This window comes from Copadichromis virginalis, linkage group LG18 (assembly GCF_057382275.1).
Source record: "Copadichromis virginalis isolate Kocher_CV1m ecotype Utaka linkage group LG18, C_Virginalis_male_GT1.1, whole genome shotgun sequence".
Lineage (NCBI taxonomy): Eukaryota > Metazoa > Chordata > Actinopteri > Cichliformes > Cichlidae > Copadichromis > Copadichromis virginalis.
In genome coordinates, this window is record NC_140635.1 from 1103081 (window position 1) to 1158157 (window position 55077).

Sequence of the window (55077 nt, forward strand, 5' to 3'; positions counted from 1 at the left end):
GTTTCTATTAAAAAAATTTGTCTTTGAGACTCTCAAAGTGCCGAACACTACAAGCCACACTCGCCCTTCACACACTGATGTGTTTAAGGATCATTGACTTTTCACTTTGTAGACTTCCTGCTGCCAAGGAAAGCAGAGCAGCAGAAAGACGTGCTGAGTGTGAAGCTGTCAGCAGGGGGAATAACACAGGGCTGTGAATGAGTCCTGTCACTGTGATCAGGCTCCTCCTTCTAATCCACCAACTTAGTGTTGATGAAGACTAAACAGAGAGATCACAGCTTCTTTATACTTGCTGTAGCTCACAGTTACTCTACACTGCAGATATGACGCCTCTGTTCATCTCAGTGCTGCTGGCTGCTATGTGCCTCGGTATGAACACAACTCTGTTTCTTTGATATCAACATTGACGTGATTCTTTAACAGCACACTGATACTGTTTGTTGGTGTTTTACAGAATGCAGAGCACAAAAAGACAACGTGCTGCAAGCAAAAGGAGAAGAGACTGCTGCTGCAGGAGGCACAGTGACACTTCACTGTCTCTATAACACCAGCAGTTTAACAGGTACTTCTCTCTTCTGGTACAAACAGGATGGAAACAACAGCCCCAAATTCATCCTGAGTCGTGTTAGTGGGGATCAAGGAAACACAGCAGACGAGTTCAAGGAGAGATTTTCATCCACACTGGATTCCAGCATCAGATCAGTTCCTCTGAAGATCCAGAAGCTTCAGCTGTCTGACTCTGCTGTGTACTACTGTGCTCTGCAGCCCACAGTGACAGGAAACAGCAAAACTCTGTACAAAAACCTTTGGAGCAAAGACAACAGAATACTCCACAACATCCACTAGAGGGAGCCACACACTGTTAAACCTCTGCCCAGTTGGGTTTGTTGTAGTGACAATTTGAGTGAATAATGTTTATTGTGTAAAATAACAGAAATTATTCAAGATAATCAGTCATGTGACACAAGCTACTCACTGAAATACAATAACAGCTAGCTAACGTCATACTTCTATTATTTTGTGATGAATCTACTTCCTGCTTCTTCAAAATGTTTGTTCATACAGCAGCAGAGGTAAGGATGAAACAGAAAGACAGAACTGTGTCACATGACCACAGATGTTTCTGCAAAAGCTGCTGCCCACATTCTGCAAGAATACAATGAATCTAACCCCACTAACTGCATGGAGGAAGCCAGAGAAAACCCAACCCAATAAATAAGGATGTGAGTTATTGTCTCTTCACTGAGGATAGACTGACAAGAAACTTTTTTCTCAAACACAGTAAGTACAGGAGATTTTAACAGGTGAAATGTTTAATTTAACGCTTGCAGAGGAACAGAAATCATCAATGAAAATGCTAACTACCTCTATATATGAGCGTCCCACCACGTCTTGAGTCTAAAACTCTACAAAAAAGCTAAAAGTAACAGAAAACGAGTGTCAATGAATTAAATGACCAAAAGAAAATGAGACAAATGAATGATATAAACAGCAACATTAAAAAATTATATCTAAATGAGCTTTCAAGTTATTCTTATTAAAAGAATTGGAAAAGCAGCATGATGGTGCAGTGGTTAGCACATTTTTTAAAAATCTCAAATTTATCACAGTGTAGTCTGACAGCTGGAGGTTCGACTGATCTCACAGGATTCCACTCAACAAACTAGAACACAGGGTAAAGCTGTACTCTGCGGAAACACAAATCTAAAATAAATATTGTATTTCCATTTATTTTATCACTCACTGGCCTTTCCATGCTGCTGGATGCACGTTTGAAATTTTTACAAGACACCTTTAAACATCAAAGGTTACTGTCCAGAACCAGAGCACAAACAAACAACCTGAAATGAAAAAAAATCAAAAAGAAATTAATTTCATTGATGAAGCAGGTCTTCTCGGTGTGTGTTCTGTTTTGTGATGTAGTAGCTGCAATGACAGCAATGCAAAAGAGATATAAGAGCAGAAACCAAATGTTTGCACTTCATTCGGTTAGGAAACAGTTTAAAGACTTCTACATAGAAAATGTATTCCTCAGTACTGTTGGGCAAGTTACTTTGAAAAAGTAATTAGCTATAGTTACTTCTTGAAAAAAGTAAGTTATTAACTAAGTTACAATATTATAAAAGTAACTAAATACAAAGAAAAGTAACTATGGTGTTACTTTAGAAAAAAAAGTTTAACCCTCTGAGGTCCAGGGTTGATTTGACCTCTACATTTCACCTTTCAAGAACTATTTATCATGCCTTGTTTGGTATCATTCTTTTCAGCACAAACTCACATCTGAATTTACAGTTATGTTTTCAATAATACAATTGATTAAAAAAATATGTAAATAACCAAAACAAACAACCCCCACCCCCATGAAATCTTTTTTTTTTTTTTACTGTAACAACAATAAACATTTAACAAATCATTTTCATAACATGAAATGCAAATAGACATTGTACATTTTAAAAACCTATGCAGGAGTTTTGCAAATAAAAAAGTTATATGCAACTATTTACCAAAAAAATGCAGCAAAGACTTTGTTAATAACCATTTTAAACTATTTACAGAACACTCTGCATCAAATAAGATGCCACACAAATTATTTGTGCCACCACGTTATCTTAAATTGGTCATGTAATTGGTTTACCATGACTACTTTATCCTTCCTCAGCCAACCAGTGGGACTTGTGGGACTGTTTCGCCCCACTAGCTCCCAGCAAGATGAACACAGCTTCAACCAACTGTGTGTTGAGAAACTGTAACGTGCCTGCACCGCATTTTCTTCATAGTAACAGTAACAGCAACAGCATTATAACGATAGAAATAGTAATTAGTTAGATTACTAATTACTGAAAAAAGCAATGGTGTTATCCCCATCACTGTTGCTTGGGTAAAGAATTGATAATGCTCTTAAAACATTTTGTAAATGGAATAATTTGTAAAAATGTGCCACTTCCACCTGCTTTTAAAATGAAACTCTAACCATGACCTCCTCACTACCATGCTGTGCTTACCATTAGTTCCCATGCTGACTTATGTTTAACTTTGCACTCAACACAGCTTACTAAACTGTTAATTTTGTTAAAAGAGTACACCTCTATATGTGTATTTTCATGTGACGCAACAAGTGAGCACGATATCTAAATGAATTCCCACAGGTTTTACAATGATATGGTTTCTCACCTGTGTGTATTCTTATGTGCTCTTTTAAATGACTGTTACGCTTGAACATTTTCCCACATGTTTTACAATGATATGGTTTCTCACCTGTGTGACGTTTTGTGTGTATCAAAAACAAGTTTCTAAGTGGAAATGTTTTCCCACATGTTTTACAATAATAAGGTTTCTCACTTGTGTGAACTTTTTTGTGCCTCAATAAGCCATTACTACGTGCAAACATTTTCCCACATATTTCACAGTGATACCGCTTCTCACCTGTGTGCGTGATCATGTGGACAGTTAAACCATTTGTCTGTCTAAAACTTTTCCCACACACTTTGCAAGAATATGGTTTCTCACCTGTGTGGATTCTCATGTGCTGCACTACAGAACCACTACGTGCAAACATTTTCCCACATGTTTTACAGGAAAACGGCTTCTCCCCTGTATGGATTCTATAATGTCTTTCCATTTCATAATTATATTTGTAGGCTTTTCCACAAACATCACATTTTAAAGACTTTTTACTTTTGTCAGACTTGCACTGACTGTCTGGCGTAGGTTGGTGTTCTACATTATTGTGACCTTTTTTTTTATTTCTTCGTGATTGTGAATCTTTCTTCCTTCCTCCCTGATATTGTCTCACTGCTACAGCAGAGCTGACACAGTTGAGTTGGTCTCTTGTTGGTTCTGGTTCACTGTGGTCTCTTTTTTCAGCAGCAGTCACCATAAAGGTATGATTCTCCTCCTTTAGTACCAGCTGCTCTCCTTCCTGACTGCTACAGAGTTGCTCCTGTTCCTCTTTAATCTGTGGAGCTTCTGGTTCCTCTTGGTCCAGATTGGAGCTCCTCTCCTGGTTCCAGAGCTGCTGATCAGCGATAACTTCCTCCTCCCTACAGAAATGCTGCTGATCAGCGATAACTTCCTCCTCCCTACAGAAATGCTGCTGATCAGCGATAACTTCCTCCTCCTTACAGAAATGCTGCTGTGGGACATCTGGAGGGGAAAAAGGAGACAATTAAAAGAAAGGTGATGTGAAAATAGAAAAAAAATCATACTGAGCAAATATACTGCACAAAAAATAAAGGAAGACTTTGAACATGTATCAGATCAAAATGGAAAATTAAATTAAGCTTGATATCTATAGTGCCATGGACTGGGTATGTGTTCGGAATAGAACTGCACGATTAATCGTTGGAAAATCGCGATCTCGATTCATACTTATGTGCGATCTCATTTCCAAATGACAACGATTTAAAAAAATAAAAAATAAAAAGACGACGATTGTACCGCATTTTGATCCGGGACATAATCTGCATGAAAACAAGCGCTCACTCTTCCTGCTCAACAAATGACAAGGGTGGAGCCTTATACCACGTGATACAGAAGCTGTGCTGTGTGATGCTAAAATTAGCAGGAAAACACAATGGAGAGCACGTCAGGGATGACGAGAAAGTGACAGGAGAAAATCCGTCCCGGTCAACCACCCAAACATCAATAACAGGAACCTTATACAGCGCTTCCCTATACCCGTCGAACTCCTGCAGGCACAAAGAAATCACGGAGGCTATCACTTATCACCTGACCAAAGATATGGCTCCCATCAACACTGTGCAAAACGAGGGATTTAGGAAAATGATCAACACCCTAGACAAACGCTACACAGTGCCGTCCCGCAACTATTTTTCTATTGTTGCACTACCTGCTCTGTACACGCAGCGTCGAGCAACGGTAGAGACGGAATTACAAGCAGTACAACATTTTACGGCAACAACAAAACGTGAGACATTTGTTGTTTTTATGTTTATTTATTGTTTTTATGTTCAGTCTCAACTGTTACGAAGTTGATGTGCAGTTAATAAGTACAATAAATATTTATACTGGAAAAGAAAATCGTGAGAGAATCGTGATCTCAATTCTAAGCCAAAAAAAAATCGTGATTCTCATTTTATGCAAAATCGTGCAGCCCTAGTTGGGAATGAAAGGATGCCGTGTGGCTGAATTCAAGGACTCCCTAAAAATTTTACTGTAACCACTCAAAATGGTACTCAGTAGTTCAATTGGCCCTATTTGCTTGTAGGGCAGGGGTGTCCAACTCCAGTCCTTGAGAGCTACTGTCCTGCAGCTTTTAGATGCAGCCTTGTTCCAACACAACTGAATCTAATGAATGACTTGTTACCAGGCCTTTGCCAAACTTGATGGCATGCTGAAGAGGTATTCCAACCATTTGATTAAGCTGTGCTGGGGTAGGGATGCATCTAAAAGCTGCAGGATAGTAGCCCTCGAGGACTGGAGTTGGACACCCCTGTTGTAGGGCATGAAATGACAGATGCGTCCAGGGGAATCCCCCCCTAGATCTCGATCTGCCCATCACTGAGCTCCTGGACAGAGTTGTAACCTCGTAGTACCAGATGGAATGAAACATAACATCCCAGATATGAATGGAAATTAAGAAGAATTTAGTGATTCCAACTGATTATTGATAACGCTTAATGTTCCAATTTTGTATCAATTCTGTCTTCGATCCTTATTGCCTCTGCTTTGAGAGTCACCGCTATCATTAAGCAGCACATCAAAGACATTACTTCATACAAATTAATTTGTGCATGTAAGAGGTATTTCTCCTTTGTTGTGATCAGTGCTGGGGTGGTAAATGACAAAAACCCCAAAACAAAACAAAACGTTGCTACACATATTACATGGAGCACTTAAAATTAATTTGAATTAGTACAGTACTGCAGTATTTACTACTAGAAGAAAGTAACTCATTGTACTAGTCATTACAAAACTTTAATGTTAATGGGGTCAGCTCTCAGCTGCAGCGTCACTCTGGGCTCTTGGCTAGCTTAGCATTAGCATGCTGACTGCACAGGTGCTTGCAGAGTCATAGTTGTGTTAGCAGCCGTTTTGTCCTGGATCCAGTTTCTACTTTACCATCATGTTCTCATCCTTTTGTGCAATAAAAATAAATGTAATGTCCATAATCATGTTGCAGAGTGCGCCGCTATTTCACTCCTCTCACACGCAAACTAAAATCACCTGATTGTAGTGCAAGAACAGTGGGATCAATAACCAGACAGACTAACAATTGAATTACTTGAATTGGATTACCAGGAACCAGTTCTTGAGGACAGCCAGTGCCCAGCAGTCCAGGTCCTTGGATTCCCGTCCCTAACCCACTCTGCTACTTAACTGACCAGATCAATATGCCAGTAGTTTGACTGACCTGATGCTATACTCTGGTTAAAAAGCATTCCTTTACTTTTTCAAGCAGTGCATACTGTTAAAACAAGGCTTAAAAGTAGGAATGTCAGTCAGAAAAACACAGAAAGTTTACACCTCTTGTCAGTGCTGATGATGACTGACATCAGCTGTTGAAAATACAAGAGAAATGCAGAAATGTTGGCTGGATCCTCACAGTTAACAGATAAATCAACTCTCATTAAAAATCAGCTACAAGGAAAAAGGCCACAAATGAATACAGAGAGAATACAGACCCTACTCCACAAGTTAGCCCATGAACAGAGAAAGTCCTGTAAATTCACAGTAACTGCCGTCTCCTTACACACTTATACAGACTGTATATAACTCCAGCCATGTTGATGGATTGCCTATATTGGCTGGAAATATTCATTTCCGGAGGAAAGGACACAGGCAGACGATGCTTACAGGATGTGATGTGACAACACTAATGAAATATTGATGTGTCATATTTGTCCAAGGTGTATTTCATTGTTATGGAAAAAGAGAATATCAAAATCATGATGACCAATTGGAGTGGTGATGTCTATGACTATGTGTATATAATTTGGAATTTTGTACAAATGTAGGCCAATAAGGAATATATGATATCATTTCATTCTTCAAAGGTTTCTTTGCATGACGCACAAACAGACACAATTGAAAGGTACAAATGTGCATGACACGAATTCAAACGTGGTGCAGATGTGTGTCACAGGCTGATCTGGCTGTAGGCTGTGGCACTACAGCGCCACGCTGGTTGACTCGAGTCCATGTTAGTGCACAAAGTAAACTGCTCGCTGTAGTTGTGGAGCAAAAACGCTGAAACCGGAGAAATAAAACGATAACGGCGACAAGAGTCTGTCCCGTGAACAACATCGGCGTGGCGTTAATTGTTTGCTGTTTTCGCGATCGCGTCGCACATGAGGACATAACCAAGTGGTACATAAGTACATTTTCTTACTTAAGTCTCCAAAAAGTCCTCACAATCAGAAACGTTGTTAGCAGAGCTGCTCTGGGCAGCGTTATGGCATAATAATTTTAAGGGAGAATAAAAAGTCGACACACATATCTCATTCCTGACGGAGGACTCTACCACTACACTTCTCCAGTCCATTCACAGAGTCGTTGCATGGTAAGACATGGATAGAGAGTGGGCGGAGCCTTTTACCGTCATTTTATTACGACGCAAAGTACAAACACCTGTGGACACACAATCCAACACCCCCACTTGTACACAGGTTGGGGAAAAACAATCCTCCGAAAAAACATCTTATATTCCAAACACAAATACAGAGAATTTGTCTAACTTAGACTTTGAAACTGGTTTCGTCATCTGTTCATTTTCACACTCTTTCACATCCGTGATATAATCACTCAAATAATCAGGTCTCTTTCTGATTCTGGATGGATAACGTGTAGCTCCAGCATCTACTTTATCATCAGTTTTAACCTCGGACTCAGTTTGACTGCTTTCACTACCATCTGGAATATCCTCATCCTTCGTCTGTTTGGGTTCACCATCTTTTCTGGATTCATAAACCTCATCTTCATACATCTGATCACTCTGTGTTTGTTGATCCATTGTCGCGGGATTTAGTATTTTTATCAATCTGTGCTTTTCAACTTTCCCGGTTTTTGGGAAATAGATCAAATATGCTGGACTATTTTTGTCATATCCCAAGAAAACACCTTTGTCGCATCTTGGATCCAGCTTTCCCCTATTTTGTTTATAAGCATAGCACAATGATCCGAATTTTTTCATTCTAGAAAGATCAGGTCTTTTTCCAGTTAACATCTTATACGCTGTCTGACCTGTGCGTTTGTTAAAACATCGGTTCCGAATCACTCCCGCGGTTTGTACTGCATATGGCCATAAAGACTTTGGCAATTCGCTCTCAACTAACATGCATCTCGCCATGTCAAAAAGTGTACGCCAGTTCCTCTCTGCTGTTCCGTTTTGATGAGGCGAATATGGCGCCGAAGTTTCCTGCCTAATGCCGTGTCTACTTAATAAATCTCTGAACTGTCTGCTTGTAAATTCAGTTCCATTATCAGAACGAATGCACTTGATTTTCCCATATGACGCCACCTCTGCAATAAATCTTTCAGTTGCTTGAGTTGTATCACTTTTGTGTTTCAGATTATATACAAATGTTGCACCTGAATAATCATCAACAAACGACAGAACATACTTAAACCCTTCTTTAGAGTTTGGCGTAATCGGACCAGCTAAATCCGTATGTACCAACTCTAATGCTGCCCTGGCCTTTTCATCTGGTTCTCGGTTCCTAGTTTGAGTAAACTTCCCTTGTATACAGGCTTCACATTGCATATTTTTGTTGATTTTACCCTTAATTTCCATTCCATCAACGACATTTTGCAGATTTTGAACATCCTCATAATTACAGTGTCCTAGAATTTCATGCCACGTTTGCATATCAAAACATCCATTACATTTCTCTTCAAACTCTTGCACAGTGTTTATAAAGAACAGTCTCTCGTGTTCATATATAGGGAATTTTGTTCCATCAACATGTTTAAGAAAACTGTCCCCGTGTTTGAAAACCACAGTGGCTCCGTTACTAGTAGCTGCTTTTACTGACAAAATGTCCTGTGGAAACGATGGAATGTAGAGTGCTTGTTTCAATGTGACCTTGTGACTGCGTCCTTTACTGTCAATCATACTTATCTCAGCATCTCCTCGCCGCTTTGCAGCTCCTCTGCTCCGCCTTCCGTCAGCCAACTCTACACAATGAGCCTCGGGTCGAAATGTGTCATCAAAAGTCTTAAAACTCTCGATCTTCGTAAAGATATGTGACGTCGCTCCCGTATCCACCAGTAGCTGGTTATTCAGCATCTCTTGGCCGCCGTCCGGGACCCTCTGGGGTTCGGAGCCCGTCTTGAACGCGTAGTCCTTCTCCACAACCCCTCTCGCTTCATCCCGTCTTAGCTTCCTTCTACAGGTCGCATCTTTGTGTGTACTACTCCGGCAAAAACTGCACCATACTCTGGATCGGCACGTTCTTGCAGTGTGTCCCTTTAGTCCACATTTAAAACACACAATCTCATTATTCTTTGATCTTCGGTCATCTGCTCGCCATGAAGTAGAATCCTGGTCTAATTGCACTTTTGTCCTCATTACGTTGTCATCCGTCACAGCCGCACGCATTCTCTCGGTTTCTTCATAACTTCTGAGTTTTACTTTAAACTCTGAGAATGTGATTTTTGCTTCGCTCTGTGTAACGTGCACAATCAGGGGTTTAAACGTCTCTGGTAGACCTTTCATTATCATTGCGATCAGAAGTCCATCAGTTAATGACTCACCCGCATTTTTTAACGCTGTGATAATTGCTTCTGCTCGGATAATATAGTCCGTCACACTTTCATTCTTTTCATTTGTGAGAGAAGTAAGTTCAGTGTACAGACTTATGATCCTTGGCTTGCCCACTCCTGCATAATGACCTCTCAAAATTTTTAGGGCTTTCCGTCCATCATCAACTGCATCTCTCATAACTAACGATAAACTTTTGTCATCCAGAAATTGTATCAACTCTGCATATGCTTCTGCATTTTTGTCATCATCTTCACCATCGGCTTCTTCATCACCCTCAGCCTTTAAGATGACATCTTTCAAACCTTGTAGCCTGAGACGACCAAGGAACTTCGTTTCCCATATCTCATATTTCCTTTCATCTCCATCAAACTGCAAACGGGAATATCGACTGCCCGACTCTGCCGTGCGTCTGCTCATGATGCACAAAAACGCTTACTCACTCAATCGTGCCAAACTTTTAACACCTGCCGGTAACTTGCGGTTTCAGGAAACGCTGCCCTTCCTTTGGCAGTTACAGGATCTCTAGGATCTCTTTCCTGCTGCTCTGGGCCCATAACCTGTTAGCAGAGCTGCTCTGGGCAGCGTTATGGCACGATAATCTTAAGGGAGAATAAAAAGTCGACACACATATCTCATTCCTGACGGAGGACTCTACCACTACACTTCTCCAGTGCATTCACAGAGTCGTTGCATGGTAAGACCTGGATAGAGAGTGGGCGGAGCCTTTTACCGTCATTTTATTACGACGCAAAGTACAAACACCTGTGGACACACAATCCAACAAACGTCCCGCAGAGCTGTGATCAGGATGCTCCCTCAGAGGGACACTCACCTGTCCTGTGCAGCTTGATTTGGGGTTTCCAGGTGATATCCAGCAGTCTGCGCTGACGGTCGATCTCTTCCTCGTACTGGACGATCGTTTTTTCAAACTCCAAGAATATTTGTTCAGCAGCAGCAGTTAGTCGCTCGTTGATGAACTCTCTCAGATACTGAACTGAAGGCATCGTTGCTGCCGCAGCTCACACACTCAGCTCACACACTCAGCTCACACACGTGGGACGGTAATGACGCCTTTGTTTGTTTACTTCCGCCTGTGTCACGCGGTGAGGTTCCGGCAGTACACGAGTGTTGTCTTTAGTTCCTTTAACATCTCAGTTTGTTGCAGTAAATGAATAAATGATTGTGAGCAGCAAGGCTGCAGTGAGAAGAGAAAACAGATCCATGAATGACTGAAGCTCCATGCAGGCTGTGGAATAAAAACAAAGGAAGTTATTTTGACTGTTTAGCTTTCAGTGCTGACTTTCATTTAATTTTTAATACACAACTGAACAAATCCATCATACTCATACAAAAATATCAAAGACAAAAGAGCAGAAACTGCAGCAGCTTATTTTTCGGCTGCTGTATCAGATAAAAGGAGCAAAATCTCCTTCATCTGTGTCACTGCGTTAGTTTTCAGGTCTTTCAAATCTGACTCAGTTTTCTCAGTGTTACACTTATTATTACACAAACTGTAAATGTTTATTTTTTACAGATTTACATAAATGTAACGTTTTATTTTCAAAGTGGAGCCCAGACGTGAGTGTTTAGTGGATGTTCTTTGGCTCAGACACCACAGAGAGAAGAACCAGATGCTCTGTGTGAACAAAGTTGAAGCAGGAAAACTTTAAAGAGCAGCATCACATCACATGAGAGCAAAAGCAGCTCCTCCTCCTGACTGCAGAAACCTGTCTGACTCCAGCTGTGAACATCAGACCACTCACAGCTCATAACTCCAAAGACATGTTGCTGCACCTCTTTTTGCTTCTATCTCACATTATAGGTGAGTTTAAGAACAGGGATTAAAGTTTAGTTGAAGCTGCTGCATTAAGCAGATATACAGACTGCATTTCACTACTTTTCTTCTTTCTTTTTCCAGGACTAACAGCTGGAGACTCAATCACTCCTCAACAACCTGAAGTCACTGAAACAGAAGGAGAATCTGTCAAACTCACATGTAGCTATGAGACAAGATACAGTGTTGCTGTCCTTTATTGGTACAGACATGATTCTGACCTTCAGGCTCCTCAGTTTATACTCTGGAAAAGAGGAAAGGGGGGGACATCTGAATATATTCCTGATAAACGATATCGATCAGAAGCATCACCTACATCAACTAATCTGACCATAGCAGCCCTAACCCTGGCAGACACAGCTCTCTACTACTGTGCTCTAGAAACACAGTGATACAAAGTGTAGAAGAGGCTGTACAAAAACCTGAACACAGATATCTGACTACTCTTCAAAGAGGAGGGAAGTGGTATTCAAAGCACAGCTTCATATCAGATGGATTCTGCTAATTCCTGTTTTATCAGAGTCACTGTGGTTACAGCTGCTAATGAAACACTGTGGGAGGATTCACATGAGCAGCAAATCCACATCAACCACAAACCAACTGCAGGAACGTTCAAATGTGATGTTTGACGTTTAGAGTTTTATTGTCATATGCAGATAAACAGTGTAGCCACATTTACCTATAAGGAAATTCTTTGGCTCATGCTCGTCAGCTTTACATGAACATATAGAAGTGTGCAAAGGAGAAAATAACAATTACAATAATAATGATTAGAAGAAGAATAACAAAATACTAAAATATTAAATATTTAGAGAATTTAAGACAATTTTTGGTATTTAGAGTTTGCACCGAAATCGTTGCAATGAGCATTTAAATGTGTAATGTTGTGTCCAGAATGTCAGCAGTTCAAAAGCCTGATGGCTTGTGGGTAGAAACTGTGTCTGCTAGTGCGGGTCTGGATGCTCCTGAACCGCCTGTCGGACGGCAGGAGTGTGAAAAGTCTGTGGCTGGGATCAGAGAGGATCCGCTGCGTCTTCCTCATGCAGCGCCGTTTGTACAGATCCTGCATTGCTGGTGATGCACTGTGCTGATCTCACCACCCTCTGCAGAGCTTTGGGGTCAGGAGTGTTACAGCTGCCGTACCAGGTGGTGGTGCAAACAGTCAGAATACTTTCAATGGTGCTTCTGTAGAAGTTTGTAAGTATTCTGGGGTTCATGCTGAATCTTCTCAGGCGCCGCAGAGAGAAGAGCTGCTGTCTTGCTGCTTTTGTGATCACATCAACATGGTGTGACCAGCTCAGATCCTCGCTGATGTTGATGCTTAGGATGATGCCTTTTCATATTACCTTATTGTTCTTTCAAAATAAAGTTCTTCCAAAGAGTGCTGCACATCTTCACACAGATTTAAATTCCACCTTCAGTCGAGCTCCATCCTGGTTTGACCTGCTTTGGTCGAACTGTGCGGTGAAGAACTGAAACTGAACCTTCAGCAAACACTCCTCTGAGGCAGGAATAATCGCACTGACTGGCCTGAAAATGTTTCTGACTCCACCCACTGATGCTGAACTCAACCAATGAGATGATTTCTGTCTGCAGAAGCACAGCCAGCCTGACGTTGAGGAGAAGGACTGCAGCAGAGAGGCTGCATAGTTTCTTCATTCTGCTGTCTGACTAACCCAACAACTAAAGACATGCTGCTTTACCTCATTTTACTTCTCTCATATCAGAGGTGAGTGTTAGACAAGAGAAGAAATTTGTTAGAATGGTCAGAAGATCGTTTCTGCTGCCGTTTGTTAGCTTGTAAAAACACCTGATATTCTACATGTAATTCTACTCTCTAAAGCTGCTGATTGTTCTCCTTTAGTCAATCATGTTTATTGATCCATCTCTTCCTCTGCATGTTCTGTTCTTCCTCAGAGTGTAAAGGAGAAGACAAAGTGATCCAGGAACAAGGAGATGTCATTGCTGCTGAAGGAGACACAGTTACACTTGGATGTAACTTTGAAACATCTGCTTCATATTCATATTTGTTCTGGTACAAACAAGAAGTAAATGACTTTCCAAAGTATGTTTTACAGCGTGGAACTACTGGAACAGCAGATAACGCTCAGGAGTTCCCAAAAGACAGATTTGATGCCGAAGTCGACAAGAAAGAAAATTCAGCTCCTCTGAAGATCCAGAAGCTTCAGCTGTCTGACTCTGCTGTGTACTACTGTGCTCTGCGGCCCACAGTGACAGGAAACAGCAAAACTCTGTACAAAAACCTTTGGAGCAAAGACAACAGAATACTCCACAACATCCACTAGAGGGAGCCACACACTGTTAAACCTCTGATTCTTGTGTCATTGGACTGATGACAAAGACAACAGAGAAATGAAGCAGTAAAGATCAGAGACAGAGACAGAGCTGCTGTGGAAGCACAGAACTGTTTGATTGGCTGAGCTATTAAACTGGCCCCGCCCACTGAAGTTGAGCTCATCCAATGACATTATTTGTTGGTCATTGTGCTGCAGTGGAAGAACATTGTTCATGTGCTGTCTGTCTGGCTTTAATAACTCCAAAGACATGTTGCTGCACCTCTTTTTGCTTCTATCTCACATTATAGGTGAGTTTAAGAACAGGGATTAAAGTTTAGTTGAAGCTGCTGCATTAAGCAGATATACAGACTGCATTTCACTACTTTTCTTCTTTCTTTTTCCAGGACTAACAGCTGGAGACTCAATCACTCCTCAACAACCTGAAGTCACTGAAACAGAAGGAGAATCTGTCAAACTCACATGTAGCTATGAGATAAGTGGCACCCCTTATGTTTACTGGTACAAACATCATTCTGACCTTCAAGCTCCGCAGTTTATACTCTGGAAAGAAGCAAGAGGATCCACAACTCAGTATATTCCTGATAAACGATATGGATCAGAAACATCAGATCGATCAACTAATCTGACCATAGCAGCCCTAACCCTGGCAGACACAGCTCTCTACTACTGTGCTCTACAAACACAGTGATACAAAGTGTAGAAGAGGCTGTACAAAAACCTGAACACAGATATCTGACTACTCTTCAAAGAGGAGGGAAGTGGTATTCAAAGCACAGCTTCATATCAGATGGATTCTGCTAATTCCTGTTTTATCAGAGTCACTGTGGTTACAGCTGCTAATGAAACACTGTGGGAGGATTCACATGAGCAGCAAATCCACATCAACCACAAACCAACTGTAGGCTGACCAACCTAAAACAACACAAAATAATGTGTATATTAATTATTTCATTTTAAGGCTGGCTGGGTGTGGTCTTGCCCCTTGGCTGCAGAGGAGGGGTGGTGCAGCAGGTTCAGAGGCAGTGCCAGGGGAGGCAGCTATCATTAACTGCCTCATCATGCCTTCACTGTTTTTGCAATAGTCTGCTAGCAGTTAGGGAGAGAGCTGAGACTCTGCAAAGATTAAGTGGAAGCAGACAAACAAATCCACTGCAATGAATTGTATGTGTTGTACATATTGTAAATAAAATGATGCTCATTAACAGCATGGACTGTGTGCTGTGCTGAGAGTTGTAACACACAATGAGTCGAGGAACCATTCAGACTGTTTCACTAACTTGGGAGTAGCGAGAAAGACAATAACCAAGAAATTCATGAACAAATGTTCAAAAGGAAACAGGAATCAGTGACTCATCCTTGATTTTAATGCTTTTCAATCTACAGCGCACCGCCATTAGTAACAAAGCTTCCACTGTGGCTGACCTAAAACATTTAAACCCTACAGAGCTGGACAATAAAATCACATTGCTCCATCTTAGGAATCATAAAGTTTCTCAGTAATATTAAACCCGATTCTTTGATCCCCATGATAGAACAGAGAAGACCCGACTCAGAGTGGTCAAAACATTTATAATTCTTTATTCAATCATCTTCCCTGCACAGCCCAAAGCCAGCTGCAGAATCTCTAACATTAGAAGGTCAAGATGAGTCTCATATGCATGTTATTTTAGTACTTCAGACGTCACACACAGTTTCAACACAAACAACTCCTACTTAGTTCCTTTGTGTCTTACTTCCTGTGCAGCTTGCAATAACTTCCCTTTTCTGAGGTCTGTTGCCAGGGCAACCTGTCACCCTTCATCTGAACTTAGATTCACTCGGTCTGCTCCTCATATACTGCAAAAACATGCAGTTTCCTGTCAGCCTGTGACCTAGTCAAGTCTGGGCCTCTCATAAAACAATCTAATCAGCAAATGAGCATTAAGAATATATATTTATTTCTTAACAGTAACAATGAAAAAAGATGATCTGATTTTATGTTTGGCTCAGGATGCAAATGGAAATCCAGCTGAGTGGACTCCAGCAGCACATTTAAAAACATTCCTGTCATAAAAGTGAAAATGAGAAAGTTACAGGAGTCTAATGTGGCCTCGAGAAGAGAGAAACACGCTGAAGGGTTGGAAATGGCTCCGATTCTGCAAGTAGAATAGGCAGGAAGACAAAGTCTGCAGCCCATCAGACCTGTTCCGGTAACAAAGTCAGAAACCCCAACCCCTGCAGCTCCTGCCTTTGCCTTTTTAGTCCTTATGAAATCTCAGCGACAGGCCAGAAGTTCTGACTTTATAAGTCATATTTGTTTCAGTGTGCACATTTGTAAATTCAATATACAGCTGGAGAGGTCAGACTGATCTCACAGTGTAACAAACTGGAAGACCAGCCAAAGGTTGTTTGACTCTGAACCTTTATAACGTTGTACATGTTTTTTCAGCCTCGCCTTCCAGACACCGTTTTCTCTAGAAAGACTCCGACTTCTGACCTCAGGGGCAGACGATGAATGAAGATCAACACAGCCAGGCTCCCTTTGTGTAAACTGACCTAACAAAAAGTAAAATCAGGCAGAGAAAACAGTTTTACGACAGTCGACGTGAACTTTTTATTTAAGCCGGGCTTTCTGCTTCCGACTCTGAGCCTGCTCACTTCTTCCAAAGTGTGAGTATAACCTACTCCATCAGACATGAACAGATGACGATAAAGTGATTTTAAAAATCTATAAAGAACATAGAAATGTAAGTTAAACAGAACACGACGTAAAGATATGATAAAAGGTTAACGCAGCAAAAAACTAGTGCATTGAGCAGTAAAATAAACATTTTAATGTGATAATTATTTTCTCTTTGAGTGTGCGCTCAGCTCTCATTAGAGCTCTGAACTGGACCCATGAAACATTAAAGCTTACAGTCCCAAAGCCTGACAAAAGATTTGCTTCAGTCTGTAGCAAAGTGAAATTCATTTTATTGTTTTTGTGTTTTTGTAATAGCTACAATTCAATCTGTGTAAAAGAGACTTAGCAGCAGATTAGAATCAAGTACAACAACATACTTTACATTTGCTGCATTATTAAATTACACATACGGGGGTCACATTCTGGCCACTTTTAAACTGAACCTCCGAACATTACCCGCTTTCGACCAGTTTATTTATATGTTCAGTGTAAGTTACCATGGTGATTTAGCCAGGTAAAAACTGGCCAGGTAAAGACTTTAGAGACACAAACATGTGGTTTCAGCTCAAAGCAGCTCACTAAGCCAATAATCTTGGTTGAGGATACACTTCTCTCTGTGAGTTTTCATGTTTTACAGCATGTGTGTTTTTGTGTTCCTGTCATGTTGGGGTCAAATCTGACAGATTTACAACTTAAAGCACTCATAAATATTGTGTTTTACATACAATTGCCTTATGCTAATTTAAGAGCTGTGAAAACAGACCGGTCAATTCTGACTGGGAACACTAAAGGAAAGGGGGCGGGACTCTGGAGGATTAAAGCTACTTCTGAATATTTTTCCATGTTTTATGAGATGGTTTCAAACCTGCATGAACTCTCATGTGCTTGAATAAAGAACTACTATATCCAAACACTTTCCCACATGTTTTACAATGATATGGTTTCTCACCTGTGTGACTTCTTGAGTGTTTTAGTAGATCCCTATTATATGCAAACATTTTCCCACATGTTGGACAAGAACAACACTTTTCACCTGTGTGAGTCATTATGTGCTCTGTTAAGTGAGAGCTACGTTTGAACATCTTCCCACATATTGTACAAGAAAATGGCTTACCACCTGTGTGGGTTCTTATGTGCTTTGACAAAGAATTATTACATCTGAACATTTTCCCACACATCTTACAAGCAAACGGCCTCTCACCTGTGTGCATCCTGTAATGGATTTTAATTTGATAATTAAACTCAAAGGTTTTTCCACAAACATCACATTTTAGAGACTTTTTACATTTAGCAGAGTTACACCGACTCCCTGATGCAGTGGGGCTTTCTTTATTTTTGTGATTTTTATTTCTTTTTCTACTTGATCTTGAATTCTTGCCTCCTTCCTGATCCTGACTCTCAGCTCCAGCAGAGCTGGGAGAGGGGAGCTGCTCCCCGTCTCCTCCTGGTTCACTGTGGTCTCTTTCCTCAGCAGCAGTCACCATGAAGGTATCCGTCTCCTCCTTCAGTCCCAGCTGCTCCCCCTCCTGACTGCTGCACAGTTCCTCCTGTTCCTCTTTAATCTGTGGAGGTTCTGGTTCCTCCTGCTCCACACTGGAGCTCCTCTCCTGGTTCCAGAGCTGCTGCTCAGGGAGAACCTCCTCCTCCTCCTCACAGACAGGCTGCTGTGGGACGTCTGGAGGAACTGAAGGAGACAAAAAAAGAAAAAAGAAAAGTAATGTGACAACAGAAAAACATATCTGAGCAAATATACCGTCAAAATAAGGCTCTACAGTGAGAACATGTTCCTCAGAAAGTTGCCACCTCTCGTCAGTGCTGACAATCACTCACGTCTGCTTTTGAAACCACTGGAGAAATGGATGCTGTTCGCACAATCCTCACAGTTAAAGAAAATTCAGCTACAAGGAGAAAGACCACAAATGAAGGCTGCAACAGAGAATACACATCCTACTGTAGAGTTAAGCTCACCATTAGACCAATAAGACCAATAAGGGTCAAGTGAGGTTAGGTAATACATTTACTGTAGTGAGCTGCTAAATCAAACCAAGAACTGACACACAGGCACTCAGATGTTGCGTGTACAGAGTTGAGAGACAGAGGGAGGGGCGGGAAGCTTGCAGAGTATTAAGAGGCTGTGATTTGGAAATAACTGACTGTAAAGCGCTATACAAATGCATTTTGTTCCTCCAGGAGACGATCATCCTGAACAAATGATTACAGCAAACAGTCACAGTTGGATTATAAAGTAAAAGGAGGACAGATTCTGATGTTTGTGACCTGTTAATACAGACTTTTGCTGATTTCAATTTTCTTTCTAAAAACTATCACTGATAACATATACAAGGAGAAATCTCTGTGAAGGTTCTCAGTCATCCAGGTCATCGTAGTCAAAGGAGCTTGCAAAGAAAAGCGTCTGGACTTCTTTAAGTTACTTGAAGACGTTTCACCTCTCATCCGAGAAGCTTCTTCAGTTCTAAGGTCAAATGGTGGAGAGTCCCAGATATAAACCTAGTGGGAGTGACCCCCCACAGAGGGACAAAAGGACCCCTGATGATCCTCTAATCGCCTGAGCCAAGGTGTGAAACTGGGCGTGGGTCCCAATCAGCCAGAGTTTCGGGTGAGTTCATTGTGAAACCTGGCCCCGCCTTATCATGCGATTTCCTGAGGTCAGATGGCCCAGGATGTGAGTGGGCGTTAAGGAGTCTGGGGAGGATCTCAAAACTGGATTATAGATGGCAGACAGTTGGTGTCGTAAGCCCCGCCCTCTGTTCAAAGATGGTCGCTCACAGTGGACATAGATGCTTCTTTCACTCCTCTTTCAAACCATCTGTCCTCTCTGTCCAAAATGTGAACGTTGGCATCTTCGAAAGAGTGACCTTTGACTAGGGCTGGGCGATATATCGAGTTTTTAAAAATATCAATATATTTTCATACGAGATATAAGATGTGACAATATCGTTTATATCGATATAGTCTATGTTACGTTATAATTATACTTGTGGAGCCGCAGGTTTGCCTCTCTTTCGTCCACTTTCGTCTTTACGCAACGTTACTCGGCCTCGCCTCTCCTTCACTGAACACAACTCCCCCTCCCCCATAGCTTCACCTGCAGGCAATAACAAGATGAAAGCGGAAAATCTCCGTTAGCGAGTTACCGTGCGTGGGGCTGGACGGCGTCAACGTGTTAGCGAGCTAACCGCGCTAACGACATGCAGCCAGGAGGAGCTGCACGGCCTAAAATCCTTTCATTTTCTCAAAAATCGACAGTGCGCCTTATGTATGAATTCTGGTTGTGCTTACTGACCGCGAACCGATTTTATGTGGTACACAGCGCTCAGCAATCTGTCAAAAAATGTTTTAATATGACTTTGCTAAGCTACGGCGCTGCACCGCTTGATGGATTGTCGGAGGATTACGGCTACCGAGGAGGAGCCTCGCGGAGTGATACGTACTGTGTTTTTATAAGGACCACAAATGGCACCTGTTCAGAGACGTGGTGCAGCTGTGAAATCTGTCTCTTTGTTATTACGCTCAGCGTCTATTAGTTTACATTTTGACTGCACAATTGTGAGCTTTTTGTTATGCACAAAAACAACATTGTTTTCTTTTATTTGTGGACCACGATTATTTATTAAATGCTGATAATTTATTTTTGAGTAATTTCTTCATGTACATCTACGCTGTATGTAAAGAAAAGTGCCCGTGTGACATCTGGGACACAGTGTGACTAAGAACTCTCTTTTTGTTCTTAACTTATGGCTTAAAAAATAAATATCGAGATATATATCTTATATCGCCATCCAGCTAAAAAATATCGAGATATGAGTTTTGGGTCATATCGCCCAGCCCTACCTTTGACCTTAAGATGCAGATGGACTGCTGAGTCTTGTCCTGTGGAGGTGGCTCTTCTATGTTGTGCCATGCGCTTGTGAAGTGGCTGTTTGGTCTCTCCAATGTAGAGGTCTGGGCATTCCTTGCTGCACTGTACAGCATACACCACATTGTTAAGACAATGGGGTGTATTGTCAAAAACTGGTTCACCCAAAAGACAAAACTCCTAAACACAGACTTAACAATGTGGTGTATGCTGTACAGTGCAGCGAGGAATGCCCAGAAATTGAACTTGCAAATTTGAATGTCACACAGCTGCAGACCACAAGATAAACTAGATCTACGCTCATGGGTGGGACGATTGACTGACTGGACAAGATTAACAGAGTCAATAAGATTCAGGAAGTCTCTAACCAGAGGTTTTTGGTAGCAGCAAACATGAATATTAAAATTCCCAAGGATTAAAACGCTGTCAAATCTTGGTAAGATCCCCGATAAAAATACAAAGTCTTGAATAAAATCTTCGTTAAACTTCGGTGTACGATAAGCAAGTGCACACAGCACAGGCGAATGCAGATCCAACAGAAATAATTGTTGTTCAAAGCTGCCATAAATGAGCGGTGAGCTGTCGTCATTTAAAAGTTTTTTAAAAACAGTTGCATAAAACCTCCGCCACGACCACTTTCCCGCAGGGAGTTGAAAAACTGGCAGCTAGAGGGAATGAGTTCAGAGGAAGCGCTTAACTCACCTGTCATGGTCCTGTCACATCACATCAACACCATGGTGAAAAAGGCCCGTCAGCGTCTCTACCACCTCAGACGCTTGAGAGACTTCCAACTGCCCTCCAAGGTGCTCAGGAACTTTTACTCCTGCACCATAGAGAGCATCCTGATGGGAAACATCTTAACCTGGTTCGGGAACAGCACCATGCAGGACAGACGAGCTCTACAGAGGGTTGTGCGGTCAGCTGAGCGCACCATCCGCTCCGAGCTCCCTGACCTGCACTCAATCTACAGCAGGCGGTGCTGGACCAAGGCCAGGAAGATGGTGAAGGACCTCAGCCATCCCAACAACAGACTGTTCTCTCTGTTCTCTCGGCACAAGAGACCCTGTGCCGAGGGTCTCTTGACCCTCTGTGCCGAGGGTCAAGAAAGTGATTCCGCTCCCTGAAGACCAACACAGAGAGACTGAGGAGGAGCTTCTTCCCGCAGGCGATACGGTCTCTCGGTCACACCACCACACAGTACTGACCCACACATATGGTTCTTACACACACACTGGACTTTCTGGACATTTGTTTACACTAGTGGCCACTGCACAACTACACTGCCTGGTCATCTAATCAAATCACTCACTTAGTCACAGCTCACTTAAATAAATCACTTTTAAGCATATTTAGGGGCGACCGTGGCTCAGGGGGTTGGGAAGCGTATCTATAACCGGAAGGTCGCCAGTTTGCTCCCCAGCTCTTTCTGTCCTGGTCGTTGTGTCCTTGGGCAAGACACTTCACCTACCGCCTATTGGTGTTGGCCAGAGGGGCCGATGGCGCGATATGGCAGCCTCGCCTCTGTCAGTCTGCCCCAGGGCAGCTGTGGCTACACCTGCAGCTGCCTCCACCAGTGTGTGGATGCGAGAGTGAATGAATAGTGGCATTGTAAAGCGCTTTGGGTGCCTTGAAAAGCGCTATATAAATCCTATCCATTATTATTATTATATTTGCACTACACAAGACACTTAAATATGTGGATTGCACAACGCTGGACATTACATTTCTTTCATTACTTGTACTGCTGCTCTTATTGTTCTATTTTATTTTATTCTTTCCTAGTTAAATTTACCCTTCATTTTAATTTTCAGATTTATTTCCTATCCTATTCAGTCTTTTAATTTAGGTCACGAGCAGATGTCTAAGCATTTCACTGCATATCGTACTGTGTATGTGACAAATAAAATTTGAATTTATTTATAGAAATACAAACAAACTACAGGTACTTCCATTATTTTACAGCATGTGTATAATGTCAGTTAAAATAACAGGACATACCGAGGCTGCCGGCTGCGAGCTCTGGCTAGCTTTAGCTTTAGCCACTTTGCCTTTGTTAGATTCTTTAAAATGTCCATATTTTGCTGATTAATGGAGATTTAAGCATCAGATCAAGTTTGTTGCTACCAGTTTCCTTTAGGTCCTCCCGTGGTTTACTTTGGCGATGGTTGTGTCTTCACTCACAGTGAAGACCTTCCATGGTACCAGCATGAAATTATCTGAAATGTCTTGGTATGTTGAAGAAATAAAAGTTCCTTTGACTGGAACTAAAGGGCAAAACCCAACTCCCGAAAAACAACCTCCTTCACCAGAGTTACACAATGCAGTTAGGTGAGTCCAGTTTCCCTGCCAACCCTGGAAACGCCTCATCAAGCCCAAAGGGGGAGGACACACACACACACACACACACACACACACACACACACACACACAAACAAGCAACTCTCATAGTGTGAGCTAATAATTGTCAGGTGGTGTAATCAAATAAAATATTAATTAAAATCACAAAATAATCGTTTTTTTGTACTCTCTACAATACTTTATGCATTTATATTTGTATTTTTCTGTGTTTACATACTACATTGAAGAATAAAAACAGAAATATTTACCGTTAGAACACAATTATTACAATTTCCAAAAAACAATCAAACAGAAAATAATGTGATCTGCACTGCAGACAATCAAAGGGACGTTATTTATTTTATGGCCTGAACCACCTGACAGTTTTGTGGTGCTGAATAGAAAAATGGGGACGAAATAGTAAACTGAAGAAAATTCTAAAGATGTTAAAAGAGAAACAGCCTGCAGATAAATCACCAAACACATTTTATTATTGCAGCTCATATTATGTTTCCAACACTTTCCAATTAAACAGTTTTACTTCATCATCATCATCATCATCATCTCTAGCTTTCTCAATCATTGGTCGTTATTATCATCATTATGATTATTATTACAACAACTACTAATTATTAATCTCTGGCTCTCTTCCACAGCTGTCTTTGTCCTGTTTTCCTCCCCTCACTCCCACATGGCCGCCCCTCCCTGAGCCTGGTTCTGCTGGAGGTCTCTTCCTGTTAAAAGGTTGGTTTTCCGTCCCACTGTCACCAAAGCGCTTGCTCAAATTGCGTCATATGATTGCTGGGGTTTCCTTGTATTACTACAGGACCCATACTTTACAATATAAAGTGGCTTGAGGCGGCTATTTTGATTTGGTGCTATATAAATCAGGTTGAATAAAATGCTTAAATCCGGCCTGATTTCAAACAGGAAGAGAGGGACTGAGCGGGGAGGAAACGGCCCTGGACCGAGTCCAACCCTGACTCTTCCGGGGGCTTTTCGGCACATGGGCCCCCCTCTGAACCAGACTCACAAATCTTCTAATCCTAACTTTGTTTCACTAAATAATCAAGAGAGAAATCCAGGCTGATTTCAGCGCCTGCTGTTTGCATGGAGCGCAGCGCAGTCCTGTCCTCTGTTTGCTCTTTGTTAGCTCACATCTCCAAAAAGTCCTCACAATCAGAAACGTCCCGCAGAGCTGTGATCAGGATCCTCCCTCAGAGGGACACTCACCTGTCCTGTGCAGCTTGATTTGGGGTTTCCAGGTGATATCCAGCAGTCTGCGCTGACGGTCGATCTCTTCCTCGTACTGGACGATCGTTTTTTCAAACTCCAAGAATATTTGTTCAGCAGCAGCAGTTAGTCGCTCGTTGATGAACTCTCTCAGATACTGAACTGAAGGCATCGTTGCTGCCGCGGCTCACACACTCAGCTCACACACTCAGCTCACACAACAACACAACAGTCCCTGTGCTCAGGCACATACACGTGGAAAGCTAACGGTATTAGCGCCTTTCCTTTGTTTTCTTCCGCCTGGTGTCACGTGGTGAGCTTCCGGCAGAGCACACGTGTTGCCTTTAGTTCCTATGTGTACATTTTAAACTCACCATTGCAGTAAATGAACAGATTCTAAGCAGCAAGGCTACAGCGCGAAGAGAAAACAGATCCATCAAAAACAAATTATCCTTTTGCCATAAGCATTGTTGCATTGTGTGAAACTAAAACCGGTGAGCATTAGTTTGGTGATGAGAGAGCTCAGAGGAGAACAATCAGACAGGTTGGAGCTGACAGAAAGAACAGCTGTGAACATCAGTCTTATCCAGGGACTCTTCAACATGTGCATTGAAGGAGAGGTAGATCAAACTACCAACGGATAGATTTCACTTTATAGACTTCCTGCTGCAAGATCTCCAAGCAAAGCAGAGCAGCAGAAAGACGTGCTGAGTGTGAAGCTGTCAGCAGGGGGAATAACACAGGGCTGTGAATGAGTCCTGTCACTGTGATCAGGCTCCTCCTTCTAATCCACCAACTTAGTGTTGATGAAGACTAAACAGAGAGATCACAGCTTCTTTATACTTGCTGTAGCTCACAGTTACTCTACACTGCAGATATGACGCCTCTGTTCATCTCAGTGCTGCTGGCTGCTATGTGCCTCGGTATGAACACAACTCTGTTTCTTTGATATCAACATTGACGTGATTCTTTAACAGCACACTGATACTGTTTGTTGGTGTTTTACAGAATGCAGAGCACAAAAAGACAACGTGCTGCAAGCAAAAGGAGAAGAGACTGCTGCTGCAGGAGGCACAGTGACACTTGGCTGTCTCTATAACACCAGCAGTTTATCAAATTATTATCTCTACTGGTACAAACAGGATGGAAACAACAGCCCCAAATTCATCCTGAGTCGCTTTAAAGTTGGTGAGGGGGAAAACGAGGCTGGAGACAGATTTTCCTCCACACTGGATTCCAGCATCAGATCAGTTCCTCTGAAGATCCAGAAGCTTCAGCTGTCTGACTCTGCTGTGTACTACTGTGCTCTGCAGCCCACAGTGACAGGAAACAGCAAAACTCTGTACAAAAACCTTTGGAGCAAAGACAACAGAATACTCCACAACATCCACTAGAGGGAGCCACACACTGTTAAACCTCTGATTCTTGTGTCATTGGACTGATGACAAAGACAACAGAGAAATGAAGCAGTAAAGATCAGAGACAGAGACAGAGCTGCTGTGGAAGCAGAAAACTATTTGATTGGCTCAGCGATTAAACTGGCCCCACCCACTGAAGTTGAGCTCATCCAATGACATTATTTGTTGGTCATTGTGCTGCAGTGGAAGAACATTGTTCATGTGCTGTCTGTCTGGCTTTAATAACTCCAAAGACATGTTGCTGCACCTCTTTTTGCTTCTATCTCACATTATAGGTGAGTTTAAGAACAGGGATTAAAGTTTAGTTGAAGCTGCTGCATTAAGCAGATATACAGACTGCATTTCACTACTTTTCTTCTTTCTTTTTCCAGGACTAACAGCTGGAGACTCAATCACTCCTCAACAACCTGAAGTCACTGAAACAGAAGGAAAATCTGTCACACTCACATGTAGCCATGAGACAAGTGCAAGTGATGTTTGGCTTTATTGGTACAGACATGATTCTGACCTTCAGGCTCCTCAGTTTATACTCTGGAAAGGAGCCAAAGACTTCAGTGGTTATGAATATATTCCTGATAATTGATATGACTCAGAAACATCTTCTTCATCAACTAATCTGACCATAGCAGCCCTAACCCTGGCAGACACAGCTCTCTACTACTGTGCTCTAGAAACACAGTGATACAAAGTGTAGAAGAGGCTGTACAAAAACCTGAACACAGATATCTGACTACTCTTCAAAGAGGAGGGAAGTGGTATTCAAAGCACAGCTTCATATCAGATGGATTCTGCTAATTCCTGTTTTATCAGAGTCACTGTGGTTACAGCTGCTAATGAAACACTGTGGGAGGATTCACATGAGCAGCAAATCCACATCAACCACAAACCAACTGCAGGAACGTTCAAATGTGACATTTTCATATTAAAAGCATTTCTGTTCTTTCAAGAGTGCTACATATATTGACACAGATTTAAATTCCAGGCTTGATAATGTTTTTGGCTCCACCCACTGGTGTTGAACTCAACCAATGAGATGATTTCTGTCTGCAGGATTTAAAGCACAACCAGCCTGATGCTGAGGAGAAGGACTGCAGCAGAGAGACTGCATAGTTTCTTTATTCTGAGGTCTATTACAGTTTCTCTAATGTTAGAATCATCATGTCTCAGAATGATGCTGAAAAAGTAGTTCATGCATTTAGGTGGGACGACTGTAATTCACTATTTTCAGGTTGTCCTAAAAACTCCCTGAAAAGCCTGCAGTTGATCCAAAATGCTGCACCAAGAGTACCGACAGAGAAGCAGCTTCCAGTTTGGTTTCAGGAGACAGACACTATCTCTACTTTTAAGATTAGACTTCAAACTTTCCTTTTTGCTAAAGCATAAAATTAGGGCTCAACCAAATGACCCTGAATCGCTGGTCTTAAAAGCCGGCGTTGTGCCAAAAAAGTGTTTGCCTGCCAAAACTGATTTCCAATGTTTCCGTGTTTAATATCTTCATGTATGTCGGTAAATAAGTGTTGGTGAACATGGTTTACAGAGGGGTTTTATATATACAATAACTACCTGTTGTTCAAGTATCTTTATAACTGGTTATAATGTAGGTACAGTTGATACATTTGTTGCGCTGTCTGCTGTCCGCTTGGCCAGATTACACTTAAAAAATAAATTTGTAATGTCAACAAGATTGTTTGTGAACTGGATAAATAAAGGATATATAAAAGTCACTGCCAAAAACTGATTGCAGCTTCTACCTGTTACAGGAATGTTGCTGGTGGCTCAAAGTGACGTGATGTCATTAATGAGGGAAACATTTGACATGTTTCACGTATTATAGACCAACAAGTTATTTATAGCAGGTTAAATATGAGCAATCAGTTTAGGGCAAAAACCAGAAATCAGTTTTTGGCACAACATCGGTCATTCTTACACATGTGCTGTATCATATAAAATATATAAACTAAATATCTTTGCAGACCACCCTGTGTGATTCTCCACTCGCCGACCAGGAAAGACCAACCGCAGGTCTCAGTTGCAGCAGCCCATCCACGTCTGATCTTGCTCGGGCAGATTCAGCAACACTGCCAGAGACTTCCTGTAATCTATTACAGTTGTTAAAGAAACGGTCCAGGAACAGGTCAATCAGGTTAATCCTGTGTGAACAACTGAAAATATTGTTTTTTCATCTTTACTGTGTATTTGAAATATTCTTGTTTAATCTCTTTAATCTTGTAATATATATTTCAGTCTGTATCGCCCGAGTGGGCGATCGTGGCTCAAGAGTTGGGAGTTCGCCTTGTAATCGGAAGGTTGCCAGCTTGGACAGTCTCGGTCATTGGTCCTTGTGCAAGACACTTCACCCGTTGCCTACTGGTGGTGGTCAGAGGGCCCGGTGGCGCCAGTGTCCGGCAGCCTCGCCTCTGTCAGTGCGCCCCAGGGTGGCTGTGGCTACAATGTAGCTCCATCACCAGTGTGTGAATGTGTGTGTGAATGGGTGGATGACTGAATGTAGTGTAAAGTGCTTTATAGATAGTAAATGCAGGCCATTTACTATTTTAACGGGCGCTCAAAAGTTTGAGTACATTTCCCCTATTTTAGCTTCACTTCACTGGCTGCCCATTTCTTTTAGGATTCATTTTAAACTTCCTCTATTTGCTTTTAAAGCTCTGCATGGCCTAGCCCCATCTTATCTCTCTGAGCTGCTACAGCCTTATACACCTACCGGCTCTCTCAGGTAAGCTGATCAGCTCCTCCTGAATGTACCCAGGACTGGGTGTAAACTTAGAGGAGATCGTGCTTTTGTTGTATCAGCTCCCAAACTGTGGAACGACTCCCTTTAGAGATTAGACAGGCCACTTCCCTACCTGTTTTTAAGTCACTCCAGAAAACCCACCTCTTTACCCTGGCCTTTGACACCACGTGAGATGTTGGTTTTTATTTTTTTGTTTTATTTTAGTTGTTTCTACGCAGTTTTGTCTTGTTTTTTTTAGTATAGGGCTGTTTTAATTTTTATGTATTATGTGTTTTATTTATTTACTTTTGCTGTTTTCTGTTATTCTATTGTTTTTAACTTATTTTATGTACAGAACTTTACAAGTGAAGAATAGTACAGGAGAGTATAAATACAGGTTTAATGCTTTATTTAATACTTGCAGAACAACAAATGAAAATTGTACACTTATACCTGCCTACCAAACCTGGGGTTCTCACAGAAAGTCTAGATTCTTAAGCAACTTAAAAATACCAGTAAATTCATGTAAATGCACTAAATGAGCTAAATAAAGAAAACAAATATCAATATAAAGGCCATCTCAATTAAAACAAAAACAAACATCTTTTATATATTCAAAAAGAAACTAGCAGCACGGTGGTGCAGTGGCTAGCACCATCCCCTCACAGTAAGAAGGTCCTGGTTGGCTCAGGCCTCCCTGTGTGGAGTCTGCATGTTCTGTCTGGGTACTCCAGCTTCCTCCCACAGTCCAAAGACATGGATGTTGTTCTAAATAGTGATTATATTGACCACAGGTGAAAGTGTAACTGGTTGACTCTGATAGTCTGGCAGCCACATCATCACCACAGTGGACAGCATCATGTTTAAGCTGTAGATGGAAAAACATAGAAACAGCTCCTAGATTTCAGTTTGCCGGAACAGAGCACCCCCCCTCCTCAGAAAAAGAAAGCATATACTATCAATGGAGATTAACACGACCAGACTTGCTTTATATAAACTAAATTAACAAAACTTTTTTTTTTTTTGGCCTGTCCCGTTTGGCTCTTTTGCATCAGAATTGTTGTCTAAAGGCAAAGAAAGATGCCCAACGGATTTACTTTACCAAACTGACCATCCCAGCCTTGCCGTAATGGTCCATTTGATTCACCTTTTATTGTTTATTTTATTTTCACTTACTGAATATGGGACAGACTTGACTGGGGGAAAGAAGGGGAGAAAGAAAGAGGGAAAGAGAAACAGCTGAGAAGAGGGACGGGGGTGAAGGGCAAAAACCAAAAACCAACAGAACGAGCAGAGAAAAAAATGCATATATCAATCACCTGGATCACCTGCTGAGAAAGAAAAAAGAAAGCAAGCAGAAGAGAACAAGAGTAATAGAATAAACAACATCACAATGATATATGGGAATATGACAGTAAATACTAAATGTTAAACATTATTGTGCAGCACATAAGATCAACAGAACACAGTGTGCTTTGAGGTAGGAGCCAAAAAGGGTGTAGTTTGTGGGTGTGATCACCCGTGTGTACACCTGTGAGCATGGACGCGCTTGTTTTTTTAAAAGGTTCCTTCATGTAATGATCTGCTAGAGGGTGTGGGGGGGCCACAGCCCCGTCCTCCAGGGCATGAAGCAGGTATGGAGGAGATCAAAACTCCAGACATCCAGAGGCCCCCAGAACACAAGAGACCAAGGAAGACCAACAGAGGGGCAGCCGCGCCACTGTCCCAGAAAGAGCTGAGGAGAGTCCCAGATGAGGGCTCACTCAGCAGCCGCGGAGCAGAAGCCAGGGGGGGTTGCAATTAACAAAACTAAAATCCCAGTCAGAATAAACGCTGCCATTATCAGATGACAATAAAATGATTAAAAATTTATAGAGAACATAAAAAAAATATACCAATAAAACACTTGCTGAAAGTATGACAAAAGAGTGTGCGCGTGGCTCTCACTAGAGCTCTGATACTTTAAACTGGACCCATTTAAACGTTAAAGCTTATAGTTCCAAAGCCTAAGAAAATATTTGCTTTACTTTGTTCCAAACTAAATTCATTGTATTGTTTTTGTGATCCATCTTCTAATAGCTAAAATTAAATTAGTGCAAAAGATTTAGCAGCAGATTAGAATCAAGTATAACAACACTTGTATGTTTTCTGCATACTAAATGAATACATGCACATTCCAGTTAAACCTCTCAACTTTACCTGCTCTTTAACAAGTTATGTGTTCAGTCTAAGTTACCATGACCTTTAAATTAATATTTATATTCATAGCTCTTTCAATTATTCATTCCTGAACAGGATAATTAAAGCCAGATTTTAAAAAGCAAGTTTTGTGACACAAACCTCTGACTTTTAGCTCAAAGCAGCTCACTGAGCCAATAATCTTGTATCGATAGTGCGCCGCTTAGCGTGAGTTTTCATGTGGCGCAACAAATGAGTTCTAGAGTTAAACATTTTCCCACATGTTTTACATCCATACGGTTTCTCGCCTGTGTGTGTTCTTATGTGCTCTGTCAACATAGAGTCACGGCTGAACGATTTCCCACATGTTTTACAATGATATGGTTTCTCACCAGTGTGCGTCTTCAGGTGCTTCAGTAAATCACTGTTATAAGCAAACATTTTCCCACATGTTGTACAAGGATAAGGCTTCTCACCTGTGTGAGCTCTTCTGTGCTTCCCCAAAGAGCCAGTACATACAAAACCCTTACCACAAATAGTGCATGAAAACGGTTTCTCGCCTGTGTGGATTCTATAATGTCTTGTCATTTCACAATTATATCGGAATACCTTTCCACAAACATCACATTTTAAATACTTTTTACTTTTATCAGAGTTACACCTACTCCCTGATGCTGTCGAGTCTTTTTCATTCTTGGGACTTTTGTTCGTAAATCGAATTGATTCTGAATCGAGTTTCTCACTTCGTCTCTGATCTTGGTTCTCAGCTACAGCAGAGCTAAGAAACAGGAGCCGCTGCCCATCTGTTTCGTTTTGGTCACTTTTGTCACAAGTAGTGGTCACCATAAAGGTATCCGTCTCCTCCTTCAGTACAAGCTGCTCTCCCTCCGGTTCCTCCTTAACCTGCGGAGATTCTGATTCCCCCTGTTCCAGACTGGAGTTGTTCTCCTGATTACAGACCTGCTGCTTAGTCGGTACCTTCTCCTTCTTAAGAACATGTTGCTGTGGGACATCTGGAGGGACAAAAGGAGACAACACAAAGAAACTGATATGATACCAGAAAAACAGAAGCAAATTTGCTGTCAAATCAACTAAAGAACAGCAATAAGGGTAAACCAACATTAAACTACAAGCTGATGTTGGAAAAAAAATGTTTCCCCTCTTTAAAAAAAGCACTCCATGAAGCTGGAACATAGTATTATTTACCTGAGAATAAAATGAACGGTTTCTCTTTAGCACCGTAGCCAGCCTGACAAAAAGTCCAAGCACTGTTGAGCCAGTGATTCCTTTCGCTCTTTTTTTTTTTTAAACTGAGTTTTACATGTATCAATGGCCTTGTCCCAGACTTAGTGAGCAGAATGATTTTCATAGCAGCACAGGAGTCACAAAAAGAAGAGCAGCTCCTGGACACTGCTAACTACCAAAACACCAAACATTATTTGGTCAATTCTTGTTTTCCTAATCCTAAATGTCAACAGATCAGCGTTTTTTAATTCCAAGGTGAAACAATGGCTGAAACAAAAACAAATCTGTGGACACTAATGTAAACCAGCCTGCTTTATTGTGGGCTGTTTACATCAACCAGCAAAGAGGATAAAGTGCATCTCCATGTAGCTCCTGTTATTAGTTACAGTAACTTACAGACAAGAAACAGATCTTTCAGATAGAATGTATCTGCAATAAAACCTCCCCCAGCACAGAGTGGCTGGAGAGGAATGTCTTTGATCTTATAGTTTGAACTTAGACAAATTTAAGAAACACAATGACAACATTCAACAATTTGACGTAACAGTCGTGTTTACGAGTGCCTGTGAGGAGTCGAGCTGCAGCATCCTGAACTAGCTGCAGATGAGACAGCAGAGCTGATACCAGAATAAAGACTGTTGCAGCCGTCAAGCCTGGATGAATGCGTGGATCACTTTCTCAAAGTCAGCTGATGACATAATGTTCATAATTTTTCCAAAGGCCCTGAGCTGGAAGGAGCTGGCTCTTACAACAGAATTTATTTGTTTGTCAAATGAAAAACTGCCATCAAAGAGAGTTCTGGACTTTTCCAGAGCGCCAAGGTCAACCTTAAGAGAAGAACGAGGGTCAGAAGGTCTAAATAGTACGATCTCAGTATTTTGACCGTTTACATTCAAAATATGTAATGCCAACTACAGGGAGTGCAGAATTATTAGGCAAATGAGTATTTTGTCCACATCATCCTCTTCATGCATGTTGTCTTACTCCAAGCTGTATAGGCTCGAAAGCCTACTACCAATTAAGCATATTAGGTGATGTGCATCTCTGTAATGAGAAGGGGTGTGGTCTAATGACATCAACACCCTATATCAGGTGTGCATAATTATTAGGTAACGTCCTTTCCTTTGGCAAAATGGGTCAAAAGAAGGACTTGACAGGCTCAGAAAAGTCAAAAATAGTGAGATATCTTGCAGAGGGATGCAGCAGTCTCAAAATTGCAAAGCTTCTGAAGCGTGATCATCGAACAATCAAGCGTTTCATTCAAAATAGTCAACAGGGTCGCAAGAAGCGTGTGGAAAAACCAAGGCGCAAAATAACTGCCCATGGACTGAGAAAAGTCAAGCGTGCAGCTGCAGATGCCACTTGCCACCAGTTTGGCCATATTTCAGAGCTGCAACATCACTGGAGTGCCCAAAAGCACAAGGTGTGCAATACTCAGAGACATGGCCAAGGTAAGAAAGGCTGAAAGACGACCACCACTGAACAAGACACACAAGCTGAAACGTCAAGACTGGGCCAAGAAATATCTCAAGACTGGTTTTTCTAAGGTTTTATGGACTGATGAAATGAGAGTGAGTCTTGATGGGCCAGATGGATGGGCCCGTGGCTGGATTGGTAAAGGGCAGAGAGCTCCAGTCCCACTCAGACGCCAGCAAGGTGGAGGTGGAGTACTGGTTTGGGCTGGTATCATCAAAGATGAGCTTGTGGGGCCTTTTCGGGTTGAGGATGGAGTCAAGCTCAACTCCCAGTCCTACTGCCAGTTTCTGGAAGACACCTTCTTCAAGCAGTGGTACAGGAAGAAGTCTGCATCCTTCAAGAAAAACATGATTTTCATGCAGGACAATGCGCCATCACACGCGTCCAAGTACTCCACAGCGTGGCTGGCAAGAAAGGGTATAAAAGAAGAAAAACTAATGACATGGCCTCCTTGTTCACCTGATCTGAACCCCATTGAGAACCTGTGGTCCATCATCAAATGTGAGATTTACAAGGAGGGAAAACAGTACACCTCTCTGAACAGTGTCTGGGAGGCTGTGGTTGCTGCTGCACGCAATGTTGATGGTGAACAGATCAAAACACTGACAGGATCCATGGATGGCAGGCTTTTGAGTGTCCTTGCAAAGAAAGGTGGCTATATTGGTCACTGATTTGTTTTTGTTTTGTTTTTGAATGTCAGAAATGTATATTTGTGAATGTGGAGATGTTATATTGGTGTCACTGGTAAAAATAAATAATTGAAATGGGTATATATTTGTTTTTTGTTAAGTTGCCTAATAATTATGCACAGTAATAGTCACCTGCACACACAGATATCCCCCTAAAATAGCTAAAACTACAAACAAACTAAAAACTACTTCCAAAAATATTCAGCTTTGATATTAATGAGTTTTTTGGGTTCATTGAGAACATGGTTGTTGTTCAATAATAAAATTATTCCTCAAAAATACAACTTGCCTAATAATTCTGCACTCCCAGTATGATTTCATGTCATCAAGGCAGTCCAGCAATTTTTAAAGAGTCTGTAGATTTTTTAAAAAAAGGAAAGTAGATTTGAGATTCATCGGCGTAACAGTGAAACGACAGTCAGTCAGTCGGTGCTCTGTCTTTGTGTCGTCACAGTTCACGGTGCTAATGTGGGCTACACGTCTGTGCTTCATGCCTCAGATGGAACTATCACAGTGTAAGAGAGAGATTCTCCGTGCAGTAAATGTAACACATGACTGAAGTGGAGCTCTGACAGACGACACAGCGTTTAGTTCAAAGGTCATTTTTGCTTGTTATGAAGCAAATTAAAAACTGACGGGCTGTGCTGAGTCTGTCTTTGCTCCCCAGAACAAATGCACCCACTGTTTATGATGGAGGTGACAGGTGCTGTCAGCCCAGCTCCATCAGCTGTGTAACTCACTGTAACACTGGGTGTGGTCTGTGGCTGCAGAGGAGGGTGGTGCAGTGAGTTCAGGGGTGTGAGTCAAGCTGGGTCCATGACACAACTGTGTTACAGAAATCGAATGTTAACTTTAACTGGAAACCAGCCTGGAGACCTGAGACCTGCTGTCAGTCTGCTACAAACAGAGTGAACTGAAGACGCTGAGTCACATCAAACATCAGAACGAAGTCAGAGAAACCACATCACTGACTCGTGTGTACAGCTCACACTGACACACACTTCAATGCTACAAACACTTTAGAATCAAAGAAATCACATGAAAGTCATCGATGTTGGTGGCAACATGACGGCTGTGTGGTCTGGACTGAGCTCGATAAAAGAAAACTGAGTATGTATAGGGCTGCTCAATTAATCGAATTTTAATCACGATTACGATCTGGGCTTTCAACGATCTTTAAAAATGACTGAGCCGATTATTAGCCCCTCCCTCAAGCTTTACTCTCGCGCTGCTCCGTGTGGCAAATCAAGCGCACCTCTCTGCATTTCGAACACGCATCACAACAATTAAGAGGACCCGAGGGAAGCTCGGAAAGCTAAGCAGAAGTTACTTGGAGAGGAGAGTGACTGCCGTTGGTTGAAAAGAGAGGTAAAAAAAAAAACAAAAAACTTCAGTGGTGTGGAAACATTATGGGTTCACGGAGTCAGACGTGGATCAAGTAGACACAGTGTGTAAACGTTGCTACGGTGTCGTAGCTGCACCACAGAGCAACACTGCAAAGTTCACTAAACATAGATGTTTACATTTTTCATTAATTTTTTTATATTGCAAACATTTGCACTGTTATCAGTATTTGCACTATTTTATATTATTTTTTAAAGTCATTATTCAACACATTGTTATTGTTAACCCTTTAAATCCCTGTAGAACTGGACCGTGTAAGCTAGCGCAATAATTTTGTTTGCATATGAAACCAGAGGAGTTGCACTTACATCTTATGCCATCAGCTTGTCCCAAGTCACGGTTTCCTTCCACATAAAGCTTTGCAAAAATTGCATAAAAAGCGCTTGCAGGAACAAAAACATAATATTCCAGAAACACGCTTTGCCGATCTGATCAGCTGTTCGTAACACTTCCCACATTGAAAAAGACGTCAACGCGAACTATCACATGTCCGTCATTTCCCGTCCGAAACCGGAAGTGATGTCATTTTCGCGGAAAATGTAGTTTTTTACTTGTAGGCCTTAAAAGACTATACTGGTGTTTTTATAAGTCATGTTTGACTTTTCTGAATAGTTTCTGGGATGCTTAGAACTCAAATTGCACAGCTGGAAATAGTTTATTTTGATGCACCTGCTGTTTTCTTTGCAAATTTGCATCATAGGATTGTTTTTTGTTTTTCCTGCAGTATATAAAAATTGGTGTATCTCCAAAATAAAACTATGAAGACACTCAAAATAAATTTGCTGTTGCTGTAAACTATTTTTTGCAACTTTTTTGTATTTAAAGTTTTGAGGGATAAGCCTCTTAAATTTCTCCAAGTAGAAATATATGTAAAAAAAACAAAAACAATTTTCAATTTTTTTGTAGTTTATTGCACTTTTTTGCCATTAATGTAGTTACTATGGACTTAATGCATACATATTATTAAAATATGGGCTATAACAGTTGTATTGATGTATAGCAACTTGAAATGCTCACAAATGGCTCTATAACATGTAAAAATATAATATAAGCTCTGGCGGACTTGGTTCTATGGTAGGTCTTAAAGGGTTAAATAAATATCGTCAAATAATCGAGATCTCAATTTCAGTGAAAATAATCGTGATTATCATTTTTGCCATAATCGAGCCGCCCTAAGTATGTAAAACATTTATATTCTACACTTTAATAAATAATATATATGTATTTATAGTTATAAAGTGAGCTTTGTTTTAATGACACTGGCAAAAGCGCTCGTCCAGCATTCTGAATGTTTCACAGTGAGCGAGGAGGCCGTCACACTGGACCTGCTGCAGCCCCTCAGCTCATGCTGAAACATGATGTTTTAGCTCCTTTATCCTTTAATCCAACTTCACTGTGATTGGCCACCTTTTGAAAACAGCAGGTCTGAAGCGCAGGTGGGGCTGCTGTGCACTTTAGACGACCATATCAGGGATATCTGCTCGCTCTGATCATGCTGTTCTGATCTGTTCATGCGGAGTTCATTCAAACCAGCAGAGAATCACACACTGCTGCTGCATGCTGGGCGATACCTGTGTGTTCATCGTTGGTGCTGCACTCAAACTCCATAAAGGTATCTGTCTCCTCCTTCAGTCCCAGCTGCTCTCCCTCCTGACTGCTGCACAGTTCCTCCTCTTCCTCTTTAATCTGTGGAGCTTCTGGTTCCTCCTGCTCCACACTGGAGCTCCTCTCCTGGTTCCAGAGCTGCTGCTCAGGGAGAACCTCCTCCTCCGCACAGACACGCTGCTGACAGAAGTACTTATTTTTATTCTAAGTAAGTACCACGTGGAACCTTCAGAGGCTCACACACCCTCCGTGCCTTTAAATAAATGTGTGTGTTGAGCAGCTGCTCAGTCTGATTGTGTGTACTGATTAATTTTATTTTTGCTATATTTAAAAATGTAAAATAAAATAAAAAAAGTCCAACTGAGGACTGGGTTTGCAAAATATCCTTTGGTTCGAAAACCTTTGTTAAAACCGTTGTTTTGTATAATTAGAGAAAAATGTTTATAACTGTCCATTATTAAATTCAGTTCTTTGTATTCTTCAACGGCCAAGAAAGACACGCTCAAAGTGGTCTAACTCAAAAGATGATCTTTAATTTTGCATTTTCCGGAAAATGCAGACTTAGCACAGAAACGCCAGCTCAAGTCTGGGGCATCAGCGGCCTGTCTCGCTATATATTTTTGCAGCACGTCAGACCCAGTTTCGATACAAACTCCTTATATGGTACAAGTTCTGGTGCAGCTTTGCACTTCCTCTTTCTAAAGTCTGTTGCCAGGGCAACCTGTCACCCTTAACATAGTTCTCGTGTGGGTCTGGCATACATAAAACAATATAAGCAGACAATAAGTCGGACAATATATTTAAATCCCAACAGACCCCCTCTTGACCTTTCCCCCAGAAAGGTCAAGAGGGGGTTTTGATTGTAGACAATCAAAGGGACGTTATTTATTTTATGGCCTGAACCACCTGACAGTTTTGTGGTGCTGAATAGAAAAATGGGGACGAAATAGTAAACTGAAGAAAATTCTAAAGATGTTAAAAGAGAAACAGCCTGCAGATAAATCACCAAACACATTTTATTATTGCAGCTCATATTATGTTTCCAACACTTTCCAATTAAACACTGTTTTACTTCATCATCATCATCATCATCATCTCTAGCTTTCTCAATCATTGGTCGTTATTATCATCATTATGATTATTATTACAACAACTACTAATTATTAATCTCTGGCTCTCTTCCACAGCTGTCTTTGTCCTGTTTTCCTCCCCTCACTCCCACATGGCCGCCCCTCCCTGAGCCTGGTTCTGCTGGAGGTCTCTTCCTGTTAAAAGGTTGGTTTTCCGTCCCACTGTCACCAAAGCGCTTACTCAAATTGCGTCATATGATTGCTGGGGTTTCCTTGTATTACTGCAGGACCCATACTTTACAATATAAAGTGGCTTGAGGCGGCTATTTTGAGTTGGTGCTATATAAATCGGGTTGAATAAAATGCTTAAATCCGGCCTGATTTCAAACAGGAAGAGAGGGACTGAGCGGGGAGGAAACGGCCCTGGACCGAGTCCAACCCTGACTCTTCCGGGGGCTTTTCGGCACATGGGCCCCCCTCTGAACCAGACTCACAAATCTCCTGATCCTAACTTTGTTTCACTAAATAATCAAGAGAGAAATCCAGGCTGATTTCAGCGCCTGCTGTTTGAATGCAGCGCAGCGCAGTCCTGTCCTCTGTTTGCTCTTTGTTAGCTCACATCTCCAAAAAGTCCTCACAATCAGAAACGTCCCGCAGAGCTGTGATCAGGATCCTCCCTCAGAGGGACACTCACCTGTCCTGTGCAGCTTGATTTGGGGTTTCCAGGTGATATCCAGCAGTCTGCGCTGACGGTCGATCTCTTCCTCGTACTGGACGATCGTTTTTTCAAACTCCAAGAATATTTGTTCAGCAGCAGCAGTTAGTCGCTCGTTGATGAACTCTCTCAGATACTGAACTGAAGGCATCGTTGCTGCCGCGGCTCACACACTCAGCTCACACACTCAGCTCACACAACAACACAACAGTCCCTGTGCTCAGGCACATACACGTGGAAAGCTAACGGTATTAGCGCCTTTCCTTTGTTTTCTTCCGCCTGGTGTCACGTGGTGAGCTTCCGGCAGAGCACACGTGTTGCCTTTAGTTCCTATGTGTACATTTTTAAACTCACCGTTGCAGTAAATGAACAGATTCTAAGCAGCAAGGCTACAGTGCGAAGAGAAAACAGATCCATCAAAAACAAATTATCCTTTTGCCATAAGCATTGTTGCATTGTGTGAAACTAAAACCGGTGAGCATTAGTTTGGTGATGAGAGAGCTCAGAGGAGAACAATCAGACAGGTTGGAGCTGACAGAAAGAACAGCTGTGAACATCAGTCTTATCCAGGGACTCTTCAACATGTGCATTGAAGGAGAGGTAGATCAAACTACCAACGGATAGATTTCACTTTATAGACTTCCTGCTGCAAGATCTCCAAGCAAAGCAGAGCAGCAGAAAGACGTGCTGAGTGTGAAGCTGTCAGCAGGGGGAATAACACAGGGCTGTGAATGAGTCCTGTCACTGTGATCAGGCTCCTCCTTCTAATCCACCAACTTAGTGTTGATGAAGACTAAACAGAGAGATCACAGCTTCTTTATACTTGCTGTAGCTCACAGTTACTCTACACTGCAGATATGACGCCTCTGTTCATCTCAGTGCTGCTGGCTGCTATGTGCCTCGGTATGAACACAACTCTGTTTCTTTGATATCAACATTGACGTGATTCTTTAACAGCACACTGATACTGTTTGTTGGTGTTTTACAGAATGCAGAGCACAAAAAGACAACGTGCTGCAAGCAAGAGGAGAAGAGACTGCTGCTGCAGGAGGCACAGTGACACTTGACTGTCTCTATAACAGCAGTGGAACAACTAATTATCTCTTCTGGTACAAACAGGATGGAAACAACAGCCCCAAATTCATCCTGAGCCGTTTTAGTGGGGATCAAGGAAACATAGCAGAGGAGTTCAAGGAGAGATTTTCCTCCACACTGGATTCCAGCATCAGATCAGTTCCTCTGAAGATCCAGAAGCTTCAGCTGTCTGACTCTGCTGTGTACTACTGTGCTCTGCGGCCCACAGTGACAGGAAACAGCAAAACTCTGTACAAAAACCTTTGGAGCAAAGACAACAGAATACTCCACAACATCCACTAGAGGGAGCCACACACTGTTAAACCTCTGATTCTTGTGTCATTGGACTGATGACAAAGACAACAGAGAAATGAAGCAGTAAAGATCAGAGACAGAGACAGAGCTGCTGTGGAAGCACAAAACTATTTGATTGGCTGAGCTATTAAACTGGCCCCGCCCACTGAAGTTGAGCTCATCCAATGACATTATTTGTTGGTCATTGTGCTGCAGTGGAAGAACATTGTTCATGTGCTGTCTGTCTGGCTTTAATAACTCCAAAGACATGTTGCTGCACCTCTTTTTGCTTCTATCTCACATTATAGGTGAGTTTAAGAACAGGGATTAAAGTTTAGTTGAAGCTGCTGCATTAAGCAGATATACAGACTGCATTTCACTACTTTTCTTCTTTCTTTTTCCAGGACTAACAGCTGGAGACTCAATCACTCCTCAACAACCTGAAGTCACTAAAACAGAAGGAGAATCTGTCAAACTCACATGTAGCTATGAGACGAGTGATGACATAGTTTACCTTCACTGGTACAGACATGATTCTGACCTTCAAGCTCCTCAGTTTATAATCTGGAAAGGAGCAAGATCTCGGAGTGATCGTCAATATATTCCTGATAAACGTTATAAAACCCAAACATCACCTACATCAACTAATCTGACCATAGCAGCCCTAACCCTGGCAGACACAGCTCTCTACTACTGTGCTCTACAAACACAGTGATACAAAGTGTAGAAGAGGCTGTACAAAAACCTGAACACAGATATCTGACTACTCTTCAAAGAGGAGGGAAGTGGTATTCAAAGCACAGCTTCATATCAGATGGATTCTGCTAATTCCTGTTTTATCAGAGTCACTGTGGTTACAGCTGCTAATGAAACACTGTGGGAGGATTCACATGAGCAGCAAATCCACATCAACCACAAACCAACTGCAGGAACGTTCAGACATAATAAAAACTGTCAAACATCAAAAGCTGCTCATTTACACTATTTTATATTTAGTGGATGAGGACATGCAGAAATGCAGCAGAAGCAAAATAAACAGAGTAACAGAGGTTTATCTCTTTAAGGTAAAATCTCTCACATGAAGCTAAAAGTCCAACCAGGAAGACCATCTCATGCTTGTTCCATTTATTCTCTTTGAACTCATCACATCAGATGATGATGCTCTCCTTCATCATTGTCCTGCTCTGGTACTTTGTGATGTTCCCCCTCTGGCAGGTCCAGACTCTCCTCTGTGCTTCTGCTCTGAACAACATTTCAGAGTGCCTGGCCTTCTTGAGGTCTCTGAGCAGGATCCTGGACGCTGCATCATCTGGTAACTCTATTGTGCTTCTGAGGACTTTATGTGTCCGAGTGACACAATGGTGGTTTCTGTTTTACTGGACTTGTGTGCTAACCACAGTATAGGTTATGCTTGACGCCTGTGTTTTTAAATCTGTTTATGACTGCCATCAGATTTCTTTTTCCTCTTTTTCCAGCTTTGAACTACAGCTTTTTAAACTAAACTCATCCACTCCGTTACTGATTGCAGTGGTATATCGTCCTCCCAAATTTAACAAGGACTTTATCAGTGAGTTTGGGGAATTTCTTTCAGGGCTTTCAGTAGATTTTGATCATTTTCTTATTGTTGGTGACCTGAATATTCATGTGTGCTGTCCATCTAAACCCCTGGTTAGAGACTTTGTTTCACTGTTGGATTCCTTCAACCTTACTCAGTGTGTGTCTGGCTCCACACATGAGAAGGGTCACACTTTGGACCTTGTCATGTCTCACGGCTTGGGTATCCACATCTCTGAAATTTGTGAGAGTGCGTGTATCTCCGATCATTTTCCTGTTCTATTTTCTGCCACTGCACATTGTTCTGATGCTGCAGTTAAACCTCCCTCACGCCGTCACCGGATCATCAATACCCATGTACCATCTCAGTTTTCTGCTGCTTTTAGCAACTCTGAGCTCTCCACGGTGGACTGGATTGATTCCTTGTGTGCAGAAGATTTAACTGCTCTTTTTAACTCAACATGTACTTCTATTTTGGACCTCATCGCTCCCTTAAAAACACTCCGTCCCAAAGCTCACGCTGAACCCTGGATTACAGACTCTGTTCGTGCTCTCAGGCGCACCTGTAGGTGTGCTGAGAGAAAATGGAAAAAGGACAAGCTGCACATTTCTTTTAATATCCTCAGAGACTCTCTTTCAACCTATCAGAAAGCCGTTAAAGAGGCCAAGTCCTCCTACATATCAAACCTGGTTAGCAGTAGTGTCCATAAACCTCAGACTCTGTTTCGTGTTTTAAATTCCATTGTAAATCCTTACACATCCACCAGCCTCACACCTTCTGCCACCCTCTGTAATGACTTTCTAAAGTTCTTTGTAAACAAGATTTCCTCCCTGCAGTCTGTCATTCCATCTTCACCTTCCAATCCCTGTGTTTTGTCTTTGTGCCATTCTGCCTTTAATCAGTTCGAACCAATCTCTCTCTCTCAGCTGCATGAAATAGTCTGCAAGGTTAAGACTACCAACTGTTCCACCGATGCTATCCCCTCTCGGCTTCTGAAGCAAGTTCTGGACTCAGTCGGACCTTTCCTTCTGGTCCTGATCAATGCCTGCCTCAGTTCTGGTTGCTTTCCAACACCCTTCAAGCACGCTGTTGTTCAACCTCTCCTTAAAAAGCCTAATCTAGATCCATCCCTACTCTCTAACTATAGGCCCATTTCCAACCTCCCTTTTCTGTCCAAAGTACTGGAACGAGCCGCCCTCACGCAGCTCCAGCTATTTCTTGACAACAACAATCTCTATGAGAAGTTCCAGTCTGGTTTTAGAGCTCGGCATAGCACAGAAACCGCCCTACTGAGAGTTTTTAATGATTTGCTTTTAACTGTTGACTCTGGTTGTGCTGCTGTCTTAGTAACCTTGGACCTGACAGCAGCCTTCGACACTGTAGATCACAACATACTGCTAGCCCGCCTTCAACATTGTGTCGGTTTAAAGGGCACTGTCTTAAAGTTTTTCCAGTCCTATTTGAATAATAGGAGTTTTTCTGTTCACCTTGGTGAACTGTCATCTCCCAGAGCTCCTTTAACCTGTGGCGTACCTCAGGGGTCCATACTAGGCCCCCTGTTGTTTATTCTGTACTTGCTCCCTCTGGGCGATGTGCTCCGTAAACATAATGTGTCCTTCCACATCTTTGCCGATGATATTCAGATCTACCTCCCTCTGAGGTTGAACTGCAATGTTTCTTTGCAGCCGCTACTCTCCTGCTTGTCTGACATTAAGACTTGGATGACTCTTAACTTCTTACACCTTAATGAAAGCAAAACTGAAGTCATTGTGTTTGGGCTTCCTAAAGATCCCAACTTCTCTCTTGACTTTTTGGGACCCCTAACCTCCGATTGCACTTCTTCCATTAAGAGTCTTGGAGTTATTTTTGACAATGCTTTTAAACTTGATAAACAAATCAGCTCTGTAGTTAAGGGATCTTTTTATCATTTACGGATTTTAGCCAAAGTCAAGTCTTACCTTTGCAGGAACGATCTAGAAAGAGTGGTCCATGCTTTTATTACTTCACGGCTGGACTACTGTAATTCCCTCTATGCTGGCCTAGATCGTTCCTGTCTACATCGCCTTCAACTGGTGCAGAACGCTGCCGCTCGCCTGTTGACCGGTTCAAAAAAAAGAGACCACATCACTCCGGTCCTCTGCTCTCTCCACTGGCTCCCAGTTGCTTTTAGGATTGATTTTAAAATCTTACTGCTGGCTTTTAAGGTTTTAAATGGCACTGCACCTTCTTACCTGTCAGAACTCCTTAGTACTTATTGCCCCAGGAGATCTTTGAGGTCAGCCGATCTGATGCTTTTAGATGTTCCCAGGTATAAGTTAAAGACAAAGGGAGAGAGGGCGTTTGCTGTGGCTGCACCCAGACTGTGGAACAGTTTACCTCCTCACGTCAGATTCTCCAAAAGCCTAGAAACTTTTAAAACTGCTCTTAAAACTCACCTCTTTTCATTGGCTTTTAGAAAGGTTTAATTTATTTGTTTATTTATTTTTTATTTGATCAGCGAGGTGTTTTACGAAATTGTGTTCTATTGTATTTTTATCTGTATTTACTGTACAGCACTTTGGTCAGCCTTGGTTGTTTTTAAATGTGCTCTATAAATAAACTTGACTTGACTTGACTTGACTCTGTAATTGCATCATCAGGTCTGCAGCAGTGTGTTCTGGACACTCTGGTGAAGAGAGGAGCTGAGCTGTCATCTGATCACCATCTGGGGGTGAGTTGAGTCAGGTGGTGGGGGAGAATGCTGGACAGGCCTGGCGTATCAAAGTGGTTCAGGTGATCTTCAACTCCCACCTCCAGCAGAGCTTTGGCAGCAGTCTGAGTGAGGCTGGGGACTCATTGCTGATGGGGCTGTGCAGAGCTTTGGCTGCAAGCTGGTTGGTGCTTGTAGTGTTGCTAACCTCCTAACCAGATCTCATTAACTCCTCGTGTTTTGGGGAATGAAAGGTCCAGCTGAAACATCCACTCTTTGTCAGATTGTTGTCTTCATTCTGGTGGTAATTCAGCTTTAATTTATGACTTATGAGTTTGTGCTTGTAGCTTCTGTTACCTCACCATGTTCTCTTGTGTCTGCTCATAGCTCTGTGGACTTGAGTTACCTGAAACCTGAAGGATTCTCTCATTGCCTGCTGTTTGGAAAGGACTGACTTGTAACAGAGCTGGAAAACTCACCTGCCCATCCACTCTCCACCCACTCAGCCTTCTGAAGCCTTCACTTACCTCCCTGACACAGAAACTCTAAAAGTGAAACACAAGAAAGGACTCTAATAAATACTATATAAGCAATTCTGACTGCACTGATACTCAGCAGTCGTTCTCTCGGGCAGTTCTCTGGTGTCTCCCTGCTCTGTCCCTCTGCAGGAAACCTACTTACCTGCCCCCCTGTCTTTGAACCTTCTCAAAATAAAAGCATGTAAAGCTTTAGCCTCATGTGGGCTGCGTTAGAGTCGATGCATTCCTGTAATCATGACACTGAGAGGTTGCTCCAGGGATTTAAATCATGTATTAATCGTAGTGGAGAGAAATTAATATGAATATTTCCTGTGTGAAGATGATGGTGTGATATCAGGGCTGCCACATGAAGGGGCAACGTGAACAAGTTTATGAATACCTCAGAAAAAAAGCTTCAATGAGTATAAATGATCTTCTGATATTAACGATATCCTGGAACACCAACATGCACGCTCAGTCATCCAGGTAAGCAAATCCCAAAAAGTTGATTCTGTTCATCTGGATGTTTTCAGTGGGAGAAACGTTTCATCATCATCAGGTGACGTCTTCAGTCTCAGCTGACTGCAGGTTTCCAACCTTAGAAACAGGACATTTGCACAATGACTGAAACCAGCAGCACTGAATGAACACTGGGCTGTGAGGTCAGTTTATGACCATTAATATGCAAATCGTCACAACCATTGATCAACAACCACTGATCAATGGTCACGAGTACCACTCTCTGTTTATCATACTAAGCTGCTGTGGAATCAGAAAAGTATTTGATTGGCTGAGATGAAGTTTCAAAAAAATATTAGAGCTCCTCCCACCTGAAAGTGAAGATGCTGCTACTAGTGTGTAAAGCAGGAGGAAGTGAGAGAAGTTCAAATCCAGATCAGAGAGGAGGAGGAGAGATTCAGGGAGGAGCTGAGCTGTTACTGAACTAGAAGAGAGAGAAACCTCCACATTCAACAGAGTTCAACACAAACCATAAACTTTACCTTCATTCAACATGTTGTCTTTGGACTATTTTGCACTTTCTTTACTGATTCTCACCATTCTAACAGGTACGTTACAATCTGTGTGTTTAAAGAAACACATTTGAACTGTGATGATTTATAAAAGAATAAAACATGTTTCTGTTCCTTTAGGTGTCAGCTGTGAAGATCTCACTCCAACCAACAAAGAAGTGTTCAGTGTAGAAGGCAGCACTGCTACTCTGTCCTATAGATACTCCAAAAAGGCAACTGGAAGTGACGAGTTTTACTGGTATCGACAATATCCTGGAAAACCACCAGAGTTCCTGATCTCTCATTTGGGATCAGGAAGTGTAATGAAAGAAGAAATCTCTGGACTGTCTGTTCAAGTTGTGGATGATCAAAAACAAATCGATCTCAACATCTCCTCTGCTGCAGTGACAGACTCTGCTGTGTACTACTGTGCTGTGAGGCCCACAGTGACAGGAAACAGCAAAACTCTGTACAAAAACCTTTGGAGCAAAGACAACAGAATACTCCACAACATCCACTAGAGGGAGCCACACACTGTTAAACCTCTGATTCTTGTGTCATTGGACTGATGACAAAGACAACAGAGAAATGAAGCAGTAAAGATCAGAGACAGAGACAGAGCTGCTGTGGAAGCACAAAACTGTTTGATTGGCTGAGCTATTAAACTGGCCCCGCCCATTGAAGTTGAGCTCATCCAATGACATTATTTGTTGGTCATTGTGCTGCAGTGGAAGAACATTGTTCATGTGCTGTCTGTCTGGCTTTAATAACTCCAAAGACATGTTGCTGCACCTCTTTTTGCTTCTATCTCACATTATAGGTGAGTTTAAGAACAGGGATTAAAGTTTAGTTGAAGCTGCTGCATTAAGCAGATATACAGACTGCATTTCACTACTTTTCTTCTTTCTTTTTCCAGGACTAACAGCTGGAGACTCAATCACTCCTCAACAACCTGAAGTCACTAAAACAGAAGGAGAATCTGTCACACTCACATGTAGCTATGAGACAGATGCAAGTTACCCACGCCTTCACTGGTACAGACATGATTCTGACCTTCAGGCTCCTCAGTTTATACTCTGGAAAGGAGGGAAACGAGAAACAACTCAATATATTCCTGATAATCGATATCAGTCCACAACAACAGATAAATCAACTAATCTGACCATAGCAGCCCTAACCCTGGCAGACACAGCTCTCTACTACTGTGCTCTAGAAACACAGTGATACAAAGTGTAGAAGAGGCTGTACAAAAACCTGAACACAGATATCTGACTACTCTTCAAAGAGGAGGGAAGTGGTATTCAAAGCACAGCTTCATATCAGATGGATTCTGCTAATTCCTGTTTTATCAGAGTCACTGTGGTTACAGCTGCTAATGAAACACTGTGGGAGGATTCACATGAGCAGCAAATCCACATCAACCACAAACCAACTGCAGGAACGTTCAAATGTGACATTTTCATATTAAAAGCATTTCTGTTCTTTCAAGAGTGCTACATACATTGACACAGATTTAAATTCCAGGCTTGATAATGTTTTTGGCTCCACCCACTGACGTTGAACTCAACCAATGAGATGATTTCTGTCTGCAGGATTTAAAGCACAACCATCCTGATGAGGGCTGTATCCCAATTCAGGGTCTGCAGCCTTAAAGTACGCAGCTAAGTGCGAGGCTTGTGAAATGGGACGGTCTAGCCTCCGTTGGGCTGCCCAGGTTGCCTAGCAACCATGATACTAACAGCTGGAAACGTGTCATACAGCTGTGTTTGACAGAAATGAAGGAGAAAATCTTATGTTCATTTGTTTGTTTCTACATGAGCTTTGATCATTCTCTGTAAGATTAAGCTCAGCTATTGAACGGCGTGTATTTTAAAGTAAAGGCTTTAAAACCAAGTTAGTACAAACGTCACTAATGTCACATGACTTTGCCGACATGTGGCCAACAGGAATGTTTTAATGTTCTTCGTTATTAAACATTTGCACATAAATAAGTGACATAATATTCAGTACTTACTTAAAGTTTACTCTTCGGGCGCCCCTGATCTGCTGTTTTTTTTCGGCAAATTTATCCACACCTACAGCCGCGCTATGTATTCTGGGATATGTTGGGCCACGAAGTCTACACTGCCACAGCCTTAAAATTCAGGGAAATGAAGGACACATTTCAGGGCCGCATTTCGAGCAGCCTTTGAATTGGGACAGCCTTTGGCGCGCCGCTGTGACGTAAACGGCCTTGAAATGCAGCCTTTAAGGCTGCAGACCCTGGATTGGGATACAGCCATTGAGAAGGACTGCAGCTGAGCGACTGCATAGTTTCTTTATTCTGAGGTCTATTTTTACAGTTTCTCCAATGTCAGAATCATCCTGTCTCAGAGTGATGCTCAAAAAGTAGTTGATGCATTTAGGTGGGACTACTGTAATTCATTATTTTCAGCATGTCCCAAAAACCTCCTGAAAAGCTTTCAGTTGATCCAAAATGCTGCACCAAGAGTACTGACAGAGAACCAGCTTCCAGTTTGGATTCAGGAGACAGACACTATCTCTACTTTTAAGATTAGACTTCAAACTTTCCTTTTTGCTAAAGCATATAGTTAGGGCTGGACCAGGTGATCCTGAATCCTCCCTTAGTTATGCTGAGATAGGCATAGACTGCTGGAGGACTGCCATGATGCACTGGGTCTTTGAGTATCAGCTAAGATGGGGGCTGTGGTAGGACTTGACTTAAGCAGCCAAAGAAGTGCAGGAAACTGATGCTGTCCAGTGTAGCAAGTGATTTATTCACCATTTTGTGACCCAAACAAAAAACATAAAACATAACTGAACTCAAATCAACAGAAATTAAGGTCAAAATGCACACAGCTACACTGACCTGAACCTTTCTTCAAACACCTGAGTTCTGCTTAAATAGTCCACTTAACCAAACAATTTTTCCTCTGAACTATTCCATTCAGTACGTAAGATGAACAGGATTATATTCAAACCTCTACTGCCACTCTTTACTAGCAACATAAACTCTATGGTGGAATCAATACATATTCAATAAATCTATTTCTCCATAAACCCTCTAAAATCAACTTGATTAAATTACAAGAGTTCTTCCCCTTCTGCACTTGGTCTCTTCCTGTGACCTCAGATTGACCCAGAAGCTATAAAGCAGGAAGTAAAACTACATTTCCTCCTTTTGTTTCTGGAAGACAGGTAGGTAGGGTAAGTTTAAACAGTACAAATTAACAGTTGAAATAAAGAACATGTTAACTTAAAAAACTTGTAGGAATTGATTTAAACAAAGATGTTATATTATATAATCTGTAAAAGTGCAAAACATAAACAAACCCGGGATAGTAGATGTTTGCCTATTGCAGACTACATATGAAATATGGTTCAATCAAAACAAGAATGTTAACTAATATGGACAAATGGTATTCTCACCCACTTTGTCACAGGGGTAATGCCAAAGAGCTCTCAAAACAGATTTGATGTCGAACTTGACAGGACATTACCAAACACCAAAACCTTATGGAGGAAAGACAACAGAACACAGAATATATTTTTCTCTACTTTTCTTTGCTAAATGTACTTTGTATATTGTTTACATGATTGAAATAAATTAAAAAAACAAACAGACAAATATTGAAAGAACCCACAGACTATGGTCCTGATGAAAAGTGGACGTGGGAAGTTAGATAAAGGTTGCTTTGATTTGACACTGAAATGAAAACTAAGAACAGAAGAAAGAGGAAGACTTAAACATGAAGGGCCTTAAAGATCTTCATCAAGGCGGTCACACAAGTGAAAGCAAAGTAGACTGTAATCCTGCTGCAGAGAAGTTTAACAGTGTGTGTGTCATGGTCACGGTGAGTGCTAGTTTTCCATTGTGCCAGTGATCTCATCCCCTAGGTGGAGTTGCCGCATCTCCACGTGCCACGGCCCCTGTGAGTAATTTGGCTGCTGGCTTTTAAGACCAGCGCTCACAATCACTCCCCGCCAGATTGCCTGCTAACCATGTTTAGTGTCGGACGTCATAGCTGAAGTTAATGTATCATAGTATTGCTCGTTCCCACCTGCTTTACCTCTCTGCTCACAGTAATTCTCCATCCTGCCATAACTAACCTCCATTAAGTCGCTGGTTTGTTGTGCTGCTTCACCGCTGCACTTACTTGCCTGCCTCCCTGCCCAGCTTTCTGGAAACGCTTGGATTTCGCTCAAGATGTGTATGAGGCTCACCAGAAAAACTTACAGGCTGTATCCCAATTCAGGGTCTGCAGCCTTAAAGGCCGCATTTTAAGGCCGATTACATCACAGCGACGCAACGAAGGCTGTCCCAATTCAAAGGCTGGTGGCGTCGAGCCAAACTGACTTTAACGTGTGTTTGAACGAGCTGACGGTTCACTCGTTAAGCTGAAAGAAAGATGCTTTAATCACAGCAGTCACACATGTGTCCACTGCACCATCTGGAACTCTTCTTGTTTACACTCGTAATAACACAAAACACTAAATCCTCCTTCTCTGGTGCTGTTTTGTAGCAGTGTGTACACCTGAGACTGTCACCTGTCTGTCTGTCCTGCACTCTCTCTCTGTTTCTTTCTCTCTGATTGTGGAATAAAAGTATGAACATGTGTTTATAAGTTACACTTGTGTTTGAATCCTGCAGCTTATCACACATTTGATTTCCATGTGTGACGACTGCAAGTGTCCAGAGTGAGGACAGACTGAGGGAGCCACTGCTGCACATCATCTGTGAGGCTTTGCAGCCCTGATGATCCACCAGGACAAACTCAGCAGTGTGTGAGGAAGAGGAGGAGGAAGAGCCAGCAGCAGCTGACAGATGGAGAGAATAGACAGACTGTTCCCTGTTTGTGAAGGACTGCTAGGAAAGTTTAACATAACTGTCTGTGCTGAATCAGTCTTATTAGGCAATGTTCAAATAATGTGATCATCCCAGTGTTTCCAGTGTGGGAGAAAGTACTCAGAGTACTCAGGGCCTTCAAGTTACACACTATGAAAGGCAGCAACAAGTTTAATGTTCAGAAACCTAAAGTCTGTATCAGCAGCAGAATGGAGCTAAAATAAATGTTTGTTCCAGTTCTATGAAGCTTTGAGTATTTTGGATCAGTAGCTGCTGTGTTTGTTGCATCATATTGCTGTAACTGTTTATATGCTTTATATATTCTGAGCTAAGTTGATCTATAGTGTTACATCATATTCTATAAGGATGTTATGTGTTTGTAGACTTTCTGCCCAGTTTGACCCATTTAGCAGAAGTCAGCCTGTTTAAGGCTCTGATATCTATTCTGTATGACTTAAAGCAGTTATGACTAGGGATGGGTACCGGTATCCGGTGCCATTATGCCACCGGTTCTGACATAAACGATAGTAACCAGACCAAAAAGCAGCGCATATTTCGGTGCTTTATTTAAGTGCTTTTTTTCCCCCCTGAGATGTCATACACTTTGGATTCCAGCCAATCATTTTACCTTTCCGAGGATAGTAGGCGGGCCCAGGTACGTACGTTCTTTTAGAGCAGAGCTACAGATTAAAAATGCCCAAGGCGAAGCGGTCAAAAGTCTGGCTGTACTTCACAGCAAAAGATGCAAACTCAGCAGCCTGCAACAAGTGCTTTAAGCTGATACTGTGATACTGTCAAAGGAGGTAACACCTCGAATCTGATGAAACACCTGGCGACGCATAGCGTTTTTTTAAAAGCCTAGAAATGCACCGTATTTCAAAGTGGAGCCCAGACGTGAGTGTTTAGTGGATGTTCTTTGGCTCAGACACCACAGAGAGAAGAACCAGATGCTCTGTGTGAACAAAGTTGAAGCAGGAAAACTTTAAAGAGCAGCATCACATCACATGAGAACAAAAGCAGCTCCTCCTCCTGACTGTAGAAAACGGTCTGACTCCAGCTGTGAACATCAGACCACTCACAGCTCACAGCTAATAACTCCAAAGACATGTTGCTGCACCTCTTTTTGCTTCTATCTCACATTATAGGTGAGTTTAAGAACAGGGATTAAAGTTTAGTTGAAGCTGCTGCATTAAGCAGATATACAGACTGCATTTCACTACTTTTCTTCTTTCTTTTTCCAGGACTAACAGCTGGAGACTCAATCACTCCTCAACATACTGAAGTCACTGAAACAGAAGGAGAATCTGTCAAACTCACATGTAGCTATGAGACAGATGCAGGTGGTGCTTTACTTCACTGGTACAGACATCATTCTGACCTTCAAGCTCCTCAGTTTATACTCTGGAAACAAGGAAAAGGAGGCAGTGCTGAATATATTCCTGATAATCGATATAAATCAGAAACATCTTCTACATCAACTAATCTGACCATAACAGCCCTAACCCTGGCAGACACAGCTCTCTACTACTGTGCTCTACAAACACAGTGATACAAAGTGTAGAAGAGGCTGTACAAAAACCTGAACACAGATATCTGACTACTCTTCAAAGAGGAGGGAAGTGGTATTCAAAGCACAGCTTCATATCAGATGGATTCTGCTAATTCCTGTTTTATCAGAGTCACTGTGGTTACAGCTGCTAATGAAACACTGTGGGAGGATTCACATGAGCAGCAAATCCACATCAACCACAAACCAACTGCAGGAACAATAAAATGTGACATTTTCTTATTAAAAGCATTTCTTTCTTTCTTTTCCAAAATAAAGTTCTTCCAAAGAGTGCTACATATAAATGGTAAAATGGTCTGTATTTGTATAGCGCTTTACTTGGTCCTAAGGACCCCAAAGCGCTTTACATTATACACAGTCATCTACCCATTCGCACACACATTCACACACTGGTGATGGCAGCTACAGTGTAGCCACAGCCACCCTTGCCAAAAAGGCTAAAATGACCAAAGAAAAAGTGGAAAACAGCTAAACATGAGAGGTTTTTGGACAAAGTTGGTGTCCCCCCCCATTGCTTAAGCATTGCTTCCAGCCAAGAGTGATACCATAAATCCCCTATAGCTGCAGAAAAGGCTAACATTGTTTTCTTTTTACAAAAAAAAAAAAAAAAACAGTTATAAGAGGTTTTTGGACAAAGTTTGTTCTTCATTCCTTAAGCACCAGCACCGTTTCAAAAGTACCGGTTTGGTACTGGTATCGGATAAAACCTAAACGATACCCATCCCTAGTTAAGACATGGTCTGATTTTCTCACCCAATAAAGGAATATTTAATATGTCAGTCTACTCTTCATTCTATCAGAAACAGTTATCACAGCTCGTACATTTTCTTTTTACACATACAGTGGGGCAAAAAAGTATTTAGTCAGCCACCGATTGTGCAAGTTCCCCCACTTAAAATGATGACAGAGGTCAGTAATTTGCACCAGAGGTACACTTCAACTGTGAGAGACAGAATGTGAAAAAAAATCCATGAATCCACATGGTAGGATTTGTAAAGAATTTATTGGTAAATCAGGGTGGAAAATAAGTATTTTGTCACCTCAAACAAGGAAAATCTCTGGCTCTCACAGACCTGTAACGTCTTCTGTAAGAAGCTTTTCTGTCCCCCACTCGTTACCTGTATGAATGGCACCTGTTTGAACTCATCATCTGTATAAAAGACACCTGTCCACAGCCTCAAACAGTCAGACTCCAAACTCCGCCATGGCCAAGACCAAAGAGCTTTCGAAGGACACCAGGAAAAGTATTGTAGACCTGCACCAGACTGGGAAGAGTGAATCTACAATAGGCAAGCAGCTTGGTGTGAAAAAATCAACTGTGGGAGCAATCATCAGAAAATGGAAGACATACAAGACCACTGATAATCTCCCTTGATCTGGGGCTCCACGCAAGATCTCATCCCGTGGGGTCAAAATGATCATGAGAACGGTGAGCAAAGATCCCAGAACCACACGGGGGGACCTGGTGAATGACCTGCAGAGAGCTGGGACCAAAGTAACAAAGGTCACCATCAGTAACACACTACAACGGCAGGGAATCAAATCCCGCAGTGCCAGACGTGTTCCGCTGCTGAAGCCAGTGCATGTCCAGGCCCGTCTGAAGTTTGCCAGAGAGCACATGGATGATACAGCAGAGGATTGGGAGAATGTCATGTGGTCAGATGAAACCAAAGTAGAACTTTTTGGTATAAACTCAACTCGTCGTGTTTGGAGGACGAAGAATACTGAGTTGCATCCCAAGAACACCATACCTACTGTGAAGCATGGAGGTGGAAACATCATGCTATGGGGCTGTTTTCCTGCCAAGGGGACAGGACGACTGATCCGTGTTAAGGACAGAATGAATGGGGCCATGTATCGTGAGATTTTGAGCCAAAACCTCCTTCCATCAGTGAGAACTTTGAAGATGAAACGAGGCTGAGTCTGCCAACATGACAATGATCCAAAACACACCGCCCGGGCAACAAAGGAGTGGCTCCGTAAGAAGCATTTGAAAGTCCTGGAGTGGCCTAGCCAGTCTCCAGACCTCAACCCCATAGAAAATCTGTGGCGGGAGTTGAAAGTCCGTGTTGCTCGGCGACAGCCCCAAAACATCACTGCTCTCGAGAAGATCTGCATGGAGGAATGGGCCAAAATACCAGCTACTGTGTGTGCAAACCTGGTAAAGACCTATAGTAAACGTTTGACCTCTGTTATTGCCAACAAAGGTTATGTTACAAAGTATTGAGTTGTATTTTTGTTATTGACCAAATACTTATTTTCCACCCTGATTTACGAATAAATTCTTTACAAATCCTACCATGTGGATTCATGGATTTTTTTTTAATTTTATTTTTTATTTTTTTCACATTCTGTCTCTCACAGTTGAAGTGTACCTCTGGTGCAAATTACTGACCTCTGTCATCATTTTAGGTGGGGGAACTTGCACAATCGGTGGCTGACTAAATACTTTTTTGCCCCACTGTATATGTAAGCATTGAGCCAAAAGTAATAATGCCAACATATTAAATGAACAATATATTTGTCTCTTATATATAATACATCTAGAAATACACTGTCAAAGATACTTATCTTTGAGTGAAGATTTAAGGTGATGGGAAATTTGAATAAATGCAACTTGAATCTTTACTGAAGCTCAGTATTTGACACAGAATCCAAGTTCACTGCTGTAATAACTTTAATATTGGCCATATTATATTCACCCAAAGTGAGAGGACTTTGGTCTCATGAACAACATTAGCTAATTGTTATTTACTAGCTAATCTTAAAATGGGTGTTCAGTGCAGTAATGAAGCCCAATAATCATGTTTTCACAGTCCCGTGATCTCAGCCTCAGATACTTATTAAAATCACACAAAGCTCATGTAGAAACAAATGAACAAAAGGTTTTCTCCTTCATTTCTGTCAAACAAAGCTGTATGAAACGTTTCCAGCTGTTAGTATCATGGTTGCTAGGCAACCTGGGCAGCGCAACCGAGGCTAGACCATCCCATTTCACAAGCCTCGCACTT

General features: G+C 41.9%; 2 protein-coding genes across 4 annotated transcripts; both read right to left on the reverse strand.

Moving 5' to 3' along the window:
- Positions 1-1132: 1132 nt before the first annotated feature.
- On the reverse strand, positions 1133-24280 carry LOC146686840 (uncharacterized). Of its 3 annotated transcripts, none has more exons than XM_085440268.1 (5): positions 23986-24280; positions 17935-18213; positions 10761-10768; positions 10557-10653; positions 1133-4143 (listed from the first exon to the last, which is right to left on the reverse strand). In XM_085440268.1, the coding sequence occupies exons 1-5, from the start codon at positions 24155-24157 to the stop codon at positions 3086-3088; spliced, it is 1614 nt and encodes a 537-aa protein (XP_085296394.1). In that variant the 5' UTR covers positions 24158-24280; the 3' UTR covers positions 1133-3085. The 3 variants fall into 3 exon arrangements, with proteins under 3 accessions (XP_085296394.1, XP_085296395.1, XP_085296393.1); XM_085440269.1 differs by lacking the exon at positions 10761-10768 and adding an exon at positions 11741-11752 and having other exon boundaries at positions 1134-4143; positions 10557-10689; positions 17948-18213; XM_085440267.1 differs by lacking the exons at positions 1133-4143; positions 10557-10653; positions 10761-10768 and having other exon boundaries at positions 16811-18222.
- Positions 24281-29427: 5147 nt separating this feature from the next.
- LOC146686841 (uncharacterized) lies at positions 29428-38786 on the reverse strand. Its single transcript, XM_085440270.1, has 2 exons — positions 38493-38786; positions 29428-31322 (listed from the first exon to the last, which is right to left on the reverse strand). The coding sequence occupies exons 1-2, from the start codon at positions 38662-38664 to the stop codon at positions 30496-30498; spliced, it is 999 nt and encodes a 332-aa protein (XP_085296396.1). The 5' UTR covers positions 38665-38786; the 3' UTR covers positions 29428-30495.
- Between the last annotated feature and the right edge of the window lie 16291 nt (positions 38787-55077).

Excerpts from the sequence above, each read along its gene's own strand:
- LOC146686840 (XM_085440269.1), bottom strand. The coding sequence starts at position 24,157 with ATGCCTTCAGTTCAGTATCTGAGAGAGTTCATCAACGAGCGACTAACT. Across the intron at positions 18,214-23,985 it reads AATCAAGCTGCACAGGACAG|ACGTCCCACAGCAGCCTGTC; the intron begins GTGAGTGTCCCT and ends CAGTTCCTCCAG. Across the intron at positions 4,144-10,556 it reads AATCAAGCTGCACAGGACAG|ATGTCCCACAGCAGCATTTC; the intron begins GTGAGTGTCCCT and ends TTTCCCCTCCAG.
- LOC146686841 (XM_085440270.1), bottom strand. The coding sequence starts at position 38,664 with ATGCCTTCAGTTCAGTATCTGAGAGAGTTCATCAACGAGCGACTAACT. Across the intron at positions 31,323-38,492 it reads AATCAAGCTGCACAGGACAG|ATGTCCCACAGCAACATGTT; the intron begins GTGAGTGTCCCT and ends TTGTCCCTCCAG.